Below are 72089 nucleotides of genomic sequence, written 5' to 3'. Positions count from 1 at the left end.
CTAAGACAAAACCGTTGGATTTTTAAAGCTAGTTCTTATAGAAGCCGAGATATAGACTTCCAAACTTTTGGTTTTTGGTGCACATATTTGGAAACCAAAAGTTTGTATCTCGGTTAGTAAAAGAGCTACGAATTTGGGAATAGTCTCGTTGGATTCAGAACGTCGAAACTAAGACAAAACCGTTGGATTTTTAAAGCTAGTACTTATAGAAGCCGAGATATAGACTTCCAAACTTTTGGTTTTTGGTGCACATATATGGAAACCAAAAGTTTGTATCTCGGTTAGTAAAAGAGCTGCAACTTTGAAAATAGTCTCGTTGGATTCAGAACGTCGAAACTAAGACAAAACCGTTGGATTTTTAAAGCTAGTACTTATAGAAGCCGAGATATAGACTTCCAAACTTTTGGTTTTTGGTGCACATATATGGAAACCAAAAGTTTGTATCTCGGTTAGTAAAAGAGCTACGACTTTGGGAATAGTCTCGTTGGATTCAGAACGTCGAAACTAAGACAAAACCGTTGGATTTTTAAAGCTAGTACTTATAGAAGCCGAGATATAGACTTCCAAACTTTTGGTTTTTGGTGCACATATATGGAAACCAAAAGTTTGTATCTCGGTTAGTAAAAGAGCTACGATTTTGGGAATGGTCTCGTTGGATTTAGAACGTCGAAACTAAGACAAAATTGTTGGATTTTTAAAGCTAGTACTTATAGAAGCCGAGATATAGACTTCCAAACTTTTGGTTTTTGGTGCACATATATGGAAACCAAAAGTTTGTATCTCGGTTAGTAAAAGAGCTACGACTTTGGGAATAGTCTCGTTGGATTCAGAACGTCGAAACTAAGACAATATTGTTGGATTTTTAAAGCTAGTACTTATAGAAGCCGAGATATAGACTTCCAAACTTTTGGTTTTTGGTGCACATATATGGAAACCAAAAGTTTGTATCTCGGTTAGTAAAAAAGCTACGACTTTGGGAATAGTCTCGTTGGATTCAGAACGTCGAAACTAAGACAAAATTGTTGGAATTTTAAAGCTAGTACTTATAGAAGCCGAGATATAGACTTCCAAACTTTTGGTTTTTGGTGCACATATTTGGAAACCAAAAGTTTGTATCTCGGTTAGTAAAAGAGCTACGAATTTGGGAATAGTCTCGTTGGATTCAGAACGTCGAAACTAAGACAAAACCGTTGGATTTTTAAAGCTAGTTCTTATAGAAGCCGAGATATAGACTTCCAAACTTTTGGTTTTTGGTGCACATATATGGAAACCAAAAGTTTGTATCTCGGTTAGTAAAAAAGCTACGACTTTGGGAATAGTCTCGTTGGATTCAGAACGTCGAAACTAAGACAATATTGTTGGATTTTTAAAGCTAGTACTTATAGAAGCCGAGATATAGACTTCCAAACTTTTGGTTTTTGGTGCACATATATGGAAACCAAAAGTTTGTATCTCGGTTAGTAAAAAAGCTACGACTTTGGGAATAGTCTCGTTGGATTCAGAACGTCGAAACTAAGACAATATTGTTGGATTTTTAAAGCTAGTTCTTATAGAAGCCGAGATATAGACTTCCAAACTTTTGGTTTTTGGTGCACATATTTGGAAACCAAAAGTTTGTATCTCGGTTAGTAAAAGAGCTACGAATTTGGGAATAGTCTCGTTGGATTCAGAACGTCGAAACTAAGACAAAACCGTTGGATTTTTAAAGCTAGTACTTATAGAAGCCGAGATATAGACTTCCAAACTTTTGGTTTTTGGTGCACATATATGGAAACCAAAAGTTTGTATCTCGGTTAGTAAAAGAGCTACAACTTTGAAAATAGTCTCGTTGGATTCAGAACGTCGAAACTAAGACAAAACCGTTGGATTTTTAAAGCTAGTACTTATAGAAGCCGAGATATAGACTTCCAAACTTTTGGTTTTTGGTGCACATATATGGAAACCAAAAGTTTGTATCTCGGTTAGTAAAAGAGCTACGACTTTGGGAATAGTCTCGTTGGATTCAGAACGTCGAAACTAAGACAAAACCGTTGGATTTTTAAAGCTAGTACTTATAGAAGCCGAGATATAGACTTCCAAACTTTTGGTTTTTGGTGCACATATATGGAAACCAAAAGTTTGTATCTCGGTTAGTAAAAGAGCTACAACTTTGAAAATAGTCTCGTTGGATTCAGAACGTCGAAACTAAGACAAAACCGTTGGATTTTTAAAGCTAGTACTTATAGAAGCCGAGATATAGACTTCCAAACTTTTGGTTTTTGGTGCACATATATGGAAACCAAAAGTTTGTATCTCAGTTAGTAAAAGAGCTACGACTTTGGAAATAGTTTCGTTGGATTCAGAACGTCGAAACTAAGACAAAACCGTTGGATTTTTAAAGCTAGTACTTATAGAAGCCGAGATATAGACTTCCAAACTTTTGGTTTTTGGTGCACATATATGGAAACCAAAAGTTTGTATCTCAATTAGTAAAAGAGCTACGACTTTGGGAATAGTCTCGTTGGATTCAGAACGTCGAAACTAAGACAAAACCGTTGGATTTTTAAAGCTAGTACTTATAGAAGCCGAGATATAGACTTCCAAACTTTTGGTTTTTGGTGCACATATATGGAAACCAAAAGTTTGTATCTCGGTTAGTAAAAGAGCTACGACTTTGGGAATAGTCTCGTTGGATTCAGAACGTCGAAACTAAGACAAAACCGTTGGATTTTTAAAGCTAGTACTTATAGAAGCCGAGATATAGACTTCCAAACTTTTGGTTTTTGGTGCACATATATGGAAACCAAAAGTTTGTATCTCGGTTAGTAAAAGAGCTACGACTTTGGGAATAGTCTCGTTGGATTCAGAACGTCGAAACTAAGACAAAACCGTTGGAATTTTAAAGCTAGTACTTATAGAAGCCGAGATATAGACTTCCAAACTTTTGGTTTTTGGTGCACATATATGGAAACCAAAAGTTTGTATCTCGGTTAGTAAAAGAGCTACGACTTTGGGAATAGTCTCGTTGGATTTAGAACGTCGAAACTAAGACAAAACCGTTGGATTTTTTAAGCTAGTTCTTATAGAAGCCGAGATATAGACTTCCAAACTTTTGGTTTTTGGTGCACATATATGGAAACCAAAAGTTTGTATCTCGGTTAGTAAAAGAGCTACGACTTTGGGAATAGTCTCGTTGGATTCAGAACGTCGAAACTAAGACAATATTGTTGGATTTTTAAAGCTAGTACTTATAGAAGCCGAGATATAGACTTCCAAACTTTTGGTTTTTGGTGCACATATATGGAAACCAAAAGTTTGTATCTCGGTTAGTAAAAAAGCTACGACTTTGGGAATAGTCTCGTTGGATTCAGAACGTCGAAACTAAGACAAAATTGTTGGAATTTTAAAGCTAGTACTTATAGAAGCCGAGATATAGACTTCCAAACTTTTGGTTTTTGGTGCACATATATGGAAACCAAAAGTTTGTATCTCGGTTAGTAAAAGAGCTACGACTTTGGGAATAGTCTCGTTGGATTCAGAACGTCGAAACTAAGACAAAACCGTTGGATTTTTAAAGCTAGTACTTATAGAAGCCGAGATATAGACTTCCAAACTTTTGGTTTTTGGTGCACATATATGGAAACCAAAAGTTTGTATCTCGGTTAGTAAAAGAGCTACGATTTTGAAAATGGTCTCGTTGGATTCAGAACGTCGAAACTAAGACAAAATTGTTGGATTTTTAAAGCTAGTGCTTATAGAAGCCGAGATATAGACTTCCAAACTTTTGGTTTTTGGTGCACATATATGGAAACCAAAAGTTTGTATCTCAGTTAGTAAAAGAGCTACGACTTTGGAAATAGTCTCGTTGGATTCAGAACGTCGAAACTAAGACAAAACCGTTGGAATTTTAAAGCTAGTACTTATAGAAGCCGAGATATAGACTTCCAAACTTTTGGTTTTTGGTGCACATATATGGAAACCAAAAGTTTGTATCTCAGTTAGTAAAAGAGCTACGACTTTGGAAATAGTTTCGTTGGATTCAGAACGTCGAAACTAAGACAAAACCGTTGGATTTTTAAAGCTAGTACTTATAGAAGCCGAGATATAGACTTCCAAACTTTTGGTTTTTGGTGCACATATATGGAAACCAAAAGTTTGTATCTCAATTAGTAAAAGAGCTACGACTTTGGGAATAGTCTCGTTGGATTCAGAACGTCGAAACTAAGACAAAACCGTTGGATTTTTAAAGCTAGTACTTATAGAAGCCGAGATATAGACTTCCAAACTTTTGGTTTTTGGTGCACATATATACGGAAACCAAAAGTTTGTATCTCGGTTAGTAAAAGAGCTACGACTTTGGGAATAGTCTCGTTGGATTCAGAACGTCGAAACTAAGACAAAATTGTTGGATTTTTAAAGCTAGTGCTTATAGAAGCCGAGATATAGACTTCCAAACTTTTGGTTTTTGGTGCACATATATGGAAACCAAAAGTTTGTATCTCAGTTAGTAAAAGAGCTACGACTTTGGAAATAGTCTCGTTGGATTCAGAACGTCGAAACTAAGACAAAACCGTTGGAATTTTAAAGCTAGTACTTATAGAAGCCGAGATATAGACTTCCAAACTTTTGGTTTTTGGTGCACATATATGGAAACCAAAAGTTTGTATCTCAGTTAGTAAAAGAGCTACGACTTTGGAAATAGTTTCGTTGGATTCAGAACGTCGAAACTAAGACAAAACCGTTGGATTTTTAAAGCTAGTACTTATAGAAGCCGAGATATAGACTTCCAAACTTTTGGTTTTTGGTGCACATATATGGAAACCAAAAGTTTGTATCTCAATTAGTAAAAGAGCTACGACTTTGGGAATAGTCTCGTTGGATTCAGAACGTCGAAACTAAGACAAAACCGTTGGATTTTTAAAGCTAGTACTTATAGAAGCCGAGATATAGACTTCCAAACTTTTGGTTTTTGGTGCACATATATACGGAAACCAAAAGTTTGTATCTCGGTTAGTAAAAGAGCTACGACTTTGGGAATAGTCTCGTTGGATTCAGAACGTCGAAACTAAGACAAAACCGTTGGATTTTTAAAGCTAGTACTTATAGAAGCCGAGATATAGACTTCCAAACTTTTGGTTTTTGGTGCACATATATGGAAACCAAAAGTTTGTATCTCGGTTAGTAAAAGAGCTACAACTTTGAAAATAGTCTCGTTGGATTCAGAACGTCGAAACTAAGACAAAACCGTTGGAATTTTAAAGCTAGTACTTATAGAAGCCGAGATATAGACTTCCAAACTTTTGGTTTTTGGTGCACATATATGGAAACCAAAAGTTTGTATCTCGGTTAGTAAAAGAGCTACGACTTTGGGAATAGTCTCGTTGGATTCAGAACGTCGAAACTAAACAAAACCGTTGGATTTTTAAAGCTAGTACTTATAGAAGCCGAGATATAGACTTCCAAACTTTTGGTTTTTGGTGCACATATATGGAAACCAAAAGTTTGTATCTCAATTAGTAAAAGAGCTACGACTTTGGGAATAGTCTCGTTGGATTCAGAACGTCGAAAGTAAGACAAAACCGTTGGATTTTTAAAGCTAGTACTTATAGAAGCCGAGATATAGACTTCCAAACTTTTGGTTTTTGGTGCACATATATGGAAACCAAAAGTTTGTATCTCGGTTAGTAAAAGAGCTACAACTTTGAAAATAGTCTCGTTGGATTCAGAACGTCGAAACTAAGACAAAACCGTTGGAATTTTAAAGCTAGTACTTATAGAAGCCGAGATATAGACTTCCAAACTTTTGGTTTTTGGTGCACATATATGGAAACCAAAAGTTTGTATCTCGGTTAGTAAAAGAGCTACAACTTTGAAAATAGTCTCGTTGGATTCAGAACATCGAAACTAAGACAAAACCGTTGGATTTTTAAAGCTAGTACTTATAGAAGCCGAGATATAGACTTCCAAACTTTTGGTTTTTGGTGCACATATATGGAAACCAAAAGTTTGTATCTCGGTTAGTAAAAGAACTACGACTTTGGGAATAGTCTCGTTGGATTCAGAACGTCGAAACTAAGACAAAACCGTTGGATTTTTAAAGCTAGTACTTATAGAAGCCGAGATATAGACTTCCAAACTTTTGGTTTTTGGTGCACATATATGGAAACCAAAAGTTTGTATCTCAGTTAGTAAAAGAGCTACGACTTTGGAAATAGTTTCGTTGGATTCAGAACGTCGAAACTAAGACAAAACCGTTGGATTTTTAAAGCTAGTACTTATAGAAGCCGAGATATAGACTTCCAAACTTTTGGTTTTTGGTGCACATATATGGAAACCAAAAGTTTGTATCTCGGTTAGTAAAAGAGCTACAACTTTGAAAATAGTCTCGTTGGATTCAGAACGTCGAAACTAAGACAAAACCGTTGGAATTTTAAAGCTAGTACTTATAGAAGCCGAGATATAGACTTCCAAACTTTTGGTTTTTGGTGCACATATATGGAAACCAAAAGTTTGTATCTCGGTTAGTAAAAGAGCTACAACTTTGAAAATAGTCTAGTTGGATTCAGAACGTCGAAACTAAGACAAAACCGTTGGAATTTTAAAGCTAGTACTTATAGAAGCCGAGATATAGACTTCCAAACTTTTGGTTTTTGGTGCACATATATGGAAACCAAAAGTTTGTATCTCGGTTAGTAAAAGAGCTACGACTTTGGGAATAGTCTCGTTGGATTCAGAACGTCGAAACTAAGACAAAACCGTTGGATTTTTAAAGCTAGTACTTATAGAAGCCGAGATATAGACTTCCAAACTTTTGGTTTTTGGTGCACATATATGGAAACCAAAAGTTTGTATCTCGGTTAGTAAAAGAGCTACGACTTTGGGAATAGTCTCGTTGGATTCAGAACGTCGAAACTAAGACAAAACCGTTGGATTTTTAAAGCTAGTACTTATAGAAGCCGAGATATAGACTTCCAAACTTTTGGTTTTTGGTGCACATATATGGAAACCAAAAGTTTGTATCTCGGTTAGTAAAAGAGCTACGACTTTGGGAATAGTCTCGTTGGATTCAGAACGTCGAAACTAAGACAAAACCGTTGGAATTTTAAAGCTAGTACTTATAGAAGCCGAGATATAGACTTCCAAACTTTTGGTTTTTGGTGCACATATATGGAAACCAAAAGTTTGTATCTCGGTTAGTAAAAGAGCTACAACTTTGAAAATAGTCTCGTTGGATTCAGAACGTCGAAACTAAGACAAAACCGTTGGAATTTTAAAGCTAGTACTTATAGAAGCCGAGATATAGACTTCCAAACTTTTGGTTTTTGGTGCACATATATGGAAACCAAAAGTTTGTATCTCGGTTAGTAAAAGAGCTACGACTTTGGGAATAGTCTCGTTGGATTCAGAACGTCGAAACTAAGACAATATTGTTGGATTTTTAAAGCTAGTACTTATAGAAGCCGAGATATAGACTTCCAAACTTTTGGTTTTTGGTGCACATATATGGAAACCAAAAGTTTGTATCTCGGTTAGTAAAAAAGCTACGACTTTGGGAATAGTCTCGTTGGATTCAAAACGTCGAAACTAAGACAAAATTGTTGGAATTTTAAAGCTAGTACTTATAGAAGCCGAGATATAGACTTCCAAACTTTTGGTTTTTGGTGCACATATATGGAAACCAAAAGTTTGTATCTCGGTTAGTAAAAGAGCTACGACTTTGGGAACAGTCTCGTTGGATTCAGAACGTCGAAACTAAGACAAAACCGTTGGATTTTTAAAGCTAGTACTTATAGAAGCCGAGATATAGACTTCCAAACTTTTGGTTTTTGGTGCACATATATGGAAACCAAAAGTTTGTATCTCGGTTAGTAAAAGAGCTACAACTTTGAAAATAGTCTCGTTGGATTCAGAACGTCGAAACTAAGACAAAATTGTTGGATTTTTAAAGCTAGTACTTATAGAAGCCGAGATATAGACTTCCAAACTTTTGGTTTTTGGTGCACATATATGGAAACCAAAAGTTTGTATCTCGGTTAGTAAAAGAGCTACGATTTTGAAAATGGTCTCGTTGGATTCAGAACGTCGAAACTAAGACAAAATTGTTGGATTTTTAAAGCTAGTACTTATAGAAGCCGAGATATAGACTTCCAAACTTTTGGTTTTTGGTGCACATATATGGAAACCAAAAGTTTGTATCTCGGTTAGTAAAAGAGCTACGATTTTGAAAATGGTCTCGTTGGATTCAGAACGTCGAAACTAAGACAAAACCGTTGGATTTTTAAAGCTAGTACTTATAGAAGCCGAGATATAGACTTCCAAACTTTTGGTTTTTGGTGCACATATATGGAAACCAAAAGTTTGTATCTCGGTTAGTAAAAGAGCTACGACTTTGGGAATAGTCTCGTTGGATTCAGAACGTCGAAACTAAGACAAAACCGTTGGATTTTTAAAGCTAGTACTTATAGAAGCCGAGATATAGACTTCCAAACTTTTGGTTTTTGGTGCACATATATGGAAACCAAAAGTTTGTATCTCGGTTAGTAAAAGAGCTACGACTTTGGGAATAGTCTCGTTGGATTCAGAACGTCGAAACTAAGACAAAACCGTTGGATTTTTAAAGCTAGTACTTATAGAAGCCGAGATATAGACTTCCAAACTTTTGGTTTTTGGTGCACATATATGGAAACCAAAAGTTTGTATCTCGGTTAGTAAAAGAGCTACGACTTTGGGAATAGTCTCGTTGGATTCAGAACGTCGAAACTAAGACAAAACCGTTGGATTTTTAAAGCTAGTACTTATAGAAGCCGAGATATAGACTTCCAAACTTTTGGTTTTTGGTGCACATATATGGAAACCAAAAGTTTGTATCTCGGTTAGTAAAAGAGCTACGATTTTGGGAATGGTCTCGTTGGATTCAGAACGTCGAAACTAAGACAAAATTGTTGGATTTTTAAAGCTAGTACTTATAGAAGCCGAGATATAGACTTCCAAACTTTTGGTTTTTGGTGCACATATATGGAAACCAAAAGTTTGTATCTCGGTTAGTAAAAGAGCTACGATTTTGGGAATGGTCTCGTTGGATTCAGAACGTCGAAACTAAGACAAAACCGTTGGATTTTTAAAGCTAGTACTTATAGAAGCCGAGATATAGACTTCCAAACTTTTGGTTTTTGGTGCACATATATGGAAACCAAAAGTTTGTATCTCGGTTAGTAAAAAAGCTACGACTTTGGGAATAGTCTCGTTGGATTCAGAACGTCGAAACTAAGACAATATTGTTGGATTTTTAAAGCTAGTACTTATAGAAGCCGAGATATAGACTTCCAAACTTTTGGTTTTTGGTGCACATATATGGAAACCAAAAGTTTGTATCTCGGTTAGTAAAAAAGCTACGACTTTGGGAATAGTCTCGTTGGATTCAGAACGTCGAAACTAAGACAATATTGTTGGATTTTTAAAGCTAGTACTTATAGAAGCCGAGATATAGACTTCCAAACTTTTGGTTTTTGGTGCACATATATGGAAACCAAAAGTTTGTATCTCGGTTAGTAAAAGAGCTACGACTTTGGGAATAGTCTCGTTGGATTCAGAACGTCGAAACTAAGACAATATTGTTGGATTTTTAAAGCTAGTACTTATAGAAGCCGAGATATAGACTTCCAAACTTTTGGTTTTTGGTGCACATATATGGAAACCAAAAGTTTGTATCTCGGTTAGTAAAAAAGCTACGACTTTGGGAATAGTCTCGTTGGATTCAGAACGTCGAAACTAAGACAAAATTGTTGGAATTTTAAAGCTAGTACTTATAGAAGCCGAGATATAGACTTCCAAACTTTTGGTTTTTGGTGCACATATTTGGAAACCAAAAGTTTGTATCTCGGTTAGTAAAAGAGCTACGAATTTGGGAATAGTCTCGTTGGATTCAGAACGTCGAAACTAAGACAAAACCGTTGGATTTTTAAAGCTAGTTCTTATAGAAGCCGAGATATAGACTTCCAAACTTTTGGTTTTTGGTGCACATATATGGAAACCAAAAGTTTGTATCTCGGTTAGTAAAAGAGCTACAACTTTGAAAATAGTCTCGTTGGATTCAGAACGTCGAAACTAAGACAAAACCGTTGGAATTTTAAAGCTAGTACTTATAGAAGCCGAGATATAGACTTCCAAACTTTTGGTTTTTGGTGCACATATATGGAAACCAAAAGTTTGTATCTCGGTTAGTAAAAGAGCTACGACTTTGGGAATAGTCTCGTTGGATTCAGAACGTCGAAACTAAGACAATATTGTTGGATTTTTAAAGCTAGTACTTATAGAAGCCGAGATATAGACTTCCAAACTTTTGGTTTTTGGTGCACATATATGGAAACCAAAAGTTTGTATCTCGGTTAGTAAAAAAGCTACGACTTTGGGAATAGTCTCGTTGGATTCAAAACGTCGAAACTAAGACAAAATTGTTGGAATTTTAAAGCTAGTACTTATAGAAGCCGAGATATAGACTTCCAAACTTTTGGTTTTTGGTGCACATATATGGAAACCAAAAGTTTGTATCTCGGTTAGTAAAAGAGCTACGACTTTGGGAACAGTCTCGTTGGATTCAGAACGTCGAAACTAAGACAAAACCGTTGGATTTTTAAAGCTAGTACTTATAGAAGCCGAGATATAGACTTCCAAACTTTTGGTTTTTGGTGCACATATATGGAAACCAAAAGTTTGTATCTCGGTTAGTAAAAGAGCTACAACTTTGAAAATAGTCTCGTTGGATTCAGAACGTCGAAACTAAGACAAAATTGTTGGATTTTTAAAGCTAGTACTTATAGAAGCCGAGATATAGACTTCCAAACTTTTGGTTTTTGGTGCACATATATGGAAACCAAAAGTTTGTATCTCGGTTAGTAAAAGAGCTACGATTTTGAAAATGGTCTCGTTGGATTCAGAACGTCGAAACTAAGACAAAATTGTTGGATTTTTAAAGCTAGTACTTATAGAAGCCGAGATATAGACTTCCAAACTTTTGGTTTTTGGTGCACATATATGGAAACCAAAAGTTTGTATCTCGGTTAGTAAAAGAGCTACGATTTTGAAAATGGTCTCGTTGGATTCAGAACGTCGAAACTAAGACAAAACCGTTGGATTTTTAAAGCTAGTACTTATAGAAGCCGAGATATAGACTTCCAAACTTTTGGTTTTTGGTGCACATATATGGAAACCAAAAGTTTGTATCTCGGTTAGTAAAAGAGCTACGACTTTGGGAATAGTCTCGTTGGATTCAGAACGTCGAAACTAAGACAAAACCGTTGGATTTTTAAAGCTAGTACTTATAGAAGCCGAGATATAGACTTCCAAACTTTTGGTTTTTGGTGCACATATATGGAAACCAAAAGTTTGTATCTCGGTTAGTAAAAGAGCTACGACTTTGGGAATAGTCTCGTTGGATTCAGAACGTCGAAACTAAGACAAAACCGTTGGATTTTTAAAGCTAGTACTTATAGAAGCCGAGATATAGACTTCCAAACTTTTGGTTTTTGGTGCACATATATGGAAACCAAAAGTTTGTATCTCGGTTAGTAAAAGAGCTACGACTTTGGGAATAGTCTCGTTGGATTCAGAACGTCGAAACTAAGACAAAACCGTTGGATTTTTAAAGCTAGTACTTATAGAAGCCGAGATATAGACTTCCAAACTTTTGGTTTTTGGTGCACATATATGGAAACCAAAAGTTTGTATCTCGGTTAGTAAAAGAGCTACGATTTTGGGAATGGTCTCGTTGGATTCAGAACGTCGAAACTAAGACAAAATTGTTGGATTTTTAAAGCTAGTACTTATAGAAGCCGAGATATAGACTTCCAAACTTTTGGTTTTTGGTGCACATATATGGAAACCAAAAGTTTGTATCTCGGTTAGTAAAAGAGCTACGATTTTGGGAATGGTCTCGTTGGATTCAGAACGTCGAAACTAAGACAAAACCGTTGGATTTTTAAAGCTAGTACTTATAGAAGCCGAGATATAGACTTCCAAACTTTTGGTTTTTGGTGCACATATATGGAAACCAAAAGTTTGTATCTCGGTTAGTAAAAAAGCTACGACTTTGGGAATAGTCTCGTTGGATTCAGAACGTCGAAACTAAGACAATATTGTTGGATTTTTAAAGCTAGTACTTATAGAAGCCGAGATATAGACTTCCAAACTTTTGGTTTTTGGTGCACATATATGGAAACCAAAAGTTTGTATCTCGGTTAGTAAAAAAGCTACGACTTTGGGAATAGTCTCGTTGGATTCAGAACGTCGAAACTAAGACAATATTGTTGGATTTTTAAAGCTAGTACTTATAGAAGCCGAGATATAGACTTCCAAACTTTTGGTTTTTGGTGCACATATATGGAAACCAAAAGTTTGTATCTCGGTTAGTAAAAGAGCTACGACTTTGGGAATAGTCTCGTTGGATTCAGAACGTCGAAACTAAGACAATATTGTTGGATTTTTAAAGCTAGTACTTATAGAAGCCGAGATATAGACTTCCAAACTTTTGGTTTTTGGTGCACATATATGGAAACCAAAAGTTTGTATCTCGGTTAGTAAAAAAGCTACGACTTTGGGAATAGTCTCGTTGGATTCAGAACGTCGAAACTAAGACAAAATTGTTGGAATTTTAAAGCTAGTACTTATAGAAGCCGAGATATAGACTTCCAAACTTTTGGTTTTTGGTGCACATATTTGGAAACCAAAAGTTTGTATCTCGGTTAGTAAAAGAGCTACGAATTTGGGAATAGTCTCGTTGGATTCAGAACGTCGAAACTAAGACAAAACCGTTGGATTTTTAAAGCTAGTTCTTATAGAAGCCGAGATATAGACTTCCAAACTTTTGGTTTTTGGTGCACATATATGGAAACCAAAAGTTTGTATCTCGGTTAGTAAAAAAGCTACGACTTTGGGAATAGTCTCGTTGGATTCAGAACGTCGAAACTAAGACAATATTGTTGGATTTTTAAAGCTAGTACTTATAGAAGCCGAGATATAGACTTCCAAACTTTTGGTTTTTGGTGCACATATATGGAAACCAAAAGTTTGTATCTCGGTTAGTAAAAAAGCTACGACTTTGGGAATAGTCTCGTTGGATTCAGAACGTCGAAACTAAGACAATATTGTTGGATTTTTAAAGCTAGTTCTTATAGAAGCCGAGATATAGACTTCCAAACTTTTGGTTTTTGGTGCACATATTTGGAAACCAAAAGTTTGTATCTCGGTTAGTAAAAGAGCTACAATTTGGGAATAGTCTCGTTGGATTCAGAACGTCGAAACTAAGACAAAACCGTTGGATTTTTAAAGCTAGTACTTATAGAAGCCGAGATATAGACTTCCAAACTTTTGGTTTTTGGTGCACATATATGGAAACCAAAAGTTTGTATCTCGGTTAGTAAAAGAGCTACAACTTTGAAAATAGTCTCGTTGGATTCAGAACGTCGAAACTAAGACAAAACCGTTGGACTTTTAAAGCTAGTACTTATAGAAGCCGAGATATAGACTTCCAAACTTTTGGTTTTTGGTGCACATATATGGAAACCAAAAGTTTGTATCTCGGTTAGTAAAAGAGCTACGACTTTGGGAATAGTCTCGTTGGATTCAGAACGTCGAAACTAAGACAAAACCGTTGGATTTTTAAAGCTAGTACTTATAGAAGCCGAGATATAGACTTCCAAACTTTTGGTCTTTGGTGCACATATATGGAAACCAAAAGTTTGTATCTCAGTTAGTAAAAGAGCTACGACTTTGGAAATAGTTTCGTTGGATTCAGAACGTCGAAACTAAGACAAAACCGTTGGATTTTTAAAGCTAGTACTTATAGAAGCCGAGATATAGACTTCCAAACTTTTGGTTTTTGGTGCACATATATGGAAACCAAAAGTTTGTATCTCAATTAGTAAAAGAGCTACGACTTTGGGAATAGTCTCGTTGGATTCAGAACGTCGAAACTAAGACAAAACCGTTGGATTTTTAAAGCTAGTACTTATAGAAGCCGAGATATAGACTTCCAAACTTTTGGTTTTTGGTGCACATATATGGAAACCAAAAGTTTGTATCTCGGTTAGTAAAAGAGCTACGACTTTGGGAATAGTCTCGTTGGATTCAGAACGTCGAAACTAAGACAAAACCGTTGGATTTTTAAAGCTAGTACTTATAGAAGCCGAGATATAGACTTCCAAACTTTTGGTTTTTGGTGCACATATATGGAAACCAAAAGTTTGTATCTCGGTTAGTAAAAGAGCTACGACTTTGGGAATAGTCTCGTTGGATTCAGAACGTCGAAACTAAGACAAAACCGTTGGAATTTTAAATCTAGTACTTATAGAAGCCGAGATATAGACTTCCAAACTTTTGGTTTTTGGTGCACATATATGGAAACCAAAAGTTTGTATCTCGGTTAGTAAAAGAGCTACGACTTTGGGAATAGTCTCGTTGGATTCAGAACGTCGAAACTAAGACAATATTGTTGGATTTTTAAAGCTAGTACTTATAGAAGCCGAGATATAGACTTCCAAACTTTTGGTTTTTGGTGCACATATATGGAAACCAAAAGTTTGTATCTCGGTTAGTAAAAAAGCTACGACTTTGGGAATAGTCTCGTTGGATTCAGAACGTCGAAACTAAGACAAAATTGTTGGAATTTTAAAGCTAGTACTTATAGAAGCCGAGATATAGACTTCCAAACTTTTGGTTTTTGGTGCACATATTTGGAAACCAAAAGTTTGTATCTCGGTTAGTAAAAGAGCTACGAATTTGGGAATAGTCTCGTTGGATTCAGAACGTCGAAACTAAGACAAAACCGTTGGATTTTTAAAGCTAGTTCTTATAGAAGCCGAGATATAGACTTCCAAACTTTTGGTTTTTGATGCACATATATGGAAACCAAAAGTTTGTATCTCGGTTAGTAAAAAAGCTACGACTTTGGGAATAGTTTCGTTGGATTCAGAACGTCGAAACTAAGACAAAACCGTTGGATTTTTAAAGCTAGTACTTATAGAAGCCGAGATATAGACTTCCAAACTTTTGGTTTTTGGTGCACATATATGGAAACCAAAAGTTTGTATCTCGGTTAGTAAAAAAGCTACGACTTTGGGAATAGTCTCGTTGGATTCAGAACGTCGAAACTAAGACAATATTGTTGGATTTTTAAAGCTAGTTCTTATAGAAGCCGAGATATAGACTTCCAAACTTTTGGTTTTTGGTGCACATATTTGGAAACCAAAAGTTTGTATCTCGGTTAGTAAAAGAGCTACGAATTTGGGAATAGTCTCGTTGGATTCAGAACGTCGAAACTAAGACAAAACCGTTGGATTTTTAAAGCTAGTACTTATAGAAGCCGAGATATAGACTTCCAAACTTTTGGTTTTTGGTGCACATATATGGAAACCAAAAGTTTGTATCTCGGTTAGTAAAAGAGCTACAACTTTGAAAATAGTCTCGTTGGATTCAGAATGTCGAAACTAAGACAAAACCGTTGGACTTTTAAAGCTAGTACTTATAGAAGCCGAGATATAGACTTCCAAACTTTTGGTTTTTGGTGCACATATATGGAAACCAAAAGTTTGTATCTCGGTTAGTAAAAGAGCTACGACTTTGGGAATAGTCTCGTTGGATTCAGAACGTCGAAACTAAGACAAAACCGTTGGATTTTTAAAGCTAGTACTTATAGAAGCCGAGATATAGACTTCCAAACTTTTGGTCTTTGGTGCACATATATGGAAACCAAAAGTTTGTATCTCAGTTAGTAAAAGAGCTACGACTTTGGAAATAGTTTCGTTGGATTCAGAACGTCGAAACTAAGACAAAACCGTTGGATTTTTAAAGCTAGTACTTATAGAAGCCGAGATATAGACTTCCAAACTTTTGGTTTTTGGTGCACATATATGGAAACCAAAAGTTTGTATCTCAATTAGTAAAAGAGCTACGACTTTGGGAATAGTCTCGTTGGATTCAGAACGTCGAAACTAAGACAAAACCGTTGGATTTTTAAAGCTAGTACTTATAGAAGCCGAGATATAGACTTCCAAACTTTTGGTTTTTGGTGCACATATATGGAAACCAAAAGTTTGTATCTCGGTTAGTAAAAGAGCTACGACTTTGGGAATAGTCTCGTTGGATTCAGAACGTCGAAACTAAGACAAAACCGTTGGATTTTTAAAGCTAGTACTTATAGAAGCCGAGATATAGACTTCCAAACTTTTGGTTTTTGGTGCACATATATGGAAACCAAAAGTTTGTATCTCGGTTAGTAAAAGAGCTACGACTTTGGGAATAGTCTCGTTGGATTCAGAACGTCGAAACTAAGACAAAACCGTTGGAATTTTAAATCTAGTACTTATAGAAGCCGAGATATAGACTTCCAAACTTTTGGTTTTTGGTGCACATATATGGAAACCAAAAGTTTGTATCTCGGTTAGTAAAAGAGCTACGACTTTGGGAATAGTCTCGTTGGATTCAGAACGTCGAAACTAAGACAAAACCGTTGGATTTTTTAAGCTAGTTCTTATAGAAGCCGAGATATAGACTTCCAAACTTTTGGTTTTTGGTGCACATATATGGAAACCAAAAGTTTGTATCTCGGTTAGTAAAAGAGCTACGACTTTGGGAATAGTCTCGTTGGATTCAGAACGTCGAAACTAAGACAATATTGTTGGATTTTTAAAGCTAGTACTTATAGAAGCCGAGATATAGACTTCCAAACTTTTGGTTTTTGGTGCACATATATGGAAACCAAAAGTTTGTATCTCGGTTAGTAAAAAAGCTACGACTTTGGGAATAGTCTCGTTGGATTCAGAACGTCGAAACTAAGACAAAATTGTTGGAATTTTAAAGCTAGTACTTATAGAAGCCGAGATATAGACTTCCAAACTTTTGGTTTTTGGTGCACATATATGGAAACCAAAAGTTTGTATCTCGGTTAGTAAAAGAGCTACGACTTTGGGAATAGTCTCGTTGGATTCAGAACGTCGAAACTAAGACAAAACCGTTGGATTTTTAAAGCTAGTACTTATAGAAGCCGAGATATAGACTTCCAAACTTTTGGTTTTTGGTGCACATATATGGAAACCAAAAGTTTGTATCTCGGTTAGTAAAAGAGCTACAACTTTGAAAATAGTCTCGTTGGATTCAGAACGTCGAAACTAAGACAAAATTGTTGGATTTTTAAAGCTAGTACTTATAGAAGCCGAGATATAGACTTCCAAACTTTTGGTTTTTGGTGCACATATATGGAAACCAAAAGTTTGTATCTCGGTTAGTAAAAGAGCTACAACTTTGAAAATAGTCTCGTTGGATTCAGAACGTCGAAACTAAGACAAAACCGTTGGATTTTTAAAGCTAGTACTTATAGAAGCCGAGATATAGACTTCCAAACTTTTGGTTTTTGGTGCACATATATGGAAACCAAAAGTTTGTATCTCGGTTAGTAAAAGAGCTACGATTTTGAAAATGGTCTCGTTGGATTCAGAACGTCGAAACTAAGACAAAACCGTTGGAATTTTAAAGCTAGTACTTATAGAAGCCGAGATATAGACTTCCAAACTTTTGGTTTTTGGTGCACATATATGGAAACCAAAAGTTTGTATCTCGGTTAGTAAAAGAGCTACGACTTTGGGAATAGTCTCGTTGGATTCAGAACGTCGAAACTAAGACAAAACCGTTGGATTTTTAAAGCTAGTTCTTATAGAAGCCGAGATATAGACTTCCAAACTTTTGGTTTTTGGTGCACATATATGGAAACCAAAAGTTTGTATCTCGGTTAGTAAAAGAGCTACGACTTTGGGAATAGTCTCGTTGGATTCAGAACGTCGAAACTAAGACAATATTGTTGGATTTTTAAAGCTAGTACTTATAGAAGCCGAGATATAGACTTCCAAACTTTTGGTTTTTGGTGCACATATATGGAAACCAAAAGTTTGTATCTCGGTTAGTAAAAAAGCTACGACTTTGGGAATAGTCTCGTTGGATTCAGAACGTCGAAACTAAGACAAAATTGTTGGAATTTTAAAGCTAGTACTTATAGAAGCCGAGATATAGACTTCCAAACTTTTGGTTTTTGGTGCACATATATGGAAACCAAAAGTTTGTATCTCGGTTAGTAAAAGAGCTACGACTTTGGGAATAGTCTCGTTGGATTCAGAACGTCGAAACTAAGACAAAACCGTTGGATTTTTAAAGCTAGTACTTATAGAAGCCGAGATATAGACTTCCAAACTTTTGGTTTTTGGTGCACATATATGGAAACCAAAAGTTTGTATCTCGGTTAGTAAAAGAGCTACAACTTTGAAAATAGTCTCGTTGGATTCAGAACGTCGAAACTAAGACAAAATTGTTGGATTTTTAAAGCTAGTACTTATAGAAGCCGAGATATAGACTTCCAAACTTTTGGTTTTTGGTGCACATATATGGAAACCAAAAGTTTGTATCTCGGTTAGTAAAAGAGCTACAACTTTGAAAATAGTCTCGTTGGATTCAGAACGTCGAAACTAAGACAAAACCGTTGGATTTTTAAAGCTAGTACTTATAGAAGCCGAGATATAGACTTCCAAACTTTTGGTTTTTGGTGCACATATATGGAAACCAAAAGTTTGTATCTCGGTTAGTAAAAGAGCTACAACTTTGAAAATAGTCTCGTTGGATTCAGAACGTCGAAACTAAGACAAAACCGTTGGATTTTTAAAGCTAGTACTTATAGAAGCCGAGATATAGACTTCCAAACTTTTGGTTTTTGGTGCACATATATGGAAACCAAAAGTTTGTATCTCGGTTAGTAAAAGAGCTACAACTTTGAAAATAGTCTCGTTGGATTCAGAACGTCGAAACTAAGACAAAACCGTTGGATTTTTAAAGCTAGTACTTATAGAAGCCGAGATATAGACTTCCAAACTTTTGGTTTTTGGTGCACATATATGGAAACCAAAAGTTTGTATCTCGGTTAGTAAAAGAGCTACGATTTTGAAAATGGTCTCGTTGGATTCAGAACGTCGAAACTAAGACAAAATTGTTGGATTTTTAAAGCTAGTGCTTATAGAAGCCGAGATATAGACTTCCAAACTTTCGGTTTTTGGTGCACATATATGGAAACCAAAAGTTTGTATCTCAGTTAGTAAAAGAGCTACGACTTTGGAAATAGTCTCGTTGGATTCAGAACGTCGAAACTAAGACAAAACCGTTGGATTTTTAAAGCTAGTACTTATAGAAGCCGAGATATAGACTTCCAAACTTTTGGTTTTTGGTGCACATATATGGAAACCAAAAGTTTGTATCTCAGTTAGTAAAAGAGCTACGACTTTGGGAATAGTCTCGTTGGATTCAGAACGTCGAAACTAAGACAAAACCGTTGGATTTTTAAAGCTAGTACTTATAGAAGACGAGATATAGACTTCCAAACTTTTGGTTTTTGGTGCACATATATGGAAACCAAAAGTTTGTATCTCGGTTAGTAAAAGAGCTACGACTTTGGGAATAGTCTTGTTGGATTCAGAACGTCGAAACTAAGACAAAACCGTTGGATTTTTAAAGCTAGTTCTTATAGAAGCCGAGATATAGACTTCCAAACTTTTGGTTTTTGGTGCACATATATGGAAACCAAAAGTTTGTATCTCGGTTAGTAAAAGAGCTACGACTTTATGAATAGTCTCGTTGGATTCAGAACGTCGAAACTAAGACAAAACCGTTGGATTTTTAAAGCTAGTACTTATAGAAGCCGAGATATAGACTTCCAAACTTTTGGTTTTTGGTGCACATATATGGAAACCAAAAGTTTGTATCTCGGTTAGTAAAAGAGCTACGACTTTGGGAATAGTCTTGTTGGATTCAGAACGTCGAAACTAAGACAAAACCGTTGGATTTTTAAAGCTAGTTCTTATAGAAGCCGAGATATAGACTTCCAAACTTTTGGTTTTTGGTGCACATATATGGAAACCAAAAGTTTGTATCTCGGTTAGTAAAAAAGCTACGACTTTGGGAATAGTCTCGTTGGATTCAGAACGTCGAAACTAAGACAAAATTGTTGGAATTTTAAAGCTAGTACTTATAGAAGCCGAGATATAGACTTCCAAACTTTTGGTTTTTGGTGCACATATATGGAAACCAAAAGTTTGTATCTCGGTTAGTAAAAGAGCTACGACTTTGGGAATAGTCTCGTTGGATTCAGAACGTCGAAACTAAGACAAAACCGTTGGATTTTTAAAGCTAGTACTTATAGAAGCCGTGATATAGACTTCCAAACTTTTGGTTTTTGGTGCACATATATGGAAACCAAAAGTTTGTATCTCGGTTAGTAAAAGAGCTACGACTTTGGGAATAGTCTCGTTGGATTCAGAACGTCGAAACTAAGACAAAACCGTTGGATTTTTAAAGCTAGTACTTATAGAAGCCGAGATATAGACTTCCAAACTTTTGGTTTTTGGTGCACATATATGGAAACCAAAAGTTTGTATCTCAATTAGTAAAAGAGCTACGACTTTGGGAATAGTCTCGTTGGATTCAGAACGTCGAAACTAAGACAAAATTGTTGGAATTTTAAAGCTAGTACTTATAGAAGCCGAGATATAGACTTCCAAACTTTTGGTTTTTGGTGCACATATATGGAAACCAAAAGTTTGTATCTCAATTAGTAAAAGAGCTACGACTTTGGGAATAGTCTCGTTGGATTCAGAACGTCGAAACTAAGACAAAACCGTTGGATTTTTAAAGCTAGTACTTATAGAAGCCGAGATATAGACTTCCAAACTTTTGGTTTTTGGTGCACATATATGGAAACCAAAAGTTTGTATCTCGGTTAGTAAAAGAGCTACGACTTTGGGAATAGTCTCGTTGGATTCAGAACGTCGAAACTAAGACAAAACCGTTGGATTTTTAAAGCTAGTACTTATAGAAGCCGAGATATAGACTTCCAAACTTTTGGTTTTTGGTGCACATATATGGAAACCAAAAGTTTGTATCTCGGTTAGTAAAAGAGCTACGACTTTGGGAATAGTCTCGTTGGATTCAGAACGTCGAAACTAAGACAAAACCGTTGGATTTTTAAAGCTAGTACTTATAGAAGCCGAGATATAGACTTCCAAACTTTTGGTTTTTGGTGCACATATATGGAAACCAAAAGTTTGTATCTCGGTTAGTAAAAGAGCTACGACTTTGGGAATAGTCTCGTTGGATTCAGAACGTCGAAACTAAGACAATATTGTTGGATTTTTAAAGCTAGTACTTATAGAAGCCGAGATATAGACTTCCAAACTTTTGGTTTTTGGTGCACATATATGGAAACCAAAAGTTTGTATCTCGGTTAGTAAAAAAGCTACGACTTTGGGAATAGTCTCGTTGGATTCAGAACGTCGAAACTAAGACAAAATTGTTGGAATTTTAAAGCTAGTACTTATAGAAGCCGAGATATAGACTTCCAAACTTTTGGTTTTTGGTGCACATATATGGAAACCAAAAGTTTGTATCTCGGTTAGTAAAAGAGCTACGACTTTGGGAATAGTCTCGTTGGATTCAGAACGTCGAAACTAAGACAAAACCGTTGGATTTTTAAAGCTAGTACTTATAGAAGCCGAGATATAGACTTCCAAACTTTTGGTTTTTGGTGCACATATATGGAAACCAAAAGTTTGTATCTCGGTTAGTAAAAGAGCTACAACTTTGAAAATAGTCTCGTTGGATTCAGAACGTCGAAACTAAGACAAAATTGTTGGATTTTTAAAGCTAGTACTTATAGAAGCCGAGATATAGACTTCCAAACTTTTGGTTTTTGGTGCACATATATGGAAACCAAAAGTTTGTATCTCGGTTAGTAAAAGAGCTACGATTTTGAAAATGGTCTCGTTGGATTCAGAACGTCGAAACTAAGACAAAATTGTTGGATTTTTAAAGCTAGTACTTATAGAAGCCGAGATATAGACTTCCAAACTTTTGGTTTTTGGTGCACATATATGGAAACCAAAAGTTTGTATCTCAATTAGTAAAAGAGCTACGACTTTGGGAATAGTCTCGTTGGATTCAGAACGTCGAAACTAAGACAAAATTGTTGGATTTTTAAAGCTAGTACTTATAGAAGCCGAGATATAGACTTCCAAACTTTTGGTTTTTGGTGCACATATATGGAAACCAAAAGTTTGTATCTCGGTTAGTAAAAGAGCTACGATTTTGAAAATGGTCTCGTTGGATTCAGAACGTCAAAACTAAGACAAAATTGTTGGATTTTTAAAGCTAGTGCTTATAGAAGCCGAGATATAGACTTCCAAACTTTTGGTTTTTGGTGCACATATATGGAAACCAAAAGTTTGTATCTCAGTTAGTAAAAGAGCTACGACTTTGGAAATAGTCTCGTTGGATTCAGAACGTCGAAACTAAGACAAAACCGTTGGATTTTTAAAGCTAGTACTTATAGAAGCCGAGATATAGACTTCCAAACTTTTGGTTTTTGGTGCACATATATGGAAACCAAAAGTTTGTATCTCAGTTAGTAAAAGAGCTACGACTTTGGGAATAGTCTCGTTGGATTCAGAACGTCGAAACTAAGACAAAACCGTTGGATTTTTAAAGCTAGTACTTATAGAAGCCGAGATATAGACTTCCAAACTTTTGGTTTTTGGTGCACATATATGGAAACCAAAAGTTTGTATCTCGGTTAGTAAAAGAGCTACGATTTTGAAAATGGTCTCGTTGGATTCAGAACGTCGAAACTAAGACAAAATTGTTGGATTTTTAAAGCTAGTGCTTATAGAAGCCGAGATATAGACTTCCAAACTTTCGGTTTTTGGTGCACATATATGGAAACCAAAAGTTTGTATCTCAGTTAGTAAAAGAGCTACGACTTTGGAAATAGTCTCGTTGGATTCAGAACGTCGAAACTAAGACAAAACCGTTGGATTTTTAAAGCTAGTACTTATAGAAGCCGAGATATAGACTTCCAAACTTTTGGTTTTTGGTGCACATATATGGAAACCAAAAGTTTGTATCTCGGTTAGTAAAAGAGCTACGACTTTGGGAATAGTCTCGTTGGATTCAGAACGTCGAAACTAAGACAAAACCGTTGGATTTTTAAAGCTAGTACTTATAGAAGCCGAGATATAGACTTCCAAACTTTTGGTTTTTGGTGCACATATATGGAAACCAAAAGTTTGTATCTCGGTTAGTAAAAGAGCTACAACTTTGAAAATAGTCTCGTTGGATTCAGAACGTCGAAACTAAGACAAAATTGTTGGATTTTTAAAGCTAGTACTTATAGAAGCCGAGATATAGACTTCCAAACTTTTGGTTTTTGGTGCACATATATGGAAACCAAAAGTTTGTATCTCGGTTAGTAAAAGAGCTACAACTTTGAAAATAGTCTCGTTGGATTCAGAACGTCGAAACTAAGACAAAATTGTTGGATTTTTAAAGCTAGTACTTATAGAAGCCGAGATATAGACTTCCAAACTTTTGGTTTTTGGTGCACATATATGGAAACCAAAAGTTTGTATCTCGGTTAGTAAAAGAGCTACGATTTTGAAAATGGTCTCGTTGGATTCAGAACGTCGAAACTAAGACAAAATTGTTGGATTTTTAAAGCTAGTACTTATAGAAGCCGAGATATAGACTTCCAAACTTTTGGTTTTTGGTGCACATATATGGAAACCAAAAGTTTGTATCTCGGTTAGTAAAAGAGCTACGACTTTGGGAATAGTCTCGTTGGATTCAGAACGTCGAAACTAAGACAAAATTGTTGGATTTTTAAAGCTAGTACTTATAGAAGCCGAGATATAGACTTCCAAACTTTTGGTTTTTGGTGCACATATATGGAAACCAAAAGTTTGTATCTCGGTTAGTAAAAGAGCTACGATTTTGAAAATGGTCTCGTTGGATTCAGAACGTCAAAACTAAGACAAAATTGTTGGATTTTTAAAGCTAGTGCTTATAGAAGCCGAGATATAGACTTCCAAACTTTTGGTTTTTGGTGCACATATATGGAAACCAAAAGTTTGTATCTCAGTTAGTAAAAGAGCTACGACTTTGGAAATAGTCTCGTTGGATTCAGAACGTCGAAACTAAGACAAAACCGTTGGATTTTTAAAGCTAGTACTTATAGAAGCCGAGATATAGACTTCCAAACTTTTGGTTTTTGGTGCACATATATGGAAACCAAAAGTTTGTATCTCAGTTAGTAAAAGAGCTACGACTTTGGGAATAGTCTCGTTGGATTCAGAACGTCGAAACTAAGACAAAACCGTTGGATTTTTAAAGCTAGTACTTATAGAAGCCGAGATATAGACTTCCAAACTTTTGGTTTTTGGTGCACATATATGGAAACCAAAAGTTTGTATCTCGGTTAGTAAAAGAGCTACGATTTTGAAAATGGTCTCGTTGGATTCAGAACGTCGAAACTAAGACAAAATTGTTGGATTTTTAAAGCTAGTGCTTATAGAAGCCGAGATATAGACTTCCAAACTTTCGGTTTTTGGTGCACATATATGGAAACCAAAAGTTTGTATCTCAGTTAGTAAAAGAGCTACGACTTTGGAAATAGTCTCGTTGGATTCAGAACGTCGAAACTAAGACAAAACCGTTGGATTTTTAAAGCTAGTACTTATAGAAGCCGAGATATAGACTTCCAAACTTTTGGTTTTTGGTGCACATATATGGAAACCAAAAGTTTGTATCTCAGTTAGTAAAAGAGCTACGACTTTGGGAATAGTCTCGTTGGATTCAGAACGTCGAAACTAAGACAAAACCGTTGGATTTTTAAAGCTAGTACTTATAGAAGCCGAGATATAGACTTCCAAACTTTTGGTTTTTGGTGCACATATATGGAAACCAAAAGTTTGTATCTCGGTTAGTAAAAGAGCTACGACTTTATGAATAGTCTCGTTGGATTCAGAACGTCGAAACTAAGACAAAACCGTTGGATTTTTAAAGCTAGTACTTATAGAAGCCGAGATATAGACTTCCAAACTTTTGGTTTTTGGTGCACATATATGGAAACCAAAAGTTTGTATCTCGGTTAGTAAAAGAGCTACGACTTTGGGAATAGTCTTGTTGGATTCAGAACGTCGAAACTAAGACAAAACCGTTGGATTTTTAAAGCTAGTTCTTATAGAAGCCGAGATATAGACTTCCAAACTTTTGGTTTTTGGTGCACATATATGGAAACCAAAAGTTTGTATCTCGGTTAGTAAAAAAGCTACGACTTTGGGAATAGTCTCGTTGGATTCAGAACGTCGAAACTAAGACAAAATTGTTGGAATTTTAAAGCTAGTACTTATAGAAGCCGAGATATAGACTTCCAAACTTTTGGTTTTTGGTGCACATATATGGAAACCAAAAGTTTGTATCTCGGTTAGTAAAAGAGCTACGACTTTGGGAATAGTCTCGTTGGATTCAGAACGTCGAAACTAAGACAAAACCGTTGGATTTTTAAAGCTAGTACTTATAGAAGCCGTGATATAGACTTCCAAACTTTTGGTTTTTGGTGCACATATATGGAAACCAAAAGTTTGTATCTCGGTTAGTAAAAGAGCTACGACTTTGGGAATAGTCTCGTTGGATTCAGAACGTCGAAACTAAGACAAAACCGTTGGATTTTTAAAGCTAGTACTTATAGAAGCCGAGATATAGACTTCCAAACTTTTGGTTTTTGGTGCACATATATGGAAACCAAAAGTTTGTATCTCAATTAGTAAAAGAGCTACGACTTTGGGAATAGTCTCGTTGGATTCAGAACGTCGAAACTAAGACAAAATTGTTGGAATTTTAAAGCTAGTACTTATAGAAGCCGAGATATAGACTTCCAAACTTTTGGTTTTTGGTGCACATATATGGAAACCAAAAGTTTGTATCTCAATTAGTAAAAGAGCTACGACTTTGGGAATAGTCTCGTTGGATTCAGAACGTCGAAACTAAGACAAAACCGTTGGATTTTTAAAGCTAGTACTTATAGAAGCCGTGATATAGACTTCCAAACTTTTGGTTTTTGGTGCACATATATGGAAACCAAAAGTTTGTATCTCGGTTAGTAAAAGAGCTACGACTTTGGGAATAGTCTCGTTGGATTCAGAACGTCGAAACTAAGACAAAACCGTTGGATTTTTAAAGCTAGTACTTATAGAAGCCGAGATATAGACTTCCAAACTTTTGGTTTTTGGTGCACATATATGGAAACCAAAAGTTTGTATCTCGGTTAGTAAAAGAGCTACGACTTTGGGAATAGTCTCGTTGGATTCAGAACGTCGAAACTAAGACAATATTGTTGGATTTTTAAAGCTAGTACTTATAGAAGCCGAGATATAGACTTCCAAACTTTTGGTTTTTGGTGCACATATATGGAAACCAAAAGTTTGTATCTCGGTTAGTAAAAAAGCTACGACTTTGGGAATAGTCTCGTTGGATTCAGAACGTCGAAACTAAGACAAAATTGTTGGATTTTTAAAGCTAGTACTTATAGAAGCCGAGATATAGACTTCCAAACTTTTGGTTTTTGGTGCACATATATGGAAACCAAAAGTTTGTATCTCGGTTAGTAAAAGAGCTACGATTTTGAAAATGGTCTCGTTGGATTCAGAACGTCAAAACTAAGACAAAATTGTTGGATTTTTAAAGCTAGTGCTTATAGAAGCCGAGATATAGACTTCCAAACTTTTGGTTTTTGGTGCACATATATGGAAACCAAAAGTTTGTATCTCAGTTAGTAAAAGAGCTACGACTTTGGAAATAGTCTCGTTGGATTCAGAACGTCGAAACTAAGACAAAACCGTTGGATTTTTAAAGCTAGTACTTATAGAAGCCGAGATATAGACTTCCAAACTTTTGGTTTTTGGTGCACATATATGGAAACCAAAAGTTTGTATCTCAGTTAGTAAAAGAGCTACGACTTTGGGAATAGTCTCGTTGGATTCAGAACGTCGAAACTAAGACAAAACCGTTGGATTTTTAAAGCTAGTACTTATAGAAGCCGAGATATAGACTTCCAAACTTTTGGTTTTTGGTGCACATATATGGAAACCAAAAGTTTGTATCTCGGTTAGTAAAAGAGCTACGACTTTATGAATAGTCTCGTTGGATTCAGAACGTCGAAACTAAGACAAAACCGTTGGATTTTTAAAGCTAGTACTTATAGAAGCCGAGATATAGACTTCCAAACTTTTGGTTTTTGGTGCACATATATGGAAACCAAAAGTTTGTATCTCGGTTAGTAAAAGAGCTACGACTTTGGGAATAGTCTTGTTGGATTCAGAACGTCGAAACTAAGACAAAACCGTTGGATTTTTAAAGCTAGTTCTTATAGAAGCCGAGATATAGACTTCCAAACTTTTGGTTTTTGGTGCACATATATGGAAACCAAAAGTTTGTATCTCGGTTAGTAAAAAAGCTACGACTTTGGGAATAGTCTCGTTGGATTCAGAACGTCGAAACTAAGACAAAATTGTTGGAATTTTAAAGCTAGTACTTATAGAAGCCGAGATATAGACTTCCAAACTTTTGGTTTTTGGTGCACATATATGGAAACCAAAAGTTTGTATCTCGGTTAGTAAAAGAGCTACAACTTTGAAAATAGTCTCGTTGGATTCAGAACGTCGAAACTAAGACAAAATTGTTGGATTTTTAAAGCTAGTACTTATAGAAGCCGAGATATAGACTTCCAAACTTTTGGTTTTTGGTGCACATATATGGAAACCAAAAGTTTGTATCTCGGTTAGTAAAAGAGCTACGATTTTGAAAATGGTCTCGTTGGATTCAGAACGTCAAAACTAAGACAAAATTGTTGGATTTTTAAAGCTAGTGCTTATAGAAGCCGAGATATAGACTTCCAAACTTTTGGTTTTTGGTGCACATATATGGAAACCAAAAGTTTGTATCTCAGTTAGTAAAAGAGCTACGACTTTGGGAATAGTCTCGTTGGATTCAGAACGTCGAAACTAAGACAAAACCGTTAGATTTTTAAAGCTAGTACTTATAGAAGCCGAGATATAGACTTCCAAACTTTTGGTTTTTGGTGCACATATATGGAAACCAAAAGTTTGTATCTCGGTTAGTAAAAGAGCTACGACTTTATGAATAGTCTCGTTGGATTCAGAACGTCGAAACTAAGACAAAACCGTTGGATTTTTAAAGCTAGTACTTATAGAAGCCGAGATATAGACTTCCAAACTTTTGGTTTTTGGTGCACATATATGGAAACCAAAAGTTTGTATCTCGGTTAGTAAAAGAGCTACGACTTTGGGAATAGTCTCGTTGGATTCAGAACGTCGAAACTAAGACAAAACCGTTGGACTTTTAAAGCTAGTACTTATAGAAGCCGAGATATAGACTTCCAAACTTTTGGTTTTTGGTGCACATATATGGAAACCAAAAGTTTGTATCTCGGTTAGTAAAAGAGCTACGACTTTGGAAATAGTCTCGTTGGATTCAAAACGTCGAAACTAAGTCAAAATTGTTGGATTTTTAAAGCTAGTACTTATAGAAGCCGAGATATAGACTTCCAAACTTTTGGTTTTTGGTGCACATATATGGAAACCAAAAGTTTGTATCTCGGTTAGTAAAAGAGCTACGACTTTGGGAATAGTCTCGTTGGATTCAGAACGTCGAAACTAAGACAAAACCGTTGGATTTTTAAAGCTAGTACTTATAGAAGCCGAGATATAGACTTCCAAACTTTTGGTTTTTGGTGCACATATATGGAAACCAAAAGTTTGTATCTCGGTTAGTAAAAGAGCTACGACTTTATGAATAGTCTCGTTGGATTCAGAACGTCGAAACTAAGACAAAACCGTTGGATTTTTAAAGCTAGTACTTATAGAAGCCGAGATATAGACTTCCAAACTTTTGGTTTTTGGTGCACATATATGGAAACCAAAAGTTTGTATCTCGGTTAGTAAAAGAGCTACGACTTTGGGAATAGTCTTGTTGGATTCAGAACGTCGAAACTAAGACAAAACCGTTGGATTTTTAAAGCTAGTTCTTATAGAAGCCGAGATATAGACTTCCAAACTTTTGGTTTTTGGTGCACATATATGGAAACCAAAAGTTTGTATCTCGGTTAGTAAAAAAGCTACGACTTTGGGAATAGTCTCGTTGGATTCAGAACGTCGAAACTAAGACAAAATTGTTGGAATTTTAAAGCTAGTACTTATAGAAGCCGAGATATAGACTTCCAAACTTTTGGTTTTTGGTGCACATATATGGAAACCAAAAGTTTGTATCTCGGTTAGTAAAAGAGCTACAACTTTGAAAATAGTCTCGTTGGATTCAGAACGTCGAAACTAAGACAAAATTGTTGGATTTTTAAAGCTAGTACTTATAGAAGCCGAGATATAGACTTCCAAACTTTTGGTTTTTGGTGCACATATATGGAAACCAAAAGTTTGTATCTCGGTTAGTAAAAGAGCTACGATTTTGAAAATGGTCTCGTTGGATTCAGAACGTCAAAACTAAGACAAAATTGTTGGATTTTTAAAGCTAGTGCTTATAGAAGCCGAGATATAGACTTCCAAACTTTTGGTTTTTGGTGCACATATATGGAAACCAAAAGTTTGTATCTCAGTTAGTAAAAGAGCTACGACTTTGGGAATAGTCTCGTTGGATTCAGAACGTCGAAACTAAGACAAAACCGTTAGATTTTTAAAGCTAGTACTTATAGAAGCCGAGATATAGACTTCCAAACTTTTGGTTTTTGGTGCACATATATGGAAACCAAAAGTTTGTATCTCGGTTAGTAAAAGAGCTACGACTTTATGAATAGTCTCGTTGGATTCAGAACGTCGAAACTAAGACAAAACCGTTGGATTTTTAAAGCTAGTACTTATAGAAGCCGAGATATAGACTTCCAAACTTTTGGTTTTTGGTGCACATATATGGAAACCAAAAGTTTGTATCTCGGTTAGTAAAAGAGCTACGACTTTGGGAATAGTCTCGTTGGATTCAGAACGTCGAAACTAAGACAAAACCGTTGGATTTTTAAAGCTAGTACTTATAGAAGCCGAGATATAGACTTCCAAACTTTTGGTTTTTGGTGCACATATATGGAAACCAAAAGTTTGTATCTCGGTTAGTAAAAGAGCTACGATTTTGGGAATGGTCTCGTTGGATTCAGAACGTCGAAACTAAGACAAAATTGTTGGATTTTTAAAGCTAGTGCTTATAGAAGCCGAGATATAGACTTCCAAACTTTTGGTTTTTGGTGCACATATATGGAAACCAAAAGTTTGTATCTCAGTTAGTAAAAGAGCTACGACTTTGGAAATAGTCTCGTTGGATTCAAAACGTCGAAACTAAGACAAAACCGTTGGATTTTTAAAGCTAGTACTTATAGAAGCCGAGATATAGACTTCCAAACTTTTGGTTTTTGGTGCACATATATGGAAACCAAAAGTTTGTATCTCGGTTAGTAAAAGAGCTACGACTTTGGGAATAGTCTCGTTGGATTCAGAACGTCGAAACTAAGACAAAACCGTTGGATTTTTAAAGCTAGTACTTATAGAAGCCGAGATATAGACTTCCAAACTTTTGGTTTTTGGTGCACATATATGGAAACCAAAAGTTTGTATCTCGGTTAGTAAAAGAGCTACAACTTTGAAAATAGTCTCGTTGGATTCAGAACGTCGAAACTAAGTCAAAATTGTTGGATTTTTAAAGCTAGTACTTATAGAAGCCGAGATATAGACTTCCAAACTTTTGGTTTTTGGTGCACATATATGGAAACCAAAAGTTTGTATCTCGGTTAGTAAAAGAGCTACGACTTTGGGAATAGTCTCGTTGGATTCAGAACGTCGAAACTAAGACAAAACCGTTGGATTTTTAAAGCTAGTACTTATAGAAGCCGAGATATAGACTTCCAAACTTTTGGTTTTTGGTGCACATATATGGAAACCAAAAGTTTGTATCTCGGTTAGTAAAAAAGCTACGACTTTGGGAATAGTCTCGTTGGATTCAGAACGTCGAAACTAAGACAAAACCGTTGGATTTTTAAAGCTAGTACTTATAGAAGCCGAGATATAGACTTCCAAACTTTTGGTTTTTGGTGCACATATATGGAAACCAAAAGTTTGTATCTCAGTTAGTAAAAGAGCTACGACTTTGGAAATAGTTTCGTTGGATTCAGAACGTCGAAACTAAGACAAAACCGTTGGATTTTTAAAGCTAGTACTTATAGAAGCCGAGATATAGACTTCCAAACTTTTGGTTTTTGGTGCACATATATGGAAACCAAAAGTTTGTATCTCAATTAGTAAAAGAGCTACGACTTTGGGAATAGTCTCGTTGGATTCAGAACGTCAAAACTAAGACAAAACCGTTGGATTTTTAAAGCTAGTACTTATAGAAGCCGAGATATAGACTTCCAAACTTTTGGTTTTTGGTGCACATATATGGAAACCAAAAGTTTGTATCTCGGTTAGTAAAAGAGCTACGACTTTGGGAATAGTCTCGTTGGATTCAGAACGTCGAAACTAAGATAAAACCGTTGGATTTTTAAAGCTAGTACTTATAGAAGCCGAGATATAGACTTCCAAACTTTTGGTTTTTGGTGCACATATATGGAAACCAAAAGTTTGTATCTCGGTTAGTAAAAGAGCTACAACTTTGAAAATAGTCTCGTTGGATTCAGAACGTCGAAACTAAGACAAAACCGTTGGAATTTTAAAGCTAGTACTTATAGAAGCCGAGATATAGACTTCCAAACTTTTGGTTTTTGGTGCACATATATGGAAACCAAAAGTTTGTATCTCAATTAGTAAAAGAGCTACAACTTTGAAAATAGTCTCGTTGGATTCAGAACGTCGAAACTAAGACAAAACCGTTAGATTTTTAAAGCTAGTACTTATAGAAGCCGAGATATAGACTTCCAAACTTTTGGTTTTTGGTGCACATATATGGAAACCAAAAGTTTGTATCTCAATTAGTAAAAGAGCTACGACTTTGGGAATAGTCTCGTTGGATTCAGAACGTCAAAACTAAGACAAAACCGTTGGATTTTTAAAGCTAGTACTTATAGAAGCCGAGATATAGACTTCCAAACTTTTGGTTTTTGGTGCACATATATGGAAACCAAAAGTTTGTATCTCGGTTAGTAAAAGAGCTACGACTTTGGGAATAGTCTCGTTGGATTCAGAACGTCGAAACTAAGATAAAACCGTTGGATTTTTAAAGCTAGTACTTATAGAAGCCGAGATATAGACTTCCAAACTTTTGGTTTTTGGTGCACATATATGGAAACCAAAAGTTTGTATCTCGGTTAGTAAAAGAACTACGACTTTGGGAATAGTCTCGTTGGATTCAGAACGTCGAAACTAAGACAAAACCGTTGGATTTTTAAAGCTAGTACTTATAGAAGCCGAGATATAGACTTCCAAACTTTTGGTTTTTGGTGCACATATATGGAAACCAAAAGTTTGTATCTCGGTTAGTAAAAGAGCTACGACTTTGGAAATAGTCTCGTTGGATTCAAAACGTCGAAACTAAGTCAAAATTGTTGGATTTTTAAAGCTAGTACTTATAGAAGCCGAGATATAGACTTCCAAACTTTTGGTTTTTGGTGCACATATATGGAAACCAAAAGTTTGTATCTCGGTTAGTAAAAGAGCTACGACTTTGGGAATAGTCTCGTTGGATTCAGAACGTCGAAACTAAGACAAAACCGTTGGATTTTTAAAGCTAGTACTTATAGAAGCCGAGATATAGACTTCCAAACTTTTGGTTTTTGGTGCACATATATGGAAACCAAAAGTTTGTATCTCGGTTAGTAAAAGAGCTACGACTTTATGAATAGTCTCGTTGGATTCAGAACGTCGAAACTAAGACAAAACCGTTGGATTTTTAAAGCTAGTACTTATAGAAGCCGAGATATAGACTTCCAAACTTTTGGTTTTTGGTGCACATATATGGAAACCAAAAGTTTGTATCTCGGGTAGTAAAAGAGCTACGACTTTGGGAATAGTCTTGTTGGATTCAGAACGTCGAAACTAAGACAAAACCGTTGGATTTTTAAAGCTAGTTCTTATAGAAGCCGAGATATAGACTTCCAAACTTTTGGTTTTTGGTGCACATATATGGAAACCAAAAGTTTGTATCTCGGTTAGTAAAAAAGCTACGACTTTGGGAATAGTCTCGTTGGATTCAGAACGTCGAAACTAAGACAAAATTGTTGGAATTTTAAAGCTAGTACTTATAGAAGCCGAGATATAGACTTCCAAACTTTTGGTTTTTGGTGCACATATATGGAAACCAAAAGTTTGTATCTCGGTTAGTAAAAGAGCTACAACTTTGAAAATAGTCTCGTTGGATTCAGAACGTCGAAACTAAGACAAAATTGTTGGATTTTTAAAGCTAGTACTTATAGAAGCCGAGATATAGACTTCCAAACTTTTGGTTTTTGGTGCACATATATGGAAACCAAAAGTTTGTATCTCGGTTAGTAAAAGAGCTACGATTTTGAAAATGGTCTCGTTGGATTCAGAACGTCAAAACTAAGACAAAATTGTTGGATTTTTAAAGCTAGTGCTTATAGAAGCCGAGATATAGACTTCCAAACTTTTGGTTTTTGGTGCACATATATGGAAACCAAAAGTTTGTATCTCAGTTAGTAAAAGAGCTACGACTTTGGGAATAGTCTCGTTGGATTCAGAACGTCGAAACTAAGACAAAACCGTTAGATTTTTAAAGCTAGTACTTATAGAAGCCGAGATATAGACTTCCAAACTTTTGGTTTTTGGTGCACATATATGGAAACCAAAAGTTTGTATCTCGGTTAGTAAAAGAGCTACGACTTTATGAATAGTCTCGTTGGATTCAGAACGTCGAAACTAAGACAAAACCGTTGGATTTTTAAAGCTAGTACTTATAGAAGCCGAGATATAGACTTCCAAACTTTTGGTTTTTGGTGCACATATATGGAAACCAAAAGTTTGTATCTCGGTTAGTAAAAGAGCTACGACTTTGGGAATAGTCTCGTTGGATTCAGAACGTCGAAACTAAGACAAAACCGTTGGATTTTTAAAGCTAGTACTTATAGAAGCCGAGATATAGACTTCCAAACTTTTGGTTTTTGGTGCACATATATGGAAACCAAAAGTTTGTATCTCGGTTAGTAAAAGAGCTACGATTTTGGGAATGGTCTCGTTGGATTCAGAACGTCGAAACTAAGACAAAATTGTTGGATTTTTAAAGCTAGTGCTTATAGAAGCCGAGATATAGACTTCCAAACTTTTGGTTTTTGGTGCACATATATGGAAACCAAAAGTTTGTATCTCAGTTAGTAAAAGAGCTACGACTTTGGAAATAGTCTCGTTGGATTCAAAACGTCGAAACTAAGACAAAACCGTTGGATTTTTAAAGCTAGTACTTATAGAAGCCGAGATATAGACTTCCAAACTTTTGGTTTTTGGTGCACATATATGGAAACCAAAAGTTTGTATCTCGGTTAGTAAAAGAGCTACGACTTTGGGAATAGTCTCGTTGGATTCAGAACGTCGAAACTAAGACAAAACCGTTGGATTTTTAAAGCTAGTACTTATAGAAGCCGAGATATAGACTTCCAAACTTTTGGTTTTTGGTGCACATATATGGAAACCAAAAGTTTGTATCTCGGTTAGTAAAAGAGCTACAACTTTGAAAATAGTCTCGTTGGATTCAGAACGTCGAAACTAAGTCAAAATTGTTGGATTTTTAAAGCTAGTACTTATAGAAGCCGAGATATAGACTTCCAAACTTTTGGTTTTTGGTGCACATATATGGAAACCAAAAGTTTGTATCTCGGTTAGTAAAAGAGCTACGACTTTGGGAATAGTCTCGTTGGATTCAGAACGTCGAAACTAAGACAAAACCGTTGGATTTTTAAAGCTAGTACTTATAGAAGCCGAGATATAGACTTCCAAACTTTTGGTTTTTGGTGCACATATATGGAAACCAAAAGTTTGTATCTCGGTTAGTAAAAAAGCTACGACTTTGGGAATAGTCTCGTTGGATTCAGAACGTCGAAACTAAGACAAAACCGTTGGATTTTTAAAGCTAGTACTTATAGAAGCCGAGATATAGACTTCCAAACTTTTGGTTTTTGGTGCACATATATGGAAACCAAAAGTTTGTATCTCAGTTAGTAAAAGAGCTACGACTTTGGAAATAGTTTCGTTGGATTCAGAACGTCGAAACTAAGACAAAACCGTTGGATTTTTAAAGCTAGTACTTATAGAAGCCGAGATATAGACTTCCAAACTTTTGGTTTTTGGTGCACATATATGGAAACCAAAAGTTTGTATCTCAATTAGTAAAAGAGCTACGACTTTGGGAATAGTCTCGTTGGATTCAGAACGTCAAAACTAAGACAAAACCGTTGGATTTTTAAAGCTAGTACTTATAGAAGCCGAGATATAGACTTCCAAACTTTTGGTTTTTGGTGCACATATATGGAAACCAAAAGTTTGTATCTCGGTTAGTAAAAGAGCTACGACTTTGGGAATAGTCTCGTTGGATTCAGAACGTCGAAACTAAGATAAAACCGTTGGATTTTTAAAGCTAGTACTTATAGAAGCCGAGATATAGACTTCCAAACTTTTGGTTTTTGGTGCACATATATGGAAACCAAAAGTTTGTATCTCGGTTAGTAAAAGAGCTACAACTTTGAAAATAGTCTCGTTGGATTCAGAACGTCGAAACTAAGACAAAACCGTTGGAATTTTAAAGCTAGTACTTATAGAAGCCGAGATATAGACTTCCAAACTTTTGGTTTTTGGTGCACATATATGGAAACCAAAAGTTTGTATCTCAATTAGTAAAAGAGCTACAACTTTGAAAATAGTCTCGTTGGATTCAGAACGTCGAAACTAAGACAAAACCGTTAGATTTTTAAAGCTAGTACTTATAGAAGCCGAGATATAGACTTCCAAACTTTTGGTTTTTGGTGCACATATATGGAAACCAAAAGTTTGTATCTCAATTAGTAAAAGAGCTACGACTTTGGGAATAGTCTCGTTGGATTCAGAACGTCAAAACTAAGACAAAACCGTTGGATTTTTAAAGCTAGTACTTATAGAAGCCGAGATATAGACTTCCAAACTTTTGGTTTTTGGTGCACATATATGGAAACCAAAAGTTTGTATCTCGGTTAGTAAAAGAGCTACGACTTTGGGAATAGTCTCGTTGGATTCAGAACGTCGAAACTAAGATAAAACCGTTGGATTTTTAAAGCTAGTACTTATAGAAGCCGAGATATAGACTTCCAAACTTTTGGTTTTTGGTGCACATATATGGAAACCAAAAGTTTGTATCTCGGTTAGTAAAAGAACTACGACTTTGGGAATAGTCTCGTTGGATTCAGAACGTCGAAACTAAGACAAAACCGTTGGATTTTTAAAGCTAGTACTTATAGAAGCCGAGATATAGACTTCCAAACTTTTGGTTTTTGGTGCACATATATGGAAACCAAAAGTTTGTATCTCGATTAGTAAAAGAGCTACGACTTTGGGAATAGTCTCGTTGGATTCAGAACGTCGAAACTAAGACAATATTGTTGGATCTTTAAAGCTAGTACTTATAGAAGCCGAGATATAGACTTCCAAACTTTTGGTTTTTGGTGCACATATATGGAAACCAAAAGTTTGTATCTCGGTTAGTAAAAGAGCTACAACTTTGAAAATAGTCTCGTTGGATTCAGAACGTCGAAACTAAGACAAAACCGTTGGATTTTTAAAGCTAGTACTTATAGAAGCCGAGATATAGACTTCCAAACTTTTGGTTTTTGGTGCACATATATGGAAACCAAAAGTTTGTATCTCGGTTAGTAAAAGAGCTACGACTTTGAAAATAGTCTCGTTGGATTCAGAACGTCGAAACTAAGACAAAACCGTTGGATTTTTAAAGCTAGTACTTATAGAAGCCGAGATATAGACTTCCAAACTTTTGGTTTTTGGTGCACATATATGGAAACCAAAAGTTTGTATCTCGGTTAGTAAAAGAGCTACGATTTTGAAAATGGTCTCGTTGGATTCAGAACGTCGAAACTAAGACAAAATTGTTGGATTTTTAAAGCTAGTGCTTATAGAAGCCGAGATATAGACTTCCAAACTTTTGGTTTTTGGTGCACATATATGGAAACCAAAAGTTTGTATCTCAGTTAGTAAAAGAGCTACGACTTTGGAAATAGTCTCGTTGGATTCAGAACGTCGAAACTAAGACAAAACCGTTGGATTTTTAAAGCTAGTACTTATAGAAGCCGAGATATAGACTTCCAAACTTTTGGTTTTTGGTGCACATATATGGAAACCAAAAGTTTGTATCTCAGTTAGTAAAAGAGCTACGACTTTGGGAATAGTCTCGTTGGATTCAGAACGTCGAAACTAAGACAAAACCGTTGGATTTTTAAAGCTAGTACTTATAGAAGCCGAGATATAGACTTCCAAACTTTTGGTTTTTGGTGCACATATATGGAAACCAAAAGTTTGTATCTCGGTTAGTAAAAGAGCTACGACTTTATGAATAGTCTCGTTGGATTCAGAACGTCGAAACTAAGACAAAACCGTTGGATTTTTAAAGCTAGTACTTATAGAAGCCGAGATATAGACTTCCAAACTTTTGGTTTTTGGTGCACATATATGGAAACCAAAAGTTTGTATCTCGGTTAGTAAAAGAGCTACGACTTTGGGAATAGTCTTGTTGGATTCAGAACGTCGAAACTAAGACAAAACCGTTGGATTTTTAAAGCTAGTTCTTATAGAAGCCGAGATATAGACTTCCAAACTTTTGGTTTTTGGTGCACATATATGGAAACCAAAAGTTTGTATCTCGGTTAGTAAAAGAGCTACGACTTTGGGAATAGTCTCGTTGGATTCAGAACGTCGAAACTAAGACAATACTGTTGGATTTTTAAAGCTAGTACTTATAGAAGCCGAGATATAGACTTCCAAACTTTTGGTTTTTGGTGCACATATATGGAAACCAAAAGTTTGTATCTCGGTAAGTAAAAAAGCTACGACTTTGGGAATAGTCTCGTTGGATTCAGAACGTCGAAACTAAGACAAAATTGTTGGAATTTTAAAGCTAGTACTTATAGAAGCCGAGATATAGACTTCCAAACTTTTGGTTTTTGGTGCACAAATATGGAAACCAAAAGTTTGTATCTCGGTTAGTAAAAAAGCTACGACTTTGGGAATAGTCTCGTTGGATTCAGAACGTCGAAACTAAGACAAAACCGTTGGATTTTTAAAGCTAGTACTTATAGAAGCCGAGATATAGACTTCCAAACTTTTGGTTTTTGGTGCACATATATGGAAACCAAAAGTTTGTATCTCAGTTAGTAAAAGAGCTACGACTTTGGAAATAGTCTCGTTGGATTCAAAACGTCGAAACTAAGACAAAACCGTTGGATTTTTAAAGCTAGTACTTATAGAAGCCGAGATATAGACTTCCAAACTTTTGGTTTTTGGTGCACATATATGGAAACCAAAAGTTTGTATCTCGGTTAGTAAAAGAGCTACGACTTTGGGAATAGTCTCGTTGGATTCAGAACGTCGAAACTAAGACAAAACCGTTGGATTTTTAAAGCTAGTACTTATAGAAGCCGAGATATAGACTTCCAAACTTTTGGTTTTTGGTGCACATATATGGAAACCAAAAGTTTGTATCTCGGTTAGTAAAAAAGCTACGACTTTGGGAATAGTCTCGTTGGATTCAGAACGTCGAAACTAAGACAAAATTGTTGGATTTTTAAAGCTAGTACTTATAGAAGCCGAGATATAGACTTCCAAACTTTTGGTTTTTGGTGCACATATATGGAAACCAAAAGTTTGTATCTCGGTTAGTAAAAGAGCTACGACTTTGGGAATAGTCTCGTTGGATTCAGAACGTCGAAACTAAGACAAAACCGTTGGATTTTTAAAGCTAGTACTTATAGAAGGCGAGATATAGACTTCCAAACTTTTGGTTTTTGGTGTACATATATGGAAACCAAAAGTTTGTATCTCGGTTAGTAAAAGAGCTACGACTTTGGGAATAGTCTCGTTGGATTCAGAACGTCGAATCTAAGACAAAACCGTTGGATTTTTAAAGCTAGTACTTATAGAAGCCGAGATATAGACTTCCAAACTTTTGGTTTTTGGTGCACATATATGGAAACCAAAAGTTTGTATCTCGGTTAGTAAAAGAGCTACGACTTTGGGAATAGTCTCGTTGGATTCAGAACGTCGAAACTAAGACAAAACCGTTGGATTTTTAAAGCTAGTACTTATAGAAGCCGAGATACAGACTTCCAAACTTTTGGTTTTTGGTGCACATATATGGAAACCAAAAATTTGTATCTCGGTTAGTAAAAGAGCTACGACTTTGGAAATAGTCTCGTTGGATTCAGAACGTCGAAACTAAGACAAAACCGTTGGATTTTTAAAGCTAGTACTTATAGAAGCCGAGATACAGACTTCCAAACTTTTGGTTTTTGGTGCACATATATGGAAACCAAAAATTTGTATCTCGGTTAGTAAAAGAGCTACGACTTTGGGAATAGTCTCGTTGGATTCAGAACGTCGAAACTAAGACAAAACCGTTGGATTTTTAAAGCTAGTACTTATAGAAGCCGAGATACAGACTTCCAAACTTTTGGTTTTTGGTGCACATATATGGAAACCAAAAATTTGTATCTCGGTTAGTAAAAGAGCTACGACTTTGGGAATAGTCTCGTTGGATTCAGAACGTCGAAACTAAGACAAAACCGTTGGATTTTTAAAGCTAGTACTTATAGAAGCCGAGATACAGACTTCCAAACTTTTGGTTTTTGGTGCACATATATGGAAACCAAAAATTTGTATCTCGGTTAGTAAATGAGCTACGACTTTATGAATAGTCTCGTTGAATTCAGAACGTCGAAACTAAGACAAAATTGTTGGATTTTTAAAGCTAGTACTTATAGAAGCCGAGATATAGACTTCCAAACTTTTGGTTTTTGGTGCACATATATGGAAACCAAAAGTTTGTATCTCGGTTAGTAAAAGAGCTACGACTTTGGGAATAGTCTCGTTGGATTCAGAACGTCGAAACTAAGACAAAACCGTTGGATTTTTAAAGCTAGTACTTATAGAAGCCGAGATATAGACTTCCAAACTTTTGGTTTTTGGTGCACATATATGGAAACCAAAAGTTTGTATCTCGGTTAGTAAAAGAGCTACGACTTTGGGAATAGTCTCGTTGGATTCAGAACGTCGAAACTAAGACAAAACCGTTGGATTTTTAAAGCTAGTACTTATAGAAGCCGAGATATAGACTTCCAAACTTTTGGTTTTTGGTGCACATATATGGAAACCAAAAGTTTGTATCTCGGTTAGTAAAAGAGCTACGACTTTAAGAATAGTCTCGTTGGATTCAGAACGTCGAAACTAAGACAAAATTGTTGGATTTTTAAAGCTAGTACTTATAGAAGCCGAGATATAGACTTCCAAACTTTTGGTTTTTGGTGCACATATATGGAAACCAAAAGTTTGTATCTCGGTTAGTAAAAGAGCTACGACTTTGGGAATAGTCTCGTTGGATTCAGAACGTCGAAACTAAGACAAAACCGTTGGATTTTTAAAGCTAGTACTTATAGAAGCCGAGATACAGACTTCCAAACTTTTGGTTTTTGGTGCACATATATGGAAACCAAAAATTTGTATCTCGGTTAGTAAAAGAGCTACAACTTTGGGAATAGTCTCGTTGGATTCAGAACGTCGAAACTAAGACAAAACCGTTGGATTTTTAAAGCTAGTACTTATAGAAGCCGAGATACAGACTTCCAAACTTTTGGATTTTGGTGCACATATATGGAAACCAAAAATTTGTATCTCGGTTAGTAACAGAGCTACGACTTTGGGAATAGTCTCGTTAGATTCAGAACGTCGAAACCAAGACAAAACCGTTGAATTTTTAAAGCTAGTACTTACAGAAGCCGAGATACACACTTCCAAACTTTTGGTTTTTGGTGCACATATATGGAAACCAAAAGTTTGTATCTCGGTTAGTAAAAGAGCTACGACTTTATGAATAGTCTCGTTGAATTCAGAACGTCGAAACTAAGACAAAATTGTTGGATTTTTAAAGCTAGTACTTATAGAAGCCGAGATACAGACATCCAAACTTTTGGTTTTTGGTGCACATATATGGAAACCAAAAATTTGTATCTCGGTTAGTAAATGAGCTACGACTTTATGAATAGTCTCGTTGAATTCAGAACGTCGAAATTAAGACAAAATTGTTGGATTTTTAAAGCTAGTACTTATAGAAGCCGAGATATAGACTTCCAAACTTTTGGTTTTTGGTGCACATATATGGAAACCAAAAGTTTGTATCTCGGTTAGTAAAAGAGCTACGACTTTGGGAATAGTCTCGTTGGATTCAGAACGTCGAAACTAAGACAAAATTGTTGGATTTTTAAAGCTAGTACTTATAGAAGCCGAGATATAGACTTCCAAACTTTTGGTTTTTGGTGCATATATATGGAAACCAAAAGTTTGTATCTCGGTTAGTAAAAGAGCTACGACTTTATGAATAGTCTCGTTGAATTCAGAACGTCGAAACTAAGACAAAATTGTTGGATTTTTAAAGCTAGTACTTATAGAAGCCGAGATATAGACTTCCAAACTTTTGGTTTTTGGTGCACATATATGGAAACCAAAAGTTTGTATCTCGGTTAGTAAAAAAGCTACGACTTTGGGAATAGTCTCGTTGGATTCAGAACGTCGAAACTAAGACAAAACCGTTGGATTTTTAAAGCTAGTACTTATAGAAGCCGAGATATAGACTTCCAAACTTTTGGTTTTTGGTGCACATATATGGAAACCAAAAGTTTGTATCTCGGTTAGTAAAAGAGCTACGACTTTAGGAATAGTCTCGTTGGATTCAGAACGTCGAAACTAAGACAAAACCGTTGGATTTTTAAAGCTAGTACTTATAGAAGCCGAGATATAGACTTCCAAACTTTTGGTTTTTGGTGCACATATATGGAAACCAAAAGTTTGTATCTCAGTTAGTAAAAGAGCTACGACTTTGAAAATAGTCTCGTTGGATTTAGAACGTCGAAACTAAGACAAAACCGTTGGATTTTTAAAGCTAGTACTTATAGAAGCCGAGATACAGACTTCCAAACTTTTGGTTTTTGGTGCACATATATGGAAACCAAAAATTTGTATCTCGGTTAGTAAAAGAGCTACGACTTTGGGAATAGTCTCGTTGGATTCAGAACGTCGAAACTAAGACAAAACCGTTGGATTTTTAAAGCTAGTACTTATAGAAGCCGAGATACAGACTTCCAAACTTTTGGATTTTGGTGCACATATATGGAAACCAAAAATTTGTATCTCGGTTAGTAACAGAGCTACGACTTTGGGAATAGTCTCGTTAGATTCAGAACGTCGAAACCAAGACAAAACCGTTGAATTTTTAAAGCTAGTACTTACAGAAGCCGAGATACACACTTCCAAACTTTTGGTTTTTGGTGCACATATATGGAAACCAAAAGTTTGTATCTCGGTTAGTAAAAGAGCTACGACTTTATGAATAGTCTCGTTGAATTCAGAACGTCGAAGCTAAGACAAAATTGTTGGATTTTTAAAGCTAGTACTTATAGAAGCCGAGATATAGACTTCCAAACTTTTGGTTTTTGGTGCACATATATGGAAACCAAAAGTTTGTATCTCGGTTAGTAAAAAAGCTACGACTTTGGGAATAGTCTCGTTGGATTCAGAACGTCGAAACTAAGACAAAACCGTTGGATTTTTAAAGCTAGTACTTATAGAAGCCGAGATATCGACTTCCAAACTTTTGGTTTTTGGTGCACATATATGGAAACCAAAAGTTTGTATCTCGGTTAGTAAAAGAGCTACGACTTTGGGAATAGTCTCGTTGGATTCAGAACGTCGAAACTAAAACAAAACCGTTGGATTTTTAAAGCTAGTACTTATAGAAGCCGAGATATAGACTTCCAAACTTTTGGTTTTTGGTGCACATATATGGAAACCAAAAGTTTGTATCTCGGTTAGTAAAAGAGCTACGACTTTGGGAATAGTCTCGTTGGATTCAGAACGTCGAAACTAAGACAAAACCGTTGGATTTTTAAAGCTAGTACTTATAGAAGCCGAGATATAGACTTCCAAACTTTTGGTTTTTGGTGCACATATATGGAAACCAAAAGTTTGTATCTCGGTTAGTAAAAGAGCTACGACTTTGGGAATAGTCTCGTTGGATTCAGAACGTCGAAACTAAGACAAAATTGTTGGATTTTTAAAGCTAGTACTTATAGAAGCCGAGATATAGACTTCCAAACTTTTGGTTTTTGGTGCACATATATGGAAACCAAAAGTTTGTATCTCGGTTAGTAAAAGAGCTACGATTTTGGGAATGGTCTCGTTGGATTCAGAACGTCGAAACTAAGACAAAACCGTTGGATTTTTAAAGCTAGTACTTATAGAAGCCGAGATATAGACTTCCAAACTTTTGGTTTTTGGTGCACATATATGGAAACCAAAAGTTTGTATCTCAGTTAGTAAAAGAGCTACGACTTTGAAAATAGTCTCGTTGGATTCAGAACGTCGAAACTAAGACAAAACCGTTGGATTTTTAAAGCTAGTACTTATAGAAGCCGAGATATAGACTTCCAAACTTTTGGTTTTTGGTGCACATATATGGAAACCAAAAGTTTGTATCTCAGTTAGTAAAAGAGCTACGACTTTGAAAATAGTCTCGTTGGATTCAGAACGTCGAAACTAAGATAAAACCGTTGGATTTTTAAAGCTAGTACTTATAGAAGCCGAGATATAGACTTCCAAACTTTTGGTTTTTGGTGCACATATATGGAAACCAAAAGTTTGTATCTCGGTTAGTAAAAGAGCTACGACTTTGGGAATAGTCTCGTTGGATTCAGAACGTCGAAACTAAGACAAAACCGTTGGATTTTTAAAGCTAGTACTTATAGAAGCCGAGATATAGACTTCCAAACTTTTGGTTTTTGGTGCACATATATGGAAACCAAAAGTTTGTATCTCGGTTAGTAAAAGAGCTACGACTTTGGGAATAGTCTCGTTGGATTCAGAACGTCGAAACTAAGACAAAACCGTTGGATTTTTAAAGCTAGTACTTATAGAAGCCGAGATACAGACTTCCAAACTTTTGGTTTTTGGTGCACATATATGGAAACCAAAAATTTGTATCTCGGTTAGTAAAAGAGCTACGACTTTGGGAATAGTCTCGTTGGATTCAGAACGTCGAAACTAAGACAAAACCGTTGGATTTTTAAAGCTAGTACTTATAGAAGCCGAGATATAGACTTCCAAACTTTTGGTTTTTGGTGCACATATATGGAAACCAAAAGTTTGTATCTCGGTTAGTAAAAGAGCTACGACTTTGGGAATAGTCTCGTTGGATTCAGAACGTCGAAACTAAGACAAAACCGTTGGATTTTTAAAGCTAGTACTTATAGAAGCCGAGATATAGACTTCCAAACTTTTGGTTTTTGGTGCACATATATGGAAACCAAAAGTTTGTATCTCGGTTAGTAAAAGAGCTACGACTTTGGGAATAGTCTCGTTGGATTCAGAACGTCGAAACTAAGACAAAACCGTTGGATTTTTAAAGCTAGTACTTATAGAAGCCGAGATATAGACTTCCAAACTTTTGGTTTTTGGTGCACATATATGGAAACCAAAAGTTTGTATCTCGGTTAGTAAAAAAGCTACGACTTTGGGAATAGTCTCGTTGGATTCAGAACGTCGAAACTAAGACAAAACCGTTGGATTTTTAAAGCTAGTACTTATAGAAGCCGAGATACAGACTTCCAAACTTTTGGTTTTTGGTGCACATATATGGAAACCAAAAATTTGTATCTCGGTTAGTAAAAGAGCTACGACTTTGGGAATAGTCTCGTTGGATTCAGAACGTCGAAACTAAGACAAAACCGTTGGATTTTTAAAGCTAGTACTTATAGAAGCCGAGATATAGACTTCCAAACTTTTGGTTTTTGGTGCACATATATGGAAACCAAAAGTTTGTATCTCGGTTAGTAAAAGAGCTACGACTTTGGGAATAGTCTCGTTGGATTCAGAACGTCGAAACTAAGACAAAACCGTTGGATTTTTAAAGCTAGTACTTATAGAAGCCGAGATATAGACTTCCAAACTTTTGGTTTTTGGTGCACATATATGGAAACCAAAAGTTTGTATCTCGGTTAGTAAAAGAGCTACGACTTTGGGAATAGTCTCGTTGGATTCAGAACGTCGAAACTAAGACAAAACCGTTGGATTTTTAAAGCTAGTACTTATAGAAGCCGAGATATAGACTTCCAAACTTTTGGTTTTTGGTGCACATATATGGAAACCAAAAGTTTGTATCTCGGTTAGTAAAAGAGCTACGACTTTGGGAATTGTCTCGTTGGATTCAGAACGTCGAAACTAAGACAAAACCGTTGGATTTTTAAAGCTAGTACTTATAGAAGCCGAGATATAGACTTCCAAACTTTTGGTTTTTGGTGCACATATATGGAAACCAAAAGTTTGTATCTCGGTTAGTAAAAGAGCTACGATTTTGGGAATGGTCTCGTTGGATTCAGAACGTCGAAACTAAGACAAAATTGTTGGATTTTTAAAGCTAGTGCTTATAGAAGCCGAGATATAGACTTCCAAACTTTTGGTTTTTGGTGCACATATATGGAAACCAAAAGTTTGTATCTCAGTTAGTAAAAGAGCTACGACTTTGGAAATAGTCTCGTTGGATTCAGAACGTCGAAACTAAGACAAAACCGTTGGATTTTTAAAGCTAGTACTTATAGAAGCCGAGATACAGACTTCCAAACTTTTGGATTTTGGTGCACATATATGGAAACCAAAAATTTGTATCTCGGTTAGTAACAGAGCTACGACTTTGGGAATAGTCTCGTTAGATTCAGAACGTCGAAACCAAGACAAAACCGTTGAATTTTTAAAGCTAGTACTTACAGAAGCCGAGATACACACTTCCAAACTTTGGGTTTTTGGTGCACATATATGGAAATCAAAAATTTGTATCTCGGTTAGTAAAAGAGCTACGACTTTGGGAATAGTCTCGTTGGATTCAGAACGTCGAAACTAAGACAAAACCGTTGGATTTTTAAAGCTAGTACTTATAGAAGCCGAGATATAGACTTCCAAACTTTTGGTTTTTGGTGCACATATATGGAAACCAAAAGTTTGTATCTCGGTTAGTAAAAGAGCTACGACTTTGGGAATAGTCTCGTTGGATTCAGAACGTCGAAACTAAGACAAAACCGTTGGATTTTTAAAGCTAGTACTTATAGAAGCCGAGATACAGACTTCCAAACTTTTGGTTTTTGGTGCACATATATGGAAACCAAAAATTTGTATCTCGGTTAGTAAAAGAGCTACGACTTTGGGAATAGTCTCGTTGGATTCAGAACGTCGCAACTAAGACAAAACCGTTGGATTTTTAAAGCTAGTACTTATAGAAGCCGAGATACAGACTTCCAAACTTTTGGATTTTGGTGCACATATATGGAAACCAAAAATTTGTATCTCGGTTAGTAACAGAGCTACGACTTTGGGAATAGTCTCGTTGGATTCAGAACGTCGAAACTAAGACAAAATTGTTGGATTTTTAAAGCTAGTACTTATAGAAGCCGAGATATAGACTTCCAAACTTTTGGTTTTTGGTGCACATATATGGAAACCAAAAGTTTGTATCTCGGTTAGTAAAAGAGCTACGATTTTGGGAATGGTCTCGTTGGATTCAGAACGTCGAAACTAAGACAAAATTGTTAGATTTTTAAAGCTAGTGCTTATAGAAGCCGAGATATAGACTTCCAAACTTTTGGTTTTTGGTGCACATATATGGAAACCAAAAGTTTGTATCTCAGTTAGTAAAAGAGCTACGACTTTGAAAATAGTCTCGTTGGATTCAGAACGTCGAAACTAAGACAAAACCGTTGGATTTTTAAAGCTAGTACTTATAGAAGCCGAGATATAGACTTCCAAACTTTTGGTTTTTGGTGCACATATATGGAAACCAAAAGTTTGTATCTCGGTTAGTAAAAGAGCTACGACTTTGGGAATAGTCTCGTTGGATTCAGAACGTCGAAACTAAGACAAAACCGTTGGATTTTTAAAGCTAGTACTTATAGAAGCCGAGATATAGACTTCCAAACTTTTGGTTTTTGGTGCACATATATGGAAACCAAAAGTTTGTATCTCGGTTAGTAAAAGAGCTACGACTTTGGGAATAGTCTCGTTGGATTCAGAACGTCGAATCTAAGACAAAACCGTTGGATTTTTAAAGCTAGTACTTATAGAAGCCGAGATACAGACTTCCAAACTTTTGGTTTTTGGTGCACATATATGGAAACCAAAAATTTGTATCTCGGTTAGTAAAAGAGCTACGACTTTGGGAATAGTCTCGTTGGATTCAGAACGTCGAAACTAAGACAAAACCGTTGGATTTTTAAAGCTAGTACTTATAGAAGCCGAGATATAGACTTCCAAACTTTTGGTTTTTGGTGCACATATATGGAAACCAAAAGTTTGTATCTCGGTTAGTAAAAGAGCTACGACTTTGGGAATAGTCTCGTTGGATTCAGAACGTCGAAACTAAGACAAAACCGTTGGATTTTTAAAGCTAGTACTTATAGAAGCCGAGATATAGACTTCCAAACTTTTGGTTTTTGGTGCACATATATAAATAAATAAATAAATAAATAAATAAATAAATATGCCTTTTATTTTTAAAATTACATAAACATAGCTGAGAAAAAAAAAACATTATTAAAAAAAAAGTAGCATAAACCACTGGCGCAGTCTAGCTTTAAAGAGCTACTCTACTGAACCAGAAGCTATACTTTACCATCAGTAAATAAATTAGGTAGTTAAAAAAAAAATTATCTTAGGCAAATTAATTAGTAAATTACAATAAATTATTAATTAAATATTACAATCAGAAAAAACTAGAAGAAACTTGCATAACAAACATTAAATTTGCCAGAAAAATTGCACAAATAACAAAAGCCACTAAAAAAAATCTCCATTGGTTTGCAAATTAAATAGATGTTCCTTGAATTTTATTTTAAAAGATTGAATTGATAAATTAATTAGGTTTGTTGGTACTTTATTAAAAATATTTGCTGCATTATAAGAATATGACCTCTGAAACATGACACTATGATGAAGTGGAACCGTAATTCTTTTAGAAAACCTTATATTTAAACCATGAACAGTGTCCCGAAAAATTAGTCTTTCTTTAAGGGAGACAGGGGAAGATGTGTCATTAATTATTTTCAATAAAAACACTGCAAAATGTAATATCCTGCGCATATCCATTTTAAGCCATCTAATATCTCTATATAAATAAGATACATGGTCAAATTTTCGGAGTCCATAAACAAATCGAACGCAAGCATTTTGGACCCTTTGAATTCTTACCCGACTTTCCAAATCTAGACAAAACCCATAAACTACGTCAGCATAATTAAAATGAGACAGTACAAGGGATTCACATAATTGTTTTCTTAACTTTACATTTAACATATGGCGGTTATTATACAATGTTTTCAGGGACATAAAAGTTCTTTGAAAAATTTTTTTAAGGTGTTCCTTAAATCTTAATTGTTCATCCAAAATAACCCCCAAGTTTTTACCGTTGTTTACAAATTCCAATCTTGTATTATCGAAATTAATATTTATATTAGATTTTAAAAACTCTCTTTGATTTTTGTTACCAAATATCATAAGCTGGGACTTATTAGGATTTAATTTTAAATTGTGATTTTTTGAGTTTAAGCCTAGTGCTTGCAGGTCTTCATTTATGAGTGATTCGGCCTCTTTATAGTCGCTGTAATCAAAACAATAATAAATTTGCGTATCATCAGCAAATGCCTGAAGCTTACAATATTTAAGCGATTTTAAAACATCTGAGGTATACATTATAAAAAGCAAAGGACCCAAAATAGAACCCTGCGGTACTCCACAACTAATACTTACTTGTTCAGACTTTCTGTTATCGGAAAAAATCGTTTGATATCTATTAGACAAATAGGATTTTAAAAGCAAATAGGAGTTATTATTAAAACCGTAATACTTAAGCTTAGCGCACAACAAATTATGGTTAATGGTGTCAAACGCCTTAGAATAATCCAACAGCACTAAAACGGTATGCATGTTTTTATCACAAGCTCTAAATAAGTCATCAGTTACATTACAAAGTGCTACCGAAGTGTTAAAATGTTTCCTAAACCCACATTGTGAATTTGGTATTATTTCATTAGATAAGCAATAGTTATATATCTGATTATAAAGAATTCTTTCAAAAATTTTCGAAACGGCAGGCAAAATACTTATAATGCGAATGTCATTAAGAGTTGTAGGAGTAGACATTTTAGGCAAAGGTTTTCCCATTGAAGTTTTCCATTGATCAGGAAAGTAACTTATCTCTATGCAACAATTTATAATGTGGGTTAAGTACAAGTCAACAAAGGGGCTACAATACTTAAGCATTAATGAAGAAATTTGATCGGTACCCATCGCAATTGTTTTTATATTATTTAAAATTTTGTTAACCTCATCCGGACTCGTTAAATGGAAACTAAACATATTCGCATCTCTATAAAAGTTATTATTATAATAAGACGTTTTTTCCTCACAGCCTGGATTGACCTGCGCAGTTAAGTCAAAAAAATTACTTATCTCATTGGGATCAGAGAGAAACGACGGAATTAGACCATCCTTATTCTTACAAATATTAAAACTTTTTAGTGCATTCCACAGCTGACTCGGTTCTCTTTTATTTAAAAAAAGTGAATCGATATACTTCCTCTTCTCTCTCCGAACCCGAGACAAAGTAAAATTTCTTAAACCTTTGTAAGTATTCCAATCTTCCAATAGTTTTGACTGTTTGAATATACGCAAGGCATCGTCCCTTTGTCTCATAAAGATTTTTAGGTTTTCTGTGAGCCATGGTGCTTTAGGCTTAGTAATGCGAGATTCTCGGACAGGCGCATGCCTATCAAAAAGGGTTAAAATAAAGTTATTAAACATAGATATCTTCATATTAATGTCATTTTCGTAAAAAATATTATCCCACGGCAAATTGTGCATGTCTGCATTGAAATTGTATACATTAAAATTTTTAAAACAACGGTACCTAACAATTTTTTGACTGCAATTTATTTTTGCTAAATTTAATTCACAATATATAATTTTATGGTCGGATACGGCATCAGCCGATAACACACCCTTATTAGAAACCAACAGCACATTAGAAACAAATATGACATCTAAAAGAGTACTTACATTTGCCGTTACTCGTGTGGGCTCTTCAATTACTTGATGTAGGTTGTAGTTTTCAAAAAGTGTAGTAAGTGGATTTTGAAGACTCAATAAATTAATATTAAAGTCCCCTAAACAAAAAGTTTCTTCTACAGCAGGATAAAGACATGAAAATATATTATCAAAGTCAGCGGTTAATGCACTAAAATTTAGCGTTGGTGGCTTGTAAAAAACACAAAAGCCATAATACTTATTTCCCAACCTAATCTTAAAAACAAGGTATTCAAGTTTAGGATTAATATTAAAATCAAAAGTCAATATATCAACTTGATATGTACATTTAACAAAAGCAGCCACACCTCCCCCCCTGCCGACCCTATCTTTTCTAAACATTTGGTAACCCGGAATCTTAAATGTGTCAGAATCATCCCCCTCAGACAGCCAAGTTTCAGACAACAAAAATATCTCAAAATTATTTGCTTCTATCATATCACGTAATTCAGCAAAACCCGTAAAGATAGATCTTACGTTTAAGTGGCCAACTTTGAATTTACTAGTAGTCATCATCCAGTAACCAATTTGATTCTTATTAACAATAATATATGTATGTATAATTATAGGAAAAATGCGGAAAAATTTAATGTTATGCAAGCTCGAAAATATATCAGTGTTTCCCTATACAGGTATATATAGATAATAAATAGCTTAGCCTAAAAACAAAAACAATAGAAAACAAAATAGAAAAAACAGCGCTTCCACACAATGCCCCGGGATTACTTTGTAAAAAATAATAATTATTCATATAGAACCAAAACCAGGCAAAAAAATTTTGTAATTATGATTAAGTTATTGGTTAAAAAGAATTTTCTTACCGAAAATCGAAATTGCATGAGTATTGATAACAATAACAAAACGTATTAAATTACTGTCCATTATTAAGCTAAGCAGACTTTATTTTAATTAAGTCACTTTCACTAGGTATACGATGCACTTTATTGTTAAACTTAGTATAAATAACTCCATTCAGGACCCATGCGTTTTTGACACCAAACAAGTCAATGGCCTTATTAAGTAGAAAAAGGCGATTTTTAGTTAAATCTTCCTTTATAAATATATTACTGTTTTTCAAATTTTTGCGACCTTTTAGTACCGAAACACGAGCCATATCACTACCGAAGTTCACGAGAACTGCAGGAGGACTATCATTGCGTGCCTTGGCCAAAACACGGTAGCACTTTTTTATATCCGATCCATTAATATTTACTTTTAGCTGTTCGGTAAACAATTCGGTTACTTTTGAATGCAGGTTCTCGTTTACGGTATATACTCGTTCTCGTATATGGAAACCAAAAGTTTGTATCTCGGTTAGTAAAAGAGCTACGACTTTGGGAATAGTCTCGTTGGATTCAGAACGTCGAAACTAAGACAAAACCGTTGGATTTTTAAAGCTAGTACTTATAGAAGCCGAGATATAGACTTCCAAACTTTTGGTTTTTGGTGCACATATATGGAAACCAAAAGTTTGTATCTCGGTTAGTAAAAGAGCTACGACTTTGGGAATAGTCTCGTTGGATTCAGAACGTCGAAACTAAGACAAAATTGTTGGATTTTTAAAGCTAGTACTTATAGAAGCCGAGATATAGACTTCCAAACTTTTGGTTTTTGGTGCACATATATGGAAACCAAAAGTTTGTATCTCGGTTAGTAAAAGAGCTACGATTTTGGGAATGGTCTCGTTGGATTCAGAACGTCGAAACTAAGACAAAATTGTTGGATTTTTAAAGCTAGTGCTTATAGAAGCCGAGATATAGACTTCCAAACTTTTGGTTTTTGGTGCACATATATGGAAACCAAAAGTTTGTATCTCAGTTAGTAAAAGAGCTACGACTTTGGAAATAGTCTCGTTGGATTCAGAACGTCGAAACTAAGACAAAACCGTTGGATTTTTAAAGCTAGTACTTATAGAAGCCGAGATATAGACTTCCAAACTTTTGGTTTTTGGTGCACATATATGGAAACCAAAAGTTTGTATCTCGGTTAGTAAAAGAGCTACGACTTTGGGAATAGTCTCGTTGGATTCAGAACGTCGAAACTAAGACAAAACCGTTGGATTTTTAAAGCTAGTACTTATAGAAGCCGAGATATAGACTTCCAAACTTTTGGTTTTTGGTGCACATATATGGAAACCAAAAGTTTGTATCTCGGTTAGTAAAAGAGCTACGACTTTGGGAATAGTCTCGTTGGATTCAGAACGTCGAAACTAAGACAAAACCGTTGGATTTTTAAAGCTAGTACTTATAGAAGCCGAGATACAGACTTCCAAACTTTTGGTTTTTGGTGCACATATATGGAAACCAAAAATTTGTATCTCGGTTAGTAAAAGAGCTACGACTTTGGGAATAGTCTCGTTGGATTCAGAACGTCGAAACTAAGACAAAACCGTTGGATTTTTAAAGCTAGTACTTATAGAAGCCGAGATACAGACTTCCAAACTTTTGGATTTTGGTGCACATATATGGAAACCAAAAATTTGTATCTCGGTTAGTAACAGAGCTACGACTTTGGGAATAGTCTCGTTAGATTCAGAACGTCGAAACCAAGACAAAACCGTTGAATTTTTAAAGCTAGTACTTACAGAAGCCGAGATACACACTTCCAAACTTTGGGTTTTTGGTGCACATATATGGAAATCAAAAATTTGTATCTCGGTTAGTAAAAGAGCTACGACTTTGGGAATAGTCTCGTTGGATTCAGAACGTCGAAACTAAGACAAAACCGTTGGATTTTTAAAGCTAGTACTTATAGAAGCCGAAATACAGACTTCCAAACTTTTGGTTTTTGGTGCACATATATGGAAACCAAAAATTTGTATCTCGGTTAGTAAAAGAGCTACGACTTTGGGAATAGTCTCGTTGGATTCAGAACGTCGAAACTAAGACAAAACCGTTGGATTTTTAAAGCTAGTACTTATAGAAGCCGAGATACAGACTTCCAAACTTTTGGTTTTTGGTGCACATATATGGAAACCAAAAATTTGTATCTCGGTTAGTAAAAGAGCTACGACTTTCGGAATAGTCTCGTTGGATTCAGAACGTCGAAACTAAGACAAAACCGTTGGATTTTTAAAGCTAGTACTTATAGAAGCCGAGATACAGACTTCCAAACTTTTGGTTTTTGGTGCACATATATGGAAACCAAAAATTTGTATCTCGGTTAGTAAAAGAGCTACGACTTTGGGAATAGTCTCGTTGGATTCAGAACGTCGAAACTAAGACAAAACCGTTGGATTTTTAAAGCTAGTACTTATAGAAGCCGAGATACAGACTTCCAAACTTTTGGATTTTGGTGCACATATATGGAAACCAAAAGTTTGTATCTCGGTTAGTAAAAGAGCTACGACTTTGGGAATAGTCTCGTTGGATTCAGAACGTCGAAACTAAGACAAAACCGTTGGATTTTTAAAGCTAGTACTTATAGAAGCCGAGATATAGACTTCCAAACTTTTGGTTTTTGGTGCACATATATGGAAACCAAAAGTTTGTATCTCGGTTAGTAAAAGAGCTACGACTTTGGGAATAGTCTCGTTGGATTCAGAACGTCGAAACTAAGACAAAACCGTTGGATTTTTAAAGCTAGTACTTATAGAAGCCGAGATACAGACTTCCAAACTTTTGGTTTTTGGTGCACATATATGGAAACCAAAAATTTGTATCTCGGTTAGTAAAAGAGCTACGACTTTGGGAATAGTCTCGTTGGATTCAGAACGTCGAAACTAAGACAAAACCGTTGGATTTTTAAAGCTAGTACTTATAGAAGCCGAGATACAGACTTCCAAACTTTTGGATTTTGGTGCACATATATGGAAACCAAAAATTTGTATCTCGGTTAGTAACAGAGCTACGACTTTGGGAATAGTCTCGTTAGATTCAGAACGTCGAAACCAAGACAAAACCGTTGAATTTTTAAAGCTAGTACTTACAGAAGCCGAGATACACACTTCCAAACTTTGGGTTTTTGGTGCACATATATGGAAATCAAAAATTTGTATCTCGGTTAGTAAAAGAGCTACGACTTTGGGAATAGTCTCGTTGGATTCAGAACGTCGAAACTAAGACAAAACCGTTGGATTTTTAAAGCTAGTACTTATAGAAGCCGAAATACAGACTTCCAAACTTTTGGTTTTTGGTGCACATATATGGAAACCAAAAATTTGTATCTCGGTTAGTAAAAGAGCTACGACTTTGGGAATAGTCTCGTTGGATTCAGAACGTCGAAACTAAGACAAAACCGTTGGATTTTTAAAGCTAGTACTTATAGAAGCCGAGATACAGACTTCCAAACTTTTGGTTTTTGGTGCACATATATGGAAACCAAAAATTTGTATCTCGGTTAGTAAAAGAGCTACGACTTTCGGAATAGTCTCGTTGGATTCAGAACGTCGAAACTAAGACAAAACCGTTGGATTTTTAAAGCTAGTACTTATAGAAGCCGAGATACAGACTTCCAAACTTTTGGTTTTTGGTGCACATATATGGAAACCAAAAATTTGTATCTCGGTTAGTAAAAGAGCTACGACTTTGGGAATAGTCTCGTTAGATTCAGAACGTCGAAACCAAGACAAAACCGTTGAATTTTTAAAGCTAGTACTTACAGAAGCCGAGATACACACTTCCAAACTTTGGGTTTTTGGTGCACATATATGGAAATCAAAAATTTGTATCTCGGTTAGTAAAAGAGCTACGACTTTGGGAATAGTCTCGTTGGATTCAGAACGTCGAAACTAAGACAAAACCGTTGGATTTTTAAAGCTAGTACTTATAGAAGCCGAAATACAGACTTCCAAACTTTTGGTTTTTGGTGCACATATATGGAAACCAAAAATTTGTATCTCGGTTAGTAAAAGAGCTACGACTTTGGGAATAGTCTCGTTGGATTCAGAACGTCGAAACTAAGACAAAACCGTTGGATTTTTAAGGCTAGTACTTATAGAAGCCGAGATACAGACTTCCAAACTTTTGGTTTTTGGTGCACATATATGGAAACCAAAAATTTGTATCTCGGTTAGTAAAAGAGCTACGACTTTGGGAATAGTCTCGTTAGATTCAGAACGTCGAAACCAAGACAAAACCGTTGAATTTTTAAAGCTAGTACTTACAGAAGCCGAGATACACACTTCCAAACTTTGGGTTTTTGGTGCACATATATGGAAATCAAAAATTTGTATCTCGGTTAGTAAAAGAGCTACGACTTTGGGAATAGTCTCGTTGGATTCAGAACGTCGAAACTAAGACAAAACCGTTGGATTTTTAAAGCTAGTACTTATAGAAGCCGAGATACAGACTTCCAAACTTTTGGTTTTTGGTGCACATATATGGAAACCAAAAATTTGTATCTCGGTTAGTAAAAGAGCTACGACTTTGGGAATAGTCTCGTTGGATTCAGAACGTCGAAACTAAGACAAAACCGTAGGATTTTTAAAGCTAGTACTTATAGAAGCCGAGATACAGACTTCCAAACTTTTGGATTTTGGTGCACATATATGGAAACCAAAAATTTGTATCTCGGTTAGTAACAGAGCTACGACTTTGGGAATAGTCTCGTTAGATTCAGAACGTCGAAACCAAGACAAAACCGTTGAATTTTTAAAGCTAGTACTTACAGAAGCCGAGATACACACTTCCAAACTTTGGGTTTTTGGTGCACATATATGGAAATCAAAAATTTGTATCTCGGTTAGTAAAAGAGCTACGACTTTGGGAATAGTCTCGTTGGATTCAGAACGTCGAAACTAAGACAAAACCGTTGGATTTTTAAAGCTAGTACTTATAGAAGCCGAAATACAGACTTCCAAACTTTTGGTTTTTGGTGCACATATATGGAAACCAAAAATTTGTATCTCGGTTAGTAAAAGAGCTACGACTTTGGGAATAGTCTCGTTGGATTCAGAACGTCGAAACTAAGACAAAACCGTTGGATTTTTAAAGCTAGTACTTATAGAAGCCGAGATACAGACTTCCAAACTTTTGGTTTTTGGTGCACATATATGGAAACCAAAAATTTGTATCTCGGTTAGTAAAAGAGCTACGACTTTGGGAATAGTCTCGTTGGATTCAGAACGTCGAAACTAAGACAAAACCGTTGGATTTTTAAAGCTAGTACTTATAGAAGCCGAGATACAGACTTCCAAACTTTTGGTTTTTGGTGCACATATATGGAAACCAAAAATTTGTATCTCGGTTAGTGAAAGAGCTACGACTTTGGGAATAGTCTCGTTGGATTCAGAACGTCGTAACTAAGACAAAACCGTTGGATTTTTAAAGCTAGTACTTATAGAAGCCGAGATACAGACTTCCAAACTTTTGGTTTTTGGTGCACATATATGGAAACCAAAAATTTGTATCTCGGTTAGTAACAGAGCTACGACTTTGGAAATAGTCTCGTTGGATTTAGAACGTCGAAACTAGGACAAAACCGTTGGATTTTTAAAGCTAGTACTTATAGAAGCCGAGATATAGACTTCCAAACTTTTGGTTTTTGGTGCACATATATGGAAACCAAAAGTTTGTATCTCGGTTAGTAGAAGAGCTACGACTTTGGGAATAGTCTCGTTAGATTCAGAACGTCGAAACCAAGACAAAACCGTTGAATTTTTAAAGCTAGTACTTACAGAAGCCGAGATACACACTTCCAAACTTTTGGTTTTTGGTGCACATATATGGAAACCAAAAATTTGTATCTCGGTTAGTAAAAGAGCTACGACTTTGGGAATAGTCTCGTTGGATTCAGAACGTCGAAACTAAGACAAAACCGTTGGATTTTTAAAGCTAGTACTTATAGAAGCCGAGATACAGACTTCCAAACTTTTGGTTTTTGGTGCACATATATGGAAACCAAAAATTTGTATCTCGGTTAGTAAAAGAGCTACGACTTTGGGAATAGTCTCGTTGGATTCAGAACGTCGAAACTAAGACAAAACCGTTGGATTTTTAAAGCTAGTACTTATAGAAGCCGAAATACAGACTTCCAAACTTTTGGTTTTTGGTGCACATATATGGAAACCAAAAATTTGTATCTCGGTTAGTAAAAGAGCTACGACTTTGGGAATAGTCTCGTTGGATTCAGAACGTCGAAACTAAGACAAAACCGTTGGATTTTTAAAGCTAGTACTTATAGAAGCCGAGATACAGACTTCCAAACTTTTGGTTTTTGGTGCACATATATGGAAACCAAAAATTTGTATCTCGGTTAGTAAAAGAGCTACGACTTTGGGAATAGTCTCGTTGGATTCAGAACGTCGAAACTAAGACAAAACCGTTGGATTTTTAAAGCTAGTACTTATAGAAGCCGAGATACAGACTTCCAAACTTTTGGTTTTTGGTGCACATATATGGAAACCAAAAATTTGTATCTCGGTTAGTAAAAGAGCTACGACTTTGAGAATAGTCTCGTTGGATTCAGAACGTCGAAACTAAGACAAAACCGTTGGATTTTTAAAGCTAGTACTTATAGAAGCCGAGATACAGACTTCCAAACTTTTGGTTTTTGGTGCACATATATGGAAACCAAAAATTTGTATCTCGGTTAGTAAAAGAGCTACGACTTTGGGAATAGTCTCGTTGGATTCAGAACGTCGAAACTAAGACAAAACCGTTGGATTTTTAAAGCTAGTACTTATAGAAGCCGAGATACAGACTTCCAAACTTTTGGTTTTTGGTGCACATATATGGAAACCAAAAATTTGTATCTCGGTTAGTAAAAGAGCTACGACTTTGGGAATAGTCTCGTTGGATTCAGAACGTCGAAACTAAGACAAAACCGTTGGATTTTTAAGGCTAGTACTTATAGAAGCCGAGATACAGACTTCCAAACTTTTGGTTTTTGGTGCACATATATGGAAACCAAAAATTTGTATCTCGGTTAGTAAAAGAGCTACGACTTTGGGAATAGTCTCGTTAGATTCAGAACGTCGAAACCAAGACAAAACCGTTGAATTTTTAAAGCTAGTACTTACAGAAGCCGAGATACACACTTCCAAACTTTGGGTTTTTGGTGCACATATATGGAAACCAAAAATTTGTATCTCGGTTAGTAAAAGAGCTACGACTTTGGGAATAGTCTCGTTGGATTCAGAACGTCGAAACTAAGACAAAACCGTTGGATTTTTAAAGCTAGTACTTATAGAAGCCGAGATACAGACTTCCAAACTTTTGGTTTTTGGTGCACATATATGGAAACCAAAAATTTGTATCTCGGTTAGTAAAAGAGCTACGACTTTGGGAATAGTCTCGTTGGATTCAGAACGTCGAAACTAAGACAAAACCGTTGGATTTTTAAAGCTAGTACTTATAGAAGCCGAGATACAGACTTCCAAACTTTTGGTTTTTGGTGCACATATATGGAAACCAAAAATTTGTATCTCGGTTAGTGAAAGAGCTACGACTTTGGGAAAAGTCTCGTTGGATTCAGAACGTCGTAACTAAGACAAAACCGTTGGATTTTTAAAGCTAGTACTTATAGAAGCCGAGATACAGACTTCCAAACTTTTGGTTTTTGGTGCACATATATGGAAACCAAAAATTTGTATCTCGGTTAGTAACAGAGCTACGACTTTGGAAATAGTCTCGTTGGATTTAGAACGTCGAAACTAGGACAAAACCGTTGGATTTTTAAAGCTAGTACTTATAGAAGCCGAGATATAGACTTCCAAACTTTTGGTTTTTGGTGCACATATATGGAAACCAAAAGTTTGTATCTCGGTTAGTAGAAGAGCTACGACTTTGGGAATAGTCTCGTTAGATTCAGAACGTCGAAACCAAGACAAAACCGTTGAATTTTTAAAGCTAGTACTTACAGAAGCCGAGATACACACTTCCAAACTTTTGGTTTTTGGTGCACATATATGGAAACCAAAAATTTGTATCTCGGTTAGTAAAAGAGCTACGACTTTGGGAATAGTCTCGTTGGATTCAGAACGTCGAAACTAAGACAAAACCGTTGGATTTTTAAAGCTAGTACTTATAGAAGCCGAGATACAGACTTCCAAACTTTTGGTTTTTGGTGCACATATATGGAAACCAAAAATTTGTATCTCGGTTAGTAAAAGAGCTACGACTTTGGGAATAGTCTCGTTGGATTCAGAACGTCGAAACTAAGACAAAACCGTTGGATTTTTAAAGCTAGTACTTATAGAAGCCGAAATACAGACTTCCAAACTTTTGGTTTTTGGTGCACATATATGGAAACCAAAAATTTGTATCTCGGTTAGTAAAAGAGCTACGACTTTGGGAATAGTCTCGTTGGATTCAGAACGTCGAAACTAAGACAAAACCGTTGGATTTTTAAAGCTAGTACTTATAGAAGCCGAGATACAGACTTCCAAACTTTTGGTTTTTGGTGCACATATATGGAAACCAAAAATTTGTATCTCGGTTAGTAAAAGAGCTACGACTTTGGGAATAGTCTCGTTGGATTCAGAACGTCGAAACTAAGACAAAACCGTTGGATTTTTAAAGCTAGTACTTATAGAAGCCGAGATACAGACTTCCAAACTTTTGGTTTTTGGTGCACATATATGGAAACCAAAAATTTGTATCTCGGTTAGTAAAAGAGCTACGACTTTGAGAATAGTCTCGTTGGATTCAGAACGTCGAAACTAAGACAAAACCGTTGGATTTTTAAAGCTAGTACTTATAGAAGCCGAGATACAGACTTCCAAACTTTTGGTTTTTGGTGCACATATATGGAAACCAAAAATTTGTATCTCGGTTAGTAAAAGAGCTACGACTTTGGGAATAGTCTCGTTGGATTCAGAACGTCGAAACTAAGACAAAACCGTTGGATTTTTAAAGCTAGTACTTATAGAAGCCGAGATACAGACTTCCAAACTTTTGGTTTTTGGTGCACATATATGGAAACCAAAAATTTGTATCTCGGTTAGTAAAAGAGCTACGACTTTGGGAATAGTCTTGTTGGATTCAGAACGTCGAAACTAAGACAAAACCGTTGGATTTTTAAAGCTAGTACTTATAGAAGCCGAGATACAGACTTCCAAACTTTTGGTTTTTGGTGCACATATATGGAAACCAAAAATTTGTATCTCGGTTAGTAAAAGAGCTACGACTTTATGAATAGTCTCGTTGAATTCAGAACGTCGAAACTAAGACAAAACCGTTGGATTTTTAAAGCTAGTACTTATAGAAGCCGAGATACAGACTTCCAAACTTTTGGTTTTTGGTGCACATATATGGAAACCAAAAATTTGTATCTCGGTTAGTAAAAGAGCTACGACTTTGGGAATAGTCTCGTTGGATTCAGAACGTCGAAACTAAGACAAAACCGTTGGATTTTTAAAGCTAGTACTTATAGAAGCCGAGATACAGACTTCCAAACTTTTGGTTTTTGGTGCACATATATGGAAACCAAAAATTTGTATCTCGGTTAGTAAAAGAGCTACGACTTTGGGAATAGTCTCGTTGGATTCAGAACGTCGAAACTAAGACAAAACCGTTGGATTTTTAAAGCTAGTACTTATAGAAGCCGAAATACAGACTTCCAAACTTTTGGTTTTTGGTGCACATATATGGAAACCAAAAATTTGTATCTCGGTTAGTAAAAGAGCTACGACTTTGGGAATAGTCTCGTTGGATTCAGAACGTCGAAACTAAGACAAAACCGTTGGATTTTTAAAGCTAGTACTTATAGAAGCCGAGATACAGACTTCCAAACTTTTGGTTTTTGGTGCACATATATGGAAACCAAAAATTTGTATCTCGGTTAGTAACAGAGCTACGACTTTGGAAATAGTCTCGTTGGTTTTAGAACGTCGAAACTAGGACAAAACCGTTGGATTTTTAAAGCTAGTACTTATAGAAGCCGAGATATAGACTTCCAAACTTTTGGTTTTTGGTGCACATATATGGAAACCAAAAGTTTGTATCTCGGTTAGTAAAAGAGCTACGACTTTGGGAATAGTCTCGTTAGATTCAGAACGTCGAAACCAAGACAAAACCGTTGAATTTTTAAAGCTAGTACTTACAGAAGCCGAGATACACACTTCCAAACTTTGGGTTTTTGGTGCACATATATGGAAACCAAAAATTTGTATCTCGGTTAGTAAAAGAGCTACGACTTTGGGAATAGTCTCGTTGGATTCAGAACGTCGAAACTAAGACAAAACCGTTGGATTTTTAAAGCTAGTACTTATAGAAGCCGAAATACAGACTTCCAAACTTTTGGTTTTTGGTGCACATATATGGAAACCAAAAATTTGTATCTCGGTTAGTAAAAGAGCTACGACTTTGGGAATAGTCTCGTTGGATTCAGAACGTCGAAACTAAGACAAAACCGTTGGATTTTTAAAGCTAGTACTTATAGAAGCCGAGATACAGACTTCCAAACTTTTGGTTTTTGGTGCACATATATGGAAACCAAAAATTTGTATCTCGGTTAGTAAAAGAGCTACGACTTTGGGAATAGTCTCGTTGGATTCAGAACGTCGAAACTAAGACAAAACCGTTAGATTTTTAAAGCTAGTACTTATAGAAGCCGAGATACAGACTTCCAAACTTTTGGTTTTTGGTGCACATATATGGAAACCAAAAATTTGTATCTCGGTTAGTAAAAGAGCTACGACTTTGGGAATAGTCTCGTTGGATTCAGAACGTCGAAACTAAGACAAAACCGTTGGATTTTTAAAGCTAGTACTTATAGAAGCCGAGATACAGACTTCCAAACTTTTGGTTTTTGGTGCACATATATGGAAACCAAAAATTTGTATCTCGGTTAGTAAAAGAGCTACGACTTTGAGAATAGTCTCGTTGGATTCAGAACGTCGAAACTAAGACAAAACCGTTGAATTTTTAAAGCTAGTACTTATAGAAGCCGAGATACAGACTTCCAAACTTTTGGTTTTTGGTGCACATATATGGAAACCAAAAATTTGTATCTCGGTTAGTAAAAGAGCTACGACTTTGGGAATAGTCTCGTTGGATTCAGAACGTCGAAACTAAGACAAAACCGTTGGATTTTTAAAGCTAGTACTTATAGAAGCCGAGATACAGACTTCCAAACTTTTGGTTTTTGGTGCACATATATGGAAACCAAAAATTTGTATCTCGGTTAGTAAAAGAGCTACGACTTTGGGAATAGTCTTGTTGGATTCAGAACGTCGAAACTAAGACAAAACCGTTGGATTTTTAAAGCTAGTACTTATAGAAGCCGAGATACAGACTTCCAAACTTTTGGTTTTTGGTGCACATATATGGAAACCAAAAATTTGTATCTCGGTTAGTAAAAGAGCTACGACTTTATGAATAGTCTCGTTGAATTCAGAACGTCGAAACTAAGACAAAACCGTTGGATTTTTAAAGCTAGTACTTATAGAAGCCGAGATACAGACTTCCAAACTTTTGGTTTTTGGTGCACATATATGGAAACCAAAAATTTGTATCTCGGTTAGTAAAAGAGCTACGACTTTGGGAATAGTCTCGTTGGATTCAGAACGTCGAAACTAAGACAAAACCGTTGGATTTTTAAAGCTAGTACTTATAGAAGCCGAGATATAGACTTCCAAACTTTTGGTTTTTGGTGCACATATATGGAAACCAAAAGTTTGTATCTCGGTTAGTAAAAGAGCTACGACTTTGGGAATAGTCTCGTTGGATTCAGAACGTCGAAACTAAGACAAAACCGTTGGATTTTTAAAGCTAGTACTTATAGAAGCCGAGATATAGACTTCCAAACTTTTGGTTTTTGGTGCACATATATGGAAACCAAAAGTTTGTATCTCGGTTAGTAAAAGAGCTACGACTTTGGGAATAGTCTCGTTGGATTCAGAACGTCGAAACTAAGACAAAACCGTTGGATTTTTAAAGCTAGTACTTATAGAAGCCGAGATACAGACTTCCAAACTTTTGGTTTTTGGTGCACATATATGGAAACCAAAAATTTGTATCTCGGTTAGTAAAAGAGCTACGACTTTATGAATAGTCTCGTTGAATTCAGAACGTCGAAACTAAGACAAAACCGTTGGATTTTTAAAGCTAGTACTTATAGAAGCCGAGATACAGACTTCCAAACTTTTGGTTTTTGGTGCACATATATGGAAACCAAAAATTTGTATCTCGGTTAGTAAAAGAGCTACGACTTTGGGAATAGTCTCGTTGGATTCAGAACGTCGAAACTAAGACAAAACCGTTGGATTTTTAAAGCTAGTACTTATAGAAGCCGAGATACAGACTTCCAAACTTTTGGTTTTTGGTGCACATATATGGAAACCAAAAATTTGTATCTCGGTTAGTAAAAGAGCTACGACTTTGGGAATAGTCTCGTTGGATTCAGAACGTCGAAACTAAGACAAAACCGTTGGATTTTTAAAGCTAGTACTTATAGAAGCCGAAATACAGACTTCCAAACTTTTGGTTTTTGGTGCACATATATGGAAACCAAAAATTTGTATCTCGGTTAGTAAAAGAGCTACGACTTTGGGAATAGTCTCGTTGGATTCAGAACGTCGAAACTAAGACAAAACCGTTGGATTTTTAAAGCTAGTACTTATAGAAGCCGAGATACAGACTTCCAAACTTTTGGTTTTTGGTGCACATATATGGAAACCAAAAATTTGTATCTCGGTTAGTAACAGAGCTACGACTTTGGAAATAGTCTCGTTGGTTTTAGAACGTCGAAACTAGGACAAAACCGTTGGATTTTTAAAGCTAGTACTTATAGAAGCCGAGATATAGACTTCCAAACTTTTGGTTTTTGGTGCACATATATGGAAACCAAAAGTTTGTATCTCGGTTAGTAGAAGAGCTACGACTTTGGGAATAGTCTCGTTAGATTCAGAACGTCGAAACCAAGACAAAACCGTTGAATTTTTAAAGCTAGTACTTACAGAAGCCGAGATACACACTTCCAAACTTTGGGTTTTTGGTGCACATATATGGAAACCAAAAATTTGTATCTCGGTTAGTAAAAGAGCTACGACTTTGGGAATAGTCTCGTTGGATTCAGAACGTCGAAACTAAGACAAAACCGTTGGATTTTTAAAGCTAGTACTTATAGAAGCCGAAATACAGACTTCCAAACTTTTGGTTTTTGGTGCACATATATGGAAACCAAAAATTTGTATCTCGGTTAGTAAAAGAGCTACGACTTTGGGAATAGTCTCGTTGGATTCAGAACGTCGAAACTAAGACAAAACCGTTGGATTTTTAAAGCTAGTACTTATAGAAGCCGAGATACAGACTTCCAAACTTTTGGTTTTTGGTGCACATATATGGAAACCAAAAATTTGTATCTCGGTTAGTAAAAGAGCTACGACTTTGGGAATAGTCTCGTTGGATTCAGAACGTCGAAACTAAGACAAAACCGTTAGATTTTTAAAGCTAGTACTTATAGAAGCCGAGATACAGACTTCCAAACTTTTGGTTTTTGGTGCACATATATGGAAACCAAAAATTTGTATCTCGGTTAGTAAAAGAGCTACGACTTTGGGAATAGTCTCGTTGGATTCAGAACGTCGAAACTAAGACAAAACCGTTGGATTTTTAAAGCTAGTACTTATAGAAGCCGAGATACAGACTTCCAAACTTTTGGTTTTTGGTGCACATATATGGAAACCAAAAATTTGTATCTCGGTTAGTAAAAGAGCTACGACTTTGAGAATAGTCTCGTTGGATTCAGAACGTCGAAACTAAGACAAAACCGTTGAATTTTTAAAGCTAGTACTTATAGAAGCCGAGATACAGACTTCCAAACTTTTGGTTTTTGGTGCACATATATGGAAACCAAAAATTTGTATCTCGGTTAGTAAAAGAGCTACGACTTTGGGAATAGTCTCGTTGGATTCAGAACGTCGAAACTAAGACAAAACCGTTGGATTTTTAAAGCTAGTACTTATAGAAGCCGAGATACAGACTTCCAAACTTTTGGTTTTTGGTGCACATATATGGAAACCAAAAATTTGTATCTCGGTTAGTAAAAGAGCTACGACTTTGGGAATAGTCTTGTTGGATTCAGAACGTCGAAACTAAGACAAAACCGTTGGATTTTTAAAGCTAGTACTTATAGAAGCCGAGATACAGACTTCCAAACTTTTGGTTTTTGGTGCACATATATGGAAACCAAAAATTTGTATCTCGGTTAGTAAAAGAGCTACGACTTTATGAATAGTCTCGTTGAATTCAGAACGTCGAAACTAAGACAAAACCGTTGGATTTTTAAAGCTAGTACTTATAGAAGCCGAGATACAGACTTCCAAACTTTTGGTTTTTGGTGCACATATATGGAAACCAAAAATTTGTATCTCGGTTAGTAAAAGAGCTACGACTTTGGGAATAGTCTCGTTGGATTCAGAACGTCGAAACTAAGACAAAACCGTTGGATTTTTAAAGCTAGTACTTATAGAAGCCGAGATATAGACTTCCAAACTTTTGGTTTTTGGTGCACATATATGGAAACCAAAAGTTTGTATCTCGGTTAGTAAAAGAGCTACGACTTTGGGAATAGTCTCGTTGGATTCAGAACGTCGAAACTAAGACAAAACCGTTGGATTTTTAAAGCTAGTACTTATAGAAGCCGAGATATAGACTTCCAAACTTTTGGTTTTTGGTGCACATATATGGAAACCAAAAGTTTGTATCTCGGTTAGTAAAAGAGCTACGACTTTGGGAATAGTCTCGTTGGATTCAGAACGTCGAAACTAAGACAAAACCGTTGGATTTTTAAAGCTAGTACTTATAGAAGCCGAGATATAGACTTCCAAACTTTTGGTTTTTGGTGCACATATATGGAAACCAAAAGTTTGTATCTCGGTTAGTAAAAGAGCTACGACTTTGGGAATAGTCTCGTTGGATTCAGAACGTCGAAACTAAGACAAAATTGTTGGATTTTTAAAGCTAGTACTTATAGAAGCCGAGATATAGACTTCCAAACTTTTGGTTTTTGGTGCACATATATGGAAACCAAAAGTTTGTATCTCGGTTAGTAAAACAGCTACGACTTTGGGAATAGTCTCGTTGGATTCAGAACGTCGAAACTAAGACAAAATTGTTGGATTTTTAAAGCTAGTGCTTATAGAAGCCGAGATATAGACTTCCAAACTTTTGGTTTTTGGTGCACATATATGGAAACCAAAAGTTTGTATCTCAGTTAGTAAAAGAGCTACGACTTTGGAAATAGTCTCGTTGGATTCAGAACGTCGAAACTAAGACAAAACCGTTGGATTTTTAAAGCTAGTACTTATAGAAGCCGAGATATAGACTTCCAAACTTTTGGTTTTTGGTGCACATATATGGAAACCAAAAGTTTGTATCTCGGTTAGTAACAGAGCTACGACTTTGGAAATAGTCTCGTTGGATTTAGAACGTCGAAACTAGGACAAAACCGTTGGATTTTTAAAGCTAGTACTTATAGAAGCCGAGATATAGACTTCCAAACTTTTGGTTTTTGGTGCACATATATGGAAACCAAAAGTTTGTATCTCGGTTAGTAGAAGAGCTACGACTTTGGGAATAGTCTCGTTAGATTCAGAACGTCGAAACCAAGACAAAACCGTTGAATTTTTAAAGCTAGTACTTACAGAAGCCGAGATACACACTTCCAAACTTTGGGTTTTTGGTGCACATATATGGAAACCAAAAATTTGTATCTCGGTTAGTAAAAGAGCTACGACTTTGGGAATAGTCTCGTTGGATTCAGAACGTCGAAACTAAGACAAAACCGTTGGATTTTTAAAGCTAGTACTTATAGAAGCCAAAATACAGACTTCCAAACTTTTGGTTTTTGGTGCACATATATGGAAACCAAAAATTTGTATCTCGGTTAGTAAAAGAGCTACGACTTTGGGAATAGTCTCGTTGGATTCAGAACGTCGAAACTAAGACAAAACCGTTGGATTTTTAAAGCTAGTACTTATAGAAGCCGAGATACAGACTTCCAAACTTTTGGTTTTTGGTGCACATATATGGAAACCAAAAATTTGTATCTCGGTTAGTAAAAGAGCTACGACTTTGGGAATAGTCTCGTTGGATTCAGAACGTCGAAACTAAGACAAAACCGTTAGATTTTTAAAGCTAGTACTTATAGAAGCCGAGATACAGACTTCCAAACTTTTGGTTTTTGGTGCACATATATGGAAACCAAAAATTTGTATCTCGGTTAGTAAAAGAGCTACGACTTTGGGAATAGTCTCGTTGGATTCAGAACGTCGAAACTAAGACAAAACCGTTGGATTTTTAAAGCTAGTACTTATAGAAGCCGAGATACAGACTTCCAAACTTTTGGTTTTTGGTGCACATATATGGAAACCAAAAATTTGTATCTCGGTTAGTAAAAGAGCTACGACTTTGAGAATAGTCTCGTTGGATTCAGAACGTCGAAACTAAGACAAAACCGTTGGATTTTTAAAGCTAGTACTTATAGAAGCCGAAATACAGACTTCCAAACTTTTGGTTTTTGGTGCACATATATGGAAACCAAAAATTTGTATCTCGGTTAGTAAAAGAGCTACGACTTTGGGAATAGTCTCGTTGGATTCAGAACGTCGAAACTAAGACAAAACCGTTGGATTTTTAAAGCTAGTACTTATAGAAGCCGAGATACAGACTTCCAAACTTTTGGTTTTTGGTGCACATATATGGAAACCAAAAATTTGTATCTCGGTTAGTAAAAGAGCTACGACTTTGGGAATAGTCTCGTTGGATTCAGAACGTCGAAACTAAGACAAAACCGTTGGATTTTTAAAGCTAGTACTTATAGAAGCCGAGATACAGACTTCCAAACTTTTGGTTTTTGGTGCACATATATGGAAACCAAAAATTTGTATCTCGGTTAGTAAAAGAGCTACGACTTTGGGAATAGTCTTGTTGGATTCAGAACGTCGAAACTAAGACAAAACCGTTGGATTTTTAAAGCTAGTACTTACAGAAGCCGAGATACACACTTCCAAACTTTGGGTTTTTGGTGCACATATATGGAAATCAAAAATTTGTATCTCGGTTAGTAAAAGAGCTACGACTTTGGGAATAGTCTCGTTGGATTCAGAACGTCGAAACTAAGACAAAACCGTTGGATTTTTAAAGCTAGTACTTATAGAAGCCGAGATACAGACTTCCAAACTTTTGGTTTTTGGTGCACATATATGGAAACCAAAAATTTGTATCTCGGTTAGTGAAAGAGCTACGACTTTGGGAATAGTCTCGTTGGATTCAGAACGTCGTAACTAAGACAAAACCGTTGGATTTTTAAAGCTAGTACTTATAGAAGCCGAGATACAGACTTCCAAACTTTTGGTTTTTGGTGCACATATATGGAAACCAAAAATTTGTATCTCGGTTAGTAACAGAGCTACGACTTTGGAAATAGTCTCGTTGGATTTAGAACGTCGAAACTAGGACAAAACCGTTGGATTTTTAAAGCTAGTACTTATAGAAGCCGAGATATAGACTTCCAAACTTTTGGTTTTTGGTGCACATATATGGAAACCAAAAGTTTGTATCTCGGTTAGTAGAAGAGCTACGACTTTGGGAATAGTCTCGTTAGATTCAGAACGTCGAAACCAAGACAAAACCGTTGAATTTTTAAAGCTAGTACTTACAGAAGCCGAGATACCCACTTCCAAACTTTGGGTTTTTGGTGCACATATATGGAAACCAAAAATTTGTATCTCGGTTAGTAAAAGAGCTACGACTTTGGGAATAGTCTCGTTGGATTCAGAACGTCGAAACTAAGACAAAACCGTTGGGTTTTTAAAGCTAGTACTTATAGAAGCCGAAATACAGACTTCCAAACTTTTGGTTTTTGGTGCACATATATGGAAACCAAAAATTTGTATCTCGGTTAGTAAAAGAGCTACGACTTTGGGAATAGTCTCGTTGGATTCAGAACGTCGAAACTAAGACAAAACCGTTGGATTTTTAAAGCTAGTACTTATAGAAGCCGAGATACAGACTTCCAAACTTTTGGTTTTTGGTGCACATATATGGAAACCAAAAATTTGTATCTCGGTTAGTAAAAGAGCTACGACTTTGGGAATAGTCTCGTTGGATTCAGAACGTCGAAACTAAGACAAAACCGTTGGATTTTTAAAGCTAGTACTTATAGAAGCCGAGATACAGACTTCCAAACTTTTGGTTTTTGGTGCACATATATGGAAACCAAAAATTTGTATCTCGGTTAGTAAAAGAGCTACGACTTTGGGAATAGTCTCGTTGGATTCAGAACGTCGAAACTAAGACAAAACCGTTGGATTTTTAAAGCTAGTACTTATAGAAGCCGAGATACAGACTTCCAAACTTTTGGTTTTTGGTGCACATATATGGAAACCAAAAATTTGTATCTCGGTTAGTAAAAGAGCTACGACTTTGGGAATAGTCTCGTTGGATTCAGAACGTCGAAACTAAGACAAAACCGTTGGATTTTTAAAGCTAGTACTTATAGAAGCCGAAATACAGACTTCCAAACTTTTGGTTTTTGGTGCACATATATGGAAACCAAAAATTTGTATCTCGGTTAGTAAAAGAGCTACGACTTTGGGAATAGTCTCGTTGGATTCAGAACGTCGAAACTAAGACAAAACCGTTGGATTTTTAAAGCTAGTACTTATAGAAGGCGAGATACAGACTTCCAAACTTTTGGTTTTTGGTGCACATATATGGAAACCAAAAATTTGTATCTCGGTTAGTAAAAGAGCTACGACTTTGGGAATAGTCTCGTTGGATTCAGAACGTCGAAACTAAGACAAAACCGTTGGATTTTTAAAGCTAGTACTTATAGAAGCCGAGATACAGACTTCCAAACTTTTGGTTTTTGGTGCACATATATGGAAACCAAAAATTTGTATCTCGGTTAGTAAAAGAGCTACGACTTTGGGAATAGTCTCGTTGGATTCAGAACGTCGAAACTAAGACAAAACCGTTGGATTTTTAAAGCTAGTACTTATAGAAGCCGAAATACAGACTTCCAAACTTTTGGTTTTTGGTGCACATATATGGAAACCAAAAATTTGTATCTCGGTTAGTAAAAGAGCTACGACTTTGGGAATAGTCTCGTTGGATTCAGAACGTCGAAACTAAGACAAAACCGTTGGATTTTTAAAGCTAGTACTTATAGAAGCCGAGATACAGACTTCCAAACTTTTGGTTTTTGGTGCACATATATGGAAACCAAAAATTTGTATCTCGGTTAGTAACAGAGCTACGACTTTGGAAATAGTCTCGTTGGTTTTAGAACGTCGAAACTAGGACAAAACCGTTGGATTTTTAAAGCTAGTACTTATAGAAGCCGAGATATAGACTTCCAAACTTTTGGTTTTTGGTGCACATATATGGAAACCAAAAGTTTGTATCTCGGTTAGTAGAAGAGCTACGACTTTGGGAATAGTCTCGTTAGATTCAGAACGTCGAAACCAAGACAAAACCATTGAATTTTTAAAGCTAGTACTTACAGAAGCCGAGATACACACTTCCAAACTTTGGGTTTTTGGTGCACATATATGGAAACCAAAAATTTGTATCTCGGTTAGTAAAAGAGCTACGACTTTGGGAATAGTCTCGTTGGATTCAGAACGTCGAAACTAAGACAAAACCGTTGGATTTTTAAAGCTAGTACTTATAGAAGCCGAAATACAGACTTCCAAACTTTTGGTTTTTGGTGCACATATATGGAAACCAAAAATTTGTATCTCGGTTAGTAAAAGAGCTACGACTTTGGGAATAGTCTCGTTGGATTCAGAACGTCGAAACTAAGACAAAACCGTTGGATTTTTAAAGCTAGTACTTATAGAAGCCGAGATACAGACTTCCAAACTTTTGGTTTTTGGTGCACATATATGGAAACCAAAAATTTGTATCTCGGTTAGTAAAAGAGCTACGACTTTGGGAATAGTCTCGTTGGATTCAGAACGTCGAAACTAAGACAAAACCGTTAGATTTTTAAAGCTAGTACTTATAGAAGCCGAGATACAGACTTCCAAACTTTTGGTTTTTGGTGCACATATATGGAAACCAAAAATTTGTATCTCGGTTAGTAAAAGAGCTACGACTTTGGGAATAGTCTCGTTGGATTCAGAACGTCGAAACTAAGACAAAACCGTTGGATTTTTAAAGCTAGTACTTATAGAAGCCGAGATACAGACTTCCAAACTTTTGGTTTTTGGTGCACATATATGGAAACCAAAAATTTGTATCTCGGTTAGTAAAAGAGCTACGACTTTGAGAATAGTCTCGTTGGATTCAGAACGTCGAAACTAAGACAAAACCGTTGAATTTTTAAAGCTAGTACTTATAGAAGCCGAGATACAGACTTCCAAACTTTTGGTTTTTGGTGCACATATATGGAAACCAAAAATTTGTATCTCGGTTAGTAAAAGAGCTACGACTTTGGGAATAGTCTCGTTGGATTCAGAACGTCGAAACTAAGACAAAACCGTTGGATTTTTAAAGCTAGTACTTATAGAAGCCGAGATACAGACTTCCAAACTTTTGGTTTTTGGTGCACATATATGGAAACCAAAAATTTGTATCTCGGTTAGTAAAAGAGCTACGACTTTGGGAATAGTCTCGTTGGATTCAGAACGTCGAAACTAAGACAAAACCGTTGGATTTTTAAAGCTAGTACTTATAGAAGCCGAGATACAGACTTCCAAACTTTTGGTTTTTGGTGCACATATATGGAAACCAAAAATTTGTATCTCGGTTAGTAAAAGAGCTACGACTTTGGGAATAGTCTTGTTGGATTCAGAACGTCGAAACTAAGACAAAACCGTTGGATTTTTAAAGCTAGTACTTATAGAAGCCGAGATACAGACTTCCAAACTTTTGGTTTTTGGTGCACATATATGGAAACCAAAAATTTGTATCTCGGTTAGTAAAAGAG

General features: G+C 35.8%; 1 protein-coding gene across 1 annotated transcript; it reads right to left on the bottom strand.

Moving 5' to 3' along the window:
• Nucleotides 1–49468: 49468 nt before the first annotated feature.
• On the bottom strand, nucleotides 49469–51450 carry LOC126745322 (uncharacterized; the record flags this gene model as incomplete). The annotated part of the gene is made up of 2 exons (XM_050453093.1): nucleotides 51089–51450; nucleotides 49469–50347 (listed from the first exon to the last, which is right to left on the bottom strand). Coding segments are annotated over exons 1-2 (940 nt in total), but the record flags the coding sequence as incomplete, so codon positions are not given.
• Between the last annotated feature and the right edge of the window lie 20639 nt (nucleotides 51451–72089).

Source organism: Anthonomus grandis, chromosome 15, assembly GCF_022605725.1.
Source record: "Anthonomus grandis grandis chromosome 15, icAntGran1.3, whole genome shotgun sequence".
NCBI lineage: Eukaryota > Metazoa > Arthropoda > Insecta > Coleoptera > Curculionidae > Anthonomus > Anthonomus grandis.
This window is presented reverse-complemented; position numbering and strand designations above follow the sequence as displayed.